Source organism: Gigantopelta aegis, unplaced genomic scaffold (genome assembly GCF_016097555.1).
Source record: "Gigantopelta aegis isolate Gae_Host unplaced genomic scaffold, Gae_host_genome ctg2501_pilon_pilon, whole genome shotgun sequence".
Lineage (NCBI taxonomy): Eukaryota > Metazoa > Mollusca > Gastropoda > Neomphalida > Peltospiridae > Gigantopelta > Gigantopelta aegis.
This window is the reverse complement of record NW_024532940.1, coordinates 4-72,092: the sequence shown is the minus strand read 5'-3', so window position 1 is coordinate 72,092 and position 72,089 is coordinate 4. Positions and strand designations below refer to the sequence as shown.

The following is a 72,089-nucleotide window of genomic DNA, read 5'->3' as shown; positions in this document are numbered from 1 at the left end:
AAATCTCTGATGGTGAGTTTCTCCTCTGAAGAAGAGGAGGAATATAGTCATGCTGAATCGGATTCTGAGGATGATGTATGTTTCCTCTGATTCAGATACCATGCTAAGTTTTGAGCTGGAACAAGATCAAAAGTTACGGAAGTCATCTGCTCGAGAGAATTTAGTCCTCTCCTAGTCCACAGCGTGAGTCTGATAGTGTTTTTACAGAGCTACAAAATCCAAGTGTTATTGCATCAGATCTCTTAAAAGACCGTGAGTTATCAGACAGCACTTCCAGCTATGGTTCCATGACTGAACAAGACCTCGACCGACACGAAGTTGCTAAACTATACGACAGCGAAAACAAGTAGTGTGAGAATTTTGTGCAAATGAAGATACAAACTTTACAGATACTGATCGAGAAAACTGACCAAGGCTTTAGTACAATGGATGCCTCTAGTGATAGCTCACATCGAAGGATACTATTCTCTGATGATGAAGGAACCTCTCGAGATGTACTTGATGCCGATTTAGAACCCCGTACTTACGATTATAAGTTTCAAGAAGCTGTACTCAGCTGCGATGTAGAGGCTGTTACAAAACTGCTCAAAAGTAAATCAAACATCGACATTAATCGCATTAACACAACATCAGGCATCAGTGCTTTGCATCATGCCGTGCTTGAAGAAAACTATGCACTAGTTCAACATTTAGTCTGCGACTTCAAATGTGATGTCAACCTCAAAGATATTGATGGGTGGACACCACTTCACGCAGCCAGTGCTGTCGGTAGCATCAGAATAGCGCAATTTTTACTCGACCATGGAGCCAAAGCCTCGATATTAAACAATAACTGTGAATTCCCAGTCGACGTTACAGATGAGGAGAGTATGGAAGTATTGTTAAAGAAGGCAATGCTTGGACCTACTATTGGAAAATGTTTAAGGGTGTCTTCAGGTAAAGACTACAAGTTCGACTTTTCACATTTGACTTTTCAATTTTTTGTGATGTATGTATGTGACCATTTATGTTGTCCTCTTTCAATTCATTGTTTTATTACATTGTATGTTATTTTGTATTGATTTATACAAATGACGACATCTTTACTTTTTTGAAACTCATTGAATTATATATTTAACCAATCACTTGTTGTATACTTGCCTCTCTCAATGTATCATTTGAGTTACAAAGTTTTAACGGTGTAATTATAGTCTTATTTTTATTGCTCATTCTTTTCATTTCAAAAAGACTTACTCTCATTTAAAAATTGACACATATTTACATCTAAGACATTGGATATGATGATTGAAATACTCAGCTGCATATATATATATATACCTCATTAGTTTCCATGGCAATAATATTTAACAATACTACCTTCTGATGTGATGTTTGTATCTATATATATTTTACACTTCAGTCCAGAGGGGTTTTAAATTATCCAAGTATCGAAAGTCAGCTACAGGGTCATCACCTCCAGCTGTGTTTAGTACATAGCATGTAGTCAACTCAGCCAAGATGTTGGCACGTTGTCAAGTGTTAACACTTAATATATTATATTAGTAAAGTTTATCAACAATTAGGACTATATCTCTCCTCAGATATTGGGTATATGCTTGTACAGCTAACCACAAATTAACAATAAAAATAGTAGTCTTTTAGATTACGATACGTTTGTATGCTGATTTGAGGTTGTTATAGTGATATAAGGGACTATTTAGTAAAATGATCTTGTACCAAGTTACATAAATAGATTTCTATATGCTTATCTAGCCAATATTATGATGGCTTCAGTACTTTCATGATGAATTATTGATAATAGATACAAACAGTGAAAGGATAGATTACATGCAATGAAATAATATATATTAATATGAATAACAATTTGGTAGTGAGTGAACACCAATGTGTTTTATAAAGCATTACACATATAACCTTACCTAGTACTAGTCAAGTGTAATTCCTTTAACGATATCATTTTGTGACAGCTTGTAAACACATTCATAAGAACAAGACTCTCATGTTCTTATAGTTCACATTGGTAGCTATATTTTTTAGTACATGCACCATATTGCCATAGCAACAATAAAGTAGCACTAACTACAAAACATTAAAGTACATCTACACGTATAAGTCAGTACTACATATCTTCATTCCAATGTACATTCGTTATGTATATTCACAGACAGCTGGAAAGACATTGGTTATGCCTCCAATTAAATGTGATATCAAGTCTGTATGCTTACTTACGTCAGGTAACAAATATTTGAGTCAATAACTAATTTAGTTGTGCTCCATTGAATTAAATGAGTAACTACCTACTCCAACATGGAGTCACCTGTGAAGTTTGTTAGTTATGATTCTTATGAATCTATAGTACACTAGTGCTATGAACCATACATTACCTTATATTCCTCTCCTTAAAAATACAAGCTGTTTTCCCAAGCTAACATGCTCTGTATAAGTGTATATGGACTAATCCTTATCTGTAATATACATCTACATGATCTACATGATCTACATGATCTACATGATCTATATGATCTACATGATCTACATGATCTACAATGATCTACATGATCTATATGATCTACATGATCTACATGATCTACATGATCTACATGATCATATGATCTACATGATCTACATGATCTACAATCTACATGATCTATATGCATAAACATTTCCAGCTGCCATTTAGTTTAAACAACAGGAAAATAATATGGACTTCCTCATTAACCTTCAATTAAGGTCATTATTCCATGCATCCATGAGAAAAGAAAGATAATATCATTGATCATTTATCAATTGCCCTTTGTGTAATTACTTCCTTGTGCTTTGAAAGATTCTTAATGATATTTAATGTTAGAACTACAAGAGATCAGAGAAAGCTATAGTTAAACTGTGTTATTTATTGAAATGTAAACAAGAACGATATGCAAAGTATAAAGAGTATGTTGATTTTGAGCTAAAGAGAGGCGACTTAAGGCCTAGATTTCACTATCAACCAATATGGTTTACAGCTGCGAGTTTACCATGTCTCACATACATATGTCATGCACATATATAAAGTTAATACTATCATGCCCATTACAACTACAATAACATTAAAAACATAACATATAATTGGTCTTTGTAAACTAATATAGTACCATATGCATTACTAAATCGTGTAGTTCAGGTGGCGTTTTGAACATTCCCAATTCTTGTGCTAACAGCCAACATCTATGATGTTATTCCAAATGATAGTTATTAATTTATATGCAAACTGTAATGTTGATTTAGTATATATACTAAATTATTTAAGGATTCAAAATATTGGTGACTACTTTCAGTTTACTTACATGTACAGTTGATGACGTACTCTTTTCAAAAACAGACACATGCTCCCAATACACCTCATATAATTCCATATTATTGTTATATATACAGTATTATTTTGACACCAGCTGGTGCTGCCCAGTTATATTCCCTCCATTACTAACAATGATTGTATTCATTATTTTACCAACTGATTATTCAATAGAAATCATAACCTTATTATGAGGTGTTATATAGACTGTTTATGGGAGGTAAGCATGGCTATTTATGGAGTGTGAGGTAATGAAAGTAATGAATGTCACATTTGATAGCCATATATACTAACCTTGCAATGTAAGCACAAACAATGTAACCTCTCTATATAGGAAATTGTCCTTAGTATAGTGGTGTCCTTAATACAGAGGACACTTCTATACTATTGGTATAGGACTAGGACAAGTGCCCTCAATATAGAGGTTGTATAATACACTAAAGTATTAGTATGGGACTAGAACAAATGTCCTCAATATAGAGGTTGTATAATACACTAAAGTATTAGTATGGGACTAGAACAAGTGTCCTCAATATAAAGGTTGTATAATACACTAAAATATTAGTATGAGACTAGAACAAGTGTCCTCAATATGTTGTATAATACACTAAAGTATTAGTACGGGACTAGAACAAGTGTCCTAAATACGGAGGGTGTCCCTAATTTAGAGTGCCTTTTATAAAAGATACTACTGTACAATAATATTATGTTGATAATAATCATGGCAAATCACTCATGCAATAGGTATATTAATTGACAATCGTTATTAAATTAGTGGTTAGGTGTTAGCCATAACAGATGGACTTGAGGTAATATATATTATTATAATTTAAACAGTGGTAAAATGGTAACCATAGACAACACAGAATTCAATGATGAGCTTGTTTTTCCATTATATTATAGGATATCTTACATAGCAAAGCTACTTGTGTAGTATGATAGGTGCATAACACCAAGTGTACTGCTGGAATTCTGTAGGTATTTGGTAGCACTTGTAAATTGCAGCTGTGCGTGACTGAAAACTATCTATTAATGTATCCATTTATCATTCATCCATCTATCCAAGCGATCCAAATATTGTTATTAGTTTTAATTACTTTTGTTAAAGATACTAATTATAGCACATTACACAAAACTCCTATAATTATCACATCACACGAGAATCCTATATTACCATATACACAAACTCCTATATTACCACATACACAAACTCCTATATTACCACATACACACAAACTCCTCTATATTACCACATACACACAACTCCTATATTACCATACACACAAACTTCTATATTACCACATACACAAACTCCCATATTATCACATATACCACATAGTAATGAGATCATTACAACATCAACATAGTGAATCCACTTACAACTATATACTACATGTCTAGATCATTCATAACACATGTAGAGAAGATCTGTAGTCATGATATCATACTCTACTTCCTTAATAAGTCAAGTACATGTACATATATGTGTGTACTACTAATATTAAAATCATAAATGAACTTGTGGCCACAAGAAAATCAAATCATTCAATTTATTTGAACAGTTTCCGTAACAACATGACTATAAAATGCTATTTGTAGAATCTTATTAGAAGCATAGTGGAATGACTCATAAAGGACACTATTGAATATAAGGATATCCCTTCTGTTGATAGGACACTTGTTCTAGTCCCATACTAATACTTTAGTGTATTATACAACCTTTATATTGAGGACATTTGTTCTAGTCCCATACTAATACTTTAGTGTATTATACAACCTTTATATTGAGGACATTTGTTCTAGTCCCCATACTAATACTTTAGTGTATTATACAACCTCTATATTGAGGACACTTGTTCTAGTCCCATACTAATACTTTAGTGTACTATGCAACTTTTTTCTGTCTATATTGAGGACAGTTTCAAAGATCCCAGACTGTCTGTTGTAAAGAAGTCTAGCCATATATGTACATAAAGGTAGAAGTCATCAATTAATTTGTGTTTATTTATCAGTTAATATCTCTAATGTTTGACCAGCTGCATCAATCCTAGCCAATCCTTCATATCCACTTAAACAAACAGCTCTATACTACATCCTAAATTGGTAATAAACAAACTAACTAAAATCAGAAACTATGCTTTTATTTTCCTATAACTACCTTCCCATTCTTTATAGCAGACATAATAATATTAACGTGTCTATACTCTTGTTTACATTATAGAATTGAGTCACACTGTAAACTTAATGTGTGAGTTTAACAACAAACAAATGCTCAAATGCCAAGCAAAACACTAACCATTGCATAACAAACGATATCCCTTATCACTCATATTATTAACCAACATTAATAATTGCTTTCATACCAATTCTAAATAAACTCTATATTGATTTAAGAATTTAAAAGTACCGTCAATTATTACAAACATACTGATGTAATAGCTCGTTAATAACCCTATTACTATTGATGGAACTATGTGTGCAGTCTTGACATTGTATTGCTGGGTGTAATCAGGTATTGTGTAAGAAGCCTTTATGATGATACATGATCTATTGTTAAAGCTAACAGGATGCAATAGCTTGTTGTGGTTTGTGATAATTCTCTTTGTTGTGGTTGGCAATTACTTCAATGATCCAGGGGAGTAGTAGTGTGCTAGTCTTTGTTATTAATGGCAATTTGATATGGAAGCCTCAACTGATAAAGAGAGTGATTTAACATTTATGGTATTAACTTGTAGCAGCAATTATTGAAACTGTAAAAGACATACATAATATCAAAGGATCTAAAATAACAAAAGGGAGTTACTGGTTGCAAACAGTAGACGCCTCGAGATATCTTAAATGCCACTCGGTCTGGTTGCTCTGGTTGCTTATTTGTACTCAATAGCTATTTGTTACATCATTAAATGAGTCCTAATTGGTGACTGATTCAGCCAACCTGTTTGTTTGTCCTTTATGTCCATCTATGTTCCTTTCTGTTAGTGTGTATGTCTGTCTGTCTATTTATTTATGCCCACTTTCTTGTCTCTTAGTTTAACCATTTGTCTGTTCCTTTGTCTGTCTGTCTGTCTGTCATACAACGATCTATCAATTTTGTTTAACAATTCATCCATTTATATATATATTGATTTCATTAACACCACTTCATCTGATGACTTCAATCTACAAACACAGAAGTACTAAAAATACACATGTATTTATTTTCATACTTCTGTAACAACACGTATACACACCTCACTCATGAATCTTAGCCATGTAAACATGTTGTGAAGTCATTTAATGTAGTGTAATATTTATGTTATAAGAGGGAGAGAGAGTATTGTATGAGAGAGGGACCAGTACATCTATCTAACAGTCTATTGTATTTGGGAGAAAAAAACTTCACTTAAAGAGTTAGAATCATTTTAAGCAGCTGTCTTCCATTATATTAATGATCCTGTCTTATGTTCAGTATGGCAGTCAAGCAGAGACTACCTGATCATTTCTGATCTGACAAGCCACAATCTAACAGAATTGAATGTCATAATTTGTACTTTCATCTACGTCATAATTCCCACTCTAACCAATACACCCATATATATACATGTACATGTGGATAAAAATAACAATAACAATTAGCTGTCCTGATCATAACACAACAATCAAGCAGAGACTACCTGATCATTTCTGATCTGACAAGCTACAATCTAACAGAACTAGATGTCATAATTCATACTTTCATCTGCGTCATACTACACACTCCAACCAATGCACATGTACACATACACATACTACAATAACAGTGCTGACCAATACATGTACATGTGGTTACATCCATAATGGAATGGGCTGGCTAGAGCAGCTGTTCCCACTATAGTAAGTATTACACATGTTTAGTTACCAGAATACAAATGTATCTATAACACACTAATACATATGTTTATGATGGATATTGTTACCACCGCAATAATCCATTTAATATGGCTGACGCTGTATTGTTGGTACACAGCAGTAATTCCTTTAACTAATTTAGTTTACAAGTAGCAGAATGTATAACATTAAGAATTATGTAGACATGTTGGAACAATTGGTATAATAACTCACAGTGTTATGTATATTGGGTATATATGTTAACAACCACTTAACACAGAAACATGGCTCTTTGATGCTAAATTTGATTGGTATACTATCACTTCAGAAGACATACAAAATGGGTGTTTGTAAAGTAATTGTTTGCTTGTGAGACTTTGAAATGAAACCCCTCTTTAACAGACACTATGGGAACTGTCTTTCATTCAGAGGTGTATTCAATATAGAGGTGTCTTCAATATAGAAGTTGGATAACACAATGCAGTAAGCATATTATATATCTCTAAGTATAGTGAATGCCGTTAATGAGATTTTGTGAATGATGTATGTGTAATGTGTACATAGTTGATTTCTCAAGTGTGTCCTTAATACTGGAGTGAAGTAAAGTAGGTAGTTTTATCATGGGGATTAGAACAAATGTGCTGACTAAGCAAGTTTAGGTTTACAGGTGTAGAGGGACAAGGGTCAGTCTGTGATGTCATGTCACAAATGGTTACATCCTACATTACTAAAAGCTCTCCATGATTGGCACCTTGGGATTTTGGAAACTACCCTTAGTATAATGTTATATCTTTAATTAAATAATACACTAAAGTATTAGTATGGGACTAGAACAAGTGTCCTCAATATAGAGGTTGTATAATACACTAAAGTATTAGTATGGGACTAGAACAAGTGTCCTCAATATAGAGGTTGTATAATACACTAAAGTATTAGTATGGGACTAGAACAAGTGTCCTCAATATAGAGGTTGTATAATACACTAAAGTATTAGTTATGGGACTAGAACAAGTGTCCTCAATATAGAGGTTGTATAATACACTAAAGTATTAGTATGGGACTAGAACAAGTGTCCTCAATATAGAGGTTGTATAATACACTAAAGTATTAGTATGGGACTAGAACAAGTGTCCTCAATATAGAGGTTGTATAATACACTAAAGTATTAGTATGAGACTAGAACAAGTGTCCTTCATAATAGAGTGTCAATAAATAGTGCTATATTATATGAGAAATAGTTTTAAATTGTACTGATGTGCATTATTTTTTTATTTTCCACTTACACTATTTATCACATATAAACTATTTTGACATGTATTATCATGTATAAATTATTAATATACTTACTTTATGCTACACATAGTTATGGTAACGACAATATTAGTATGTGTACATGAACTAATATAGAAATTTATAATAATCCAATTAGTGATTGTATTTATATAAACTCTATTTTATTAGCGTATACATACGCTACAAATTCTATCATGTTTTGTTTTTATTGTTAGTGTGACAAGTGAGGTTGTCAAAACATTTCATTCCTCGTCAACGTAAGGTCAGTAACTCATGACTATGTCGGAAAGATTGGAAGAGATGATTGGTCAGTTACTCTAAACAATGTTGGAGTAATTTGGAATGTCTCCTTCTAACATGGTCAGTAAAGCACATGTACATGTAGATATATACACAGCTATTAAAATTACTAGTAGCTGACACAGAACAATTTACGCTGTTTTAATAATAACAATTGTAAATTACCACCTTCTTTTAATGAAATCATAATTAATTATTGATATTATATATCAGTATAGTGATAACCACTGATATATCAATGATATGTTCATACATAGATAATCACTAGTGTAATGACAATCTCAAATAAATCAGAAATAAATCACAGATATATCAGTGTAATGAGAATTACTAATATTATCAGTATAGTGATAACTACTGATATATCATCAATACATAATTAATCATGTTATAAGTGATAATCATTATGATACATGATCTCATTAGAACAAGTAGATTATAATCACAACACAATCTATCAAATATCAGTATTTTGTGGGGTCCATTCAGTATATCGTTCTTGGAATTTAATGTTGCTCTAATATTGTATTATTTTTACAAAACAACCTCTTATATTAGACTATACAAGATTAGTATAAACATTGTATAGTCTTGTTATGTCCTCAATATAGAGGTTGTATAATACACTGAAGTATTAGTATGGGACTAGAACAAGTGTCCTCAATGTAGAGGTTGTAATACACTAAAATATTAGTATGGGACTAGAACAAGTGTCCTCAATATAGAGGTTGTATAATACACTAAAGTATTAGTATGGGACTAGAACAAGTGTTAGAATAATACGCTAAAGTGTTGGGACTAGAACAAGTGTCCTTAATATAGAGGTTATATAATACACTAAAGTATTAGTATGGGACTAGAAACAAGTGTCCTCAATATAGAGGTTGTATAATACACTAAAGTATTAGTATGGGACTAGAACAAGTGTCCTCACTATAGAGGTTGTATAAATACACTAAAGTATTAGTATGGGACTAGAACAAGTGTCCTCACTATAGAGGTGTATAATACACTAAAGTAGATTAGAACAAGTGTCCTCACTATAGTGATGTTCTTGATAAAGTATTAGCTATTCCATTAATGAATTAAAACATTAAAAGTTATAGTAATATGCTGTAGGTACAAAGGGTCATGTTTACTTAGGCAAAGAAGACAAGTAAACAGATGTACTTTCTTTGTGTCATTGGTATACACATATACACACAGGGAGATTAAAAGCATCTCTTAAAAAGATAATACAACATAGTTCTAATAGTTAATGTAAAATTAATGTTATGATAGTAGTTCTTACCTCACTTCTGAGACATGATGGAGTATATAATTATGTATTAATGGCATTCCTAGAACGGGTGTGTTATTAGTACGACCAAGTCAACAGTCTTCTACCTCTGCTCCAAAATAAACACATCTGAAGACAGACTAAGGTTGAGAGAGAGTAATGATGTGATTTTGTAAAGAAACTACAATTTTAAGTAGAAGTTCAAACATTGCGAGCATTGTGTTATGTTGGGTACAACAGTTGCTATGGTTACTGAGTGGAATGTGGTGTGGTTGTTGGAATTAAAATGAGATTTCATTTTAATTGATACTTGGACACCTGGAAATCTCAATACTAAAATATTAGTATGAGACTAGAGTAGTGTCCTGAATATAGAGGGTAGTTCAAATGTCCTTAGAACTTTCACTGTTATGATGAATGATGATAGAAAGAAGGGACTAGTGAGATAGAAAAAAATGATAAGTGTCTTAAAAGTAATCTCCAAGACAGTCAGACAGACAGAGTAGACTGAAATAAAAGAATAAAAGGAAACACAACTGTTTCAAAGAACAACGACTCAACAGACCATGTCCTCCTCCATCTGTATGTGTAAATAAATCTGCTTAAGTGTAAAATTGAGATGCTCTTTGATGGTCTAGAGGTAGTTTAACAAGTATGTTGATTATAATATGATACCATATATTTATAGTATAGTATATGTCAATAATATAACAGTAGTACTTGAATAGTCCAATATATTGAAGAGTAATTTTTTATACTAATAATTGTCTTATAATTGGAAATGGGTTATTATAGCTGAGCAGGTGCCAGCTGATCCTACATCCACAATTCATAATATTTTGCAGAATGCTAAGTTTGCATTGCCTAGAGTAAAATACTTAAAAATAGAGGGAGAAAAATGACAGTAGTGTGTGGGAGAGAGAGAAACAGGAGAGGGAGATGCAAGGCGGGTCTGAGATATGCATTTCAAACAGCTCTAACAAACATAGTTTAGTAAAATGTCCATCCAAAAACATATACTCCATGGATACATATAAAGTTTGTATTATCATTTAATAACGCTATTATCATTACGTTCAATATCATATATTATATGGTATTGAGTTATTGTACAAGAGATCACAGAATGTCAAAAATAGCTTGAGGGACTAGAATAAATTCCTGAACTTATTAACAATATCTTTTGATGTCACTGATAGTTATGTTCCAACAAATTAGTAAAAAATGTTAGTGAATAATTTTAAGAAGTTAAATTTGTCTAAAAAGATTTGGTTTTCTAATGTCAACTTCCACATAACGACACAACATTTAATGATAATAAATATAATTATTAATATTACATCAAATAAGAAAGGAATCCTAGAGGTAGTAATATTAATGACAATTATACGATAATAATTGTTAATTATTATGTAATAAAGTGCAACTGTTACAAACATGATACTAACTGTTCAAAGTTAATCTAATATTTATTTACAACAGCCAATTTTTGTAGTTAACTCAACGGGGAAGATTGTTTTAAACATCAAATGTGGTAAGTAAATTTCATTATTAGTTGGTGAGTATAATGTTGTGTTAGAAAATAGGTAGAGATGGCTATAGTGTCATTAGTTGTCTTTGAAGTGGTTATGAGTACACACATAATTAACATGAAATAGTAAGGAATGTGTTATAGTATTCATAAGAATGTTGAATAACATTTGTTAATGGTTGTATCCAATTGTCAATTCCATTACACATCAATCCATCTGTCCATCCATCAATCCATCTGTCCATCCATCAATCCATCTGTCCATCCATCAATCTATCTGTCCATTTATCAATCTATCTGTCCATCTATCTATCTGTTAATCTATTACATTGATATAAATTCATCAAAACCATTTTATCATAATGTGTACAATATTCCAACCACAAAACACCAAACAAGTCCAAATATAGTGAAATGACCACATACAACTTAAGGATATCAATTCAACACAGAGCCATACAAGTTGTATTTTGGAAGGAAAAATAACCACACACATTACTATAAATGTTATTATATTCACAGTAGTATTGTAGTAAAAGGACATAGGTCTTAAAAAGGGAAACCACACAACAAAGGATATATGTTCCTTTGTCATAATAGTGGGTGCAGTGGGTGCAGTTCATTGTAATTATGGAAGCGATCACACATACACATACACACGTACAACATACATAGTAACTGTTTTATTATTCTCATCGCCACACTGCCCACTCTCAAATGCGTATGAAGGGGGCTTTGTATATTTAATTATTAAGGATGAGATTAGTTTTTTGTCATACTTTTTCTTTTTTAAAAAATAATCTTAACCTTCAATTTAAAAAGTGAAATAATATATTATGTAACAGTTAACAGATTGGAACACATAATCAGTCAGAAAAAAAATAAAAATAAATATTTATTGCTAGCTAATGATAGTTATTTCACCACTCAAGTTAAATGTAACAGTCCAGCTGCTCCTATAGACGAGAACGAAGGTATTAATTGAGGGGTGTGGCTTTAACAAGTGTATAACTTAACAATTTGATAATATAACCGCAGGGACATTGTTTTTACTAACTAGAGATGGTACAGATGTCATTTTTGGACATCAAGATGTTATTGTTGTCAGTTCTAAGAGTCAGTAGGTCATGTTATACACTAGTATAATATAATATGTACTTCATATTACATTTACTATAATATAAATTTATATTACTCACTACAAGGAAAAGCAAAGAGACTCAAAGTCTAAAAATGTGGATAATTTGTAGCAATGAACTTATCTTAAAGAAATTATTCAACTATCAGATCCTGTTACAGAAAGAACAAAGGGATTCTAATACAACTAATGACATCATTACATGCTCAACAATATATGAATATTTACATGACAAATCACGGTCAAATCTTATAAGCAACATCTCTAGTACTCTGTTCAATAATACAAGATTGTACTTCAAAGGTAACAATGATTTTAATGTCACTTAGTTAATGTTGTCTTCACACAGACAAGAATTACAATATTCTACTAAGTTGCCTAGTTTCTTTGAAAGACACTGTTGCCAGCTGATAATAATAATTGGGGATTTTTTTTAATTCAGTAAATTTACCATAAATAGTCAATTTGCCATAATTAAATCCTTGCAATTTTTTTTCCTGCTAATGGTAATACATTTACTAGTTGGATCTAAATTTATAGACTGTATTAAATTTAGAATTTATTGACTGTATTAAAATTTTATACTTACTGGCTATATCAAAATTTAGTAGTTATTGACTGTATTAAAATTTAGTAGTTATTGACTGTATTAAAATTTTATACTTACTGGCTATATCAAAATTTAGTAGTTATGACTGTATTAAAATTTTTATACTTACTGGCTATATCAAATTTGTAGCCATCATTTGCTGAGTCACCTTCTGATACACTTCGTGTTCTCTTGGTAGATGGGGATGGATCACTTCTGGACTTCATGGGGGAGGGTCTAGGGGAGCACCAGAAAAATAGCGGACATCTCTATCGGTATCATTTTGTAAGACTTTTAATATTGTTTGTATTGTACTTGATAAAGAGTAATTTGAAGAAAAGAATTCTGAGAGAGAGAGAGAGAGAGATATTGTAACAAGCTTGTTATATGTTAGTAAGAAAAGTCCTCTGATAACATGTAACATTTAATACACTTATACTTAAACAGCTGCAAATGTGATAAAGAAAGCTAACATCTTATGACTGTATCACTAAGAATAGCTAACCTTTCCATTGAAGTGAATGGATACAATAAAGTAATACACACACACACACACACACACCAATTGACCCATCAATACACATACATGTACAAGTACACATGTACAGGTAATAATACATGTACATGTACAAGTCCTTTTTATCTTATTGCACAGAGGCCATTTGAATTAACAATTAACAGAGCAGTGGTTGAGAACAAAGACTACATTAAGTCATCATGTCCAAGTTTTGCTAGTGAGAATACTTAAGACTAAATGTTTGTAGTTGTAAGATATACAAAACCGACTACATTTTTTGTAGCAGATGTTACAGATGAATGGGCTTTGTTGATAACAACACCATAGTTACTATAATATGATCAAAGAGAAGTGAGATATATGTTTATTAGATTTGTGTTTGTTAGAATACCACAGTGACCTACTGTGGTAAGTAAATTCATTAACAGATGATATATCTTAGGTCACTGTGGTAAGTACTGACATTCATTAGTCTAGATTAGGTCATTGTGGTAAGTACTGATGTTTACTAGTCTAAAGCTTACTAATGGTAGCTATCCTAGGTCACTGTGGTAAGTACTGATGTTCACTAGTCTAGAGCTTACTAATGGTAGCTATCCTAGGTTACTGATGTTCACTAGTAGAGAGCTTACTAATAGTAGGTCACTGTGGTAAGTACTGATGTTCACTAGTCTAGAGCTTACTATTGGTAGCTATCCTAGATCACTGTAGTAAATACTGGTAATAGTTACCTATATTAGATATAGTTTTATATAAAAGACGACCCACAGCAAGTCTGACATTAGGGACATTATTAGAAGAGAGAGAAATAAGAGTTGGGAGGCAGTCAGTAGCAAAGAGAGAATAAGAGAGTCTTCTCTCATGAAGAAATAATTCACATTGTTTTATATACCTAAGTAGAAAAGAGATACAAAGCTGATATTTGTGTCACATGAATGTCACATGACTAACATTAATCTAATAGCCATCTATCACTGAAGGCAAAGGACTCTTTGAGTTGTTTCAGAAGAACTGGGCAGCTACTTGGATGAGAGTGTTCAAGTTTGTGAAGGATAATACTTATCTAGGAGGAAGAGGGAGAGAGAGAGAGAGAGAAAGAGGAGAGAGAGAGAGAGAGAGAGAGAGAGAAGAGATGAGAGAGAGAGAGAGAGAGAGAGAGAGAGAGAGAGAGAGAGAGAGAGAGAGAGAGAGAGAGAGAGAGAGAGAGAGAGAGAGAGAGAGAGAGAGAGAGAGAGAGAGAGAGAAATGTCCAACTACATCAAAGTGTTAACTGTACCAGTCTTGAAGAAGTATCTCTAACTTGTGCTACTCTATCATGTCCTAGTTTGATAGCCACTGGAGTAATGTGCTCTTCAATAAAGGGACAATCATAAAGATCACACAGTAAAATCAACTGCCTAAAATGGATAGCAACCAAAATAAATGGACAAATAAAAAGACATTATGGATGTATTGATATTGTAAATAGACAGACGAATAATTTTAAAATGGATACATAGGGAAGATAATAGATGCATACTCGGCTAATAAGTCCCTGTATCTCCAGTTCTTTTCATTTTCAGTATCCAGGAGGCCAAGTAAAATAGAGGGAAACCTATTTTCTTTTACATCCATAGGAATCCTGGATGCCATGAAGAAACAATTAATGAGTATAAATATATATAGATTAGTAGTACATGTGGTACTACAGGTCACCATTGGGAGGGAATCTATACCACCTCGGCGGACCAAATTCCCTTAAACAGGTCACCACTGGTAATGGGAATCTATACCACCTCGGCGGACCAAATTCCTTGAGTCACCACACTGGTAGGGGAATCTATAACCACCTCGGCAGACCAAATTCCCTTGACACAGGTCACCACTGGTAGGGGAATCTATACCACCTCGGTGGACCAAAATTCCCTTGACACAGGTTGCCTCACTGAGAATGGGCAGACCATTGGACATGTAGACATTGAAATACCCAAAAATGACTACATATAACAAATGATTGCCTTATATGTAAATGTAGCTGATTTAAGGACATTAAATTATTAACATCGTTGAAACTAATGTTATCAATACTACATGTAAGGGACACTTTATAGTACATTTTATGATGTTAGGGACGCTCCTGTAGTACATGTAATGTAAGTGATGTTACATGTAGTAAAATACAAATCTGTCTCCCCTTCTATGTGCTTAGAGGGAGTCCCTGTTTAATGAACCATTATTTAATTAAGAAACAGCTGCATCATAACCATAATTTGTCTGACAGACAGCTGAGTAAGACTTAATAGAGAATTCTCGTGAGAAAATTTGTTACAAGTTGTAATTCTTTGAAATAAATACGAAGTTTTACTCCAAATATCTCACTGAACTAATTAATACCTCCATTGTTACCAATAGCAACAATATCATTATCGTAGGCAATATGACCAATTAGACAATGATACTATAAAGAGAGTGTAGTCCCTTCTTGAACACACATTGGTCATGCAAAGAAGTAAAGAACCTGTTATATACACCTGCTATATACATATACTGTTATTAATTCAATTAAATGTTATGATTGATACATGTTACCAGACATTCTTCATATATGATCTCAGTATACCACCTGTTGGGTTATTTGTACATAGACCACCCATTTATTTTTATAGTCTTAATCTTTCATAATTTTAAATCATTCCATCCCTTCATCTATCCATCCATCAGCTTGTCCATTAATACCTCAAAGAATTGCGCTAAATGACTCAATATTCCTAGTTTGATATCATCAAGATCTTTAGTAGAATATTCATCAACTATGGTCACTAATTCTGCTACTGTTCTTTCTTGTCCTAACATCCTTGCTATTTCATGAATACAGTGAGCCAGTATACGGCGTATCTTCCACTGAGAGAAGAAAAAAAAAAGGTTAGCTAAAGCTAATAAAAATAAAAGAAATTAAAAAAAAAAAAAATGAATAAGTTAAACTGAAAGAATGAATGTTTTACTACAGATAGATTACTGGACATATAAATTTACTGAGTTATACTGAACTATGTAAAGAAATATACAGAGATATACTAACTTCATGTACCTGCATATCACTAGCTAATGAATCAAGGTGGGCTTTAATAAGGGCCAGTGACGAGGACCAAGTGTTTGGAGAACAGCTGGAAAAGAGAAGGCACAATAAAGAGGAAGATCAGCGTCTATACTCTTGTTTTAACAGGATCTATCATACTAAGATACATGTCAATAAGTTCATCAGGAACTATTTTCCTAGGAGGGAGGGAGAGAGAGGAGAATTAAGTGTTGTATAAATTATTGGTGGAGCTACAATAATTAACCACACCCACTACTTATTATACTAACTTGATTGGTGTTAGTGACAAAAAAATGGTTCGGACACTGCACTCTCCATTAATGTCATTTCCATGGCAACTGATTTAGCAGTTGTTCATGTTGATGAAAAGGTGTACTCTGGGCAATATAACCACGCCCCACTCGTTACATCCTCTTCATGAATCTGTCCTGTAGTATTTTGCACAAAAACGCGAACCTACAACCAAAAATCACATGACTGATAGAATCTGATAGGTCACCTTAATGCATTAATGTCATTGATTAATACTTAAATATAGGTAAATCAATTATTTTAGGTCACACCCACATGTGGAAAGCCATTAGCGGTACTACCAACAGGAGAATCCAAGAGAGTTAACTTATTTATATCAGTTATGAGATCTTTGTTTCTTTCAATATCATTTTTCTCCATAACCCTCGGACTCGGCCAGTAATTCATCTTTGATATCCATTAGTCCATCTTGTTCTTCATCATCTTTCTGATCCTCAATCTCATATTGTTTCAAAATTTCATCCTCTCTTGTGCTTCCAAATAAATTCGCTTCAATCCATCATCTTCTGAACTAGAAAAACCTGTTTGACAAGTTAGGTCACTTGAAAGACTGCCATTGTGGTTTGTTGTATTAGAATAGACAACTTTTGACTCAGTCTGATTCTCACTGGAACAGGAATCAGGTTCAAGTTCATCATTAAAAAACAGTCAAGATAGGTGAACGCCAAAATTGAAAAAGTCCATATTCATCTTGAGGAACCTCACTGTCCAATATCGATGAGGAGAGAGAGGATAAGACGTGGGGAGGAGTTTGAAAAATCATTAGAGAGACACAGCATGAGATGGAGACCCGATCCCTTAGAAGGGGTCTGAAACTCTTTGTCTTTAGTATCAGACTGTTTAGAACCATTATTGGCTAAAAACACAGAGTCATTAAAATCAGAGGACTTTCCTCCAAGTAGAGAAGTGTCTAATAATTCTGCATCAGAGAGTGGCTCCAAAGACGATACACTCTCTTCATGATTACCAACGTAAAAGGTTGATATAAAAGGACCCAGTGTTTGGAAAGCGGCTTTTCTTACCTGTATGACAAAGACATGATATAAGTACATTCATCAGTCTGCCCATCCATCCATCCATTCATTCATCTGTTTATGTGTCCATTTTACCCATCTTGAGTCATCTTTTAATAGATGTAAAAAGACTGGAGTCAATCTTTCTTGTCTTGCTAATAATGAACAAGCGATTGAGACATCCATAAATACTTCAGCACATGCCTGAAGAAAATAATATTGAACGTAGTCATGCTTTTTTAGCTATGTCTCTGATAAACTTACTTTTCTCACTCCCCAGACTTCGTCTTTACAAAGTTGCAAGAAATATGGTAGCTAAGAAAGTAAAAAGTATTCACACAAATACTATAACATTATCTCCTTTCAATCTTAACACACACACACACACACACACACACACACACACCACACAACACACACACACACACACACACACAACACACACACACACACCACACACACACACACACACACACAACACACACACACACCACACACACACACACAATATGTCAGTATATATAAGTATATATTGTGATTATAAGCTTACAATGTGACCTTCAGTACACTCCTCACCAACAGATGGACAAAGATCTTTACAAACAGGTAGCAAAGGCCTACAAGTCAATAATACATATTACAATGGAAATACAACATCTGGTAATAATGAAATAATATAGGATGACTACTTAGTTGTGCAAAAAAAATGTACAAATGTTTTTATATACATTGTTGCTACACAGTCATTTTGTTCAGGATGTTTATCAAATTTAATTTCCAAATATTTTAATGATTGTTCTTCTTACATGCTAAATTCAGTAAATATCCTGTACAAAATGGTTGCATAGCAACCACATAAATATAAGCACCAGTTCAAAATTAAAAAAAAATAAATATAGCTTTCCCAATAAGGGTTAAATATTCACGCATAATATTTAAAGTATAGACTGACCTTTCTAACATGGAACATTGTATCTGATGCCAACGGGTGTAACAATGGTACAAAATATTGATATACAAGATTGTTGACCAAAGAATGGTGCTACACGACCAATTAACTGGTGGAATGGATAAATAGAAAAAAATGGATGACTTGGACAGATAAATGGATGAGAGGTGAATGAAATGAATAAAATGGATCAATGAAGTAATAATATTAATTGAGAATTAGAAAATATTGGTAGATCAAAACAGATTGGTTAGACAGATTAGTAACTTACAAGGACAGTGTCCATTCTCAAGTCATAATTTTCCTCTCTTCCCAAACATTTTTTAATCATTGGAGACAATTGATTTAAAAGACTATCTGTAAAATAAAAAAATTTAATTGATCATTTCACTAGTGGTAGAGTATGATGACATATATGATCAAATATATACTGATACTGATCAAATATACTAAGTTATACTGATCAAATATACTGAGTTATACTGATCAAATATACTGAGTCAAATATAACCCCGATATACTGACCTATTGGAGCATGAGGTTCATCTAGTAAAGTGACTACACTATTATGACTAACTCTTCTCACCTAAAGAATAATGAAATGGATAGACTCTCTCTCTCTCTTCTCTCTCTCTTACTGCTGGTTAAAGTCATTAAGCATTTTCACAGGAACTTTCATACAATCTATCTTCATTTTCTTGACCAAATGGAGTATCACCTTCTTCTCTAAATTCAGTGTTTCTTTCTAATAAAACTAATAACTGTATTCAGTACTCCTATCCTAATCAAAGGATCTGTAACCGATGAATAGGAAATTAACTATAATTGAGATAATAACTATAACACAAGTTTTGTACATTGTCCAATGTTCAATTTTTTTTTAACAATGAAACTTTTCCCGATCTACGATATACAATGAGTTTAGTATTATGTTCACTAGTATAAGTGACTAGCTAATGGTAACAAAACTAGTCTAGAGCTTACTAATGGTAGCTATCCTAGGTCACTGTGGTAAGTAGTGTGATGTTCACTAGTTTAGAGCTTACTAATGGTAGCTAGGTCACTAGGTCTGACTGTGGTAAGTAGCTATCCTATGATGGTAAGTTTACTACTCTAGAGCTTACTAATGGTAGCTATCTCAGGTCACTGTGGTAAGTAATGATGTTTACTAGTCTAGAGCTTACTAATGGTAGCTATCCTAGGTCACTGTGGTAAGTACTGATGTTTACTACTCTAGAGCTTACTAATGGTAGCTATCCTAGGTCACTGTGGTAAGTACTGATGTTCACTAGTCTAGACCTTACTAATGGTAGCTATCCTAGGTCACTGTGGTAAGTACTGATGTTACTAGTCTAGAGCTTACTAATGGTAGCTATCCTAGGTCACTGTGGTAAGTACTGATGTTCACTAGTCTAGAGCTTACTAATGGTAGCTATCCTAGGTCACTGTGGTAAGTACTGATGTTCACTAGTCTAGAGCTTACTAATGGTAGCTATCCTAGGTCACTGTGGTAAGTACTGATGTTCATTGATCACTTTGAAGTTACTACAACTATTTAATCTCAAGACAGCTTTGATAAGTTACTTTCAAAAATAACAGCAAATAACTTGAACAAAATAACAATTATTACATTATACATATCATTGCTATTAATAGTCCATTGTTTAATTCACTTACCATGATCACTTGCCATAGTACATACAATATCTAATATCAACTCAAAGTCTGTGTAATTAGTGACAAAGTAACAAGCATCAATTATATTTCTAACAGCAATATCTCTGTGGGGAGGAAGGGGGGAGGAGGGGGGGGAGGGGGAGAGAGAGAGGAATTAGTGGGATGATAATCTATTGACTGTATTTATTTGTATCTCATTTTTTAACAACTTTCTCTCTCTAACTGTTAATTCTTGGTCCATCTTTCCATTCATTCATTTATGACATTGCCATATATGGTTAACAAACCATACTACAACAAAACTATTAATAAATTAAACACTAACTATTACCACAAAACAAAGCAAATGTTAACACACAATTAAAATACACATGATCATGTAATATAACATTCGTTACAAATATCCCCAAGCATATAATTGGTCACTTAGTCAAGTTAAGGCAGTAACACAATAGAGACACTATCTTAAAAGAGTAGACCCTAACTAAATAAAGAGATTAGGTATTCATTATATTGAAAGCCAAGATATTGTGTGAATATATATTATTATAACAGACTTTTATTCATTTCAATCTAGCTTTAATTATTAACTCTTGAAGTTAATAATAATGCTCCTTTGTTAAGAATTTGTTAATCTGAGGATGTACCTTTAATTAGGATAATTAAATAGGATACAATGATATCCTTTTAGGAAGTCAACAATAACATGTAACATTATTATGTATGGATTCCTGTGATAATGATGACATAACAGCTGATCACATTGTTGGCACTGAATTTATAAAATCCCTTATAAAGTCAGATTTAGTTCAATGGTGGCCCAATATATAGAGGAAGTCTATACATATATATATGTTCACTCGTCCATTCATCCATCTATCTATCCATTCGTCCATCTAACCTTTCCATGAGCTCTTCGGATTGAAAGTATTTCTCTAATTTTTCAACGGAGTCAGTTGAGAGTCTAAATGATAGTCATTACTGAGCGGATCCATATTTTGATGGTCGTTGTCTGTGGAGTCTTCTTCCTCATTAACTACAGAGAAATAATCAATTAATTAATTGGAGGTGTTAACTATGAATATTAATGATACAATAATCATTTGTATATACTGTCTGAAGTCTTGATTTAATCCAATAAGTCACATTCCATACTAATACACTATAAACTACTAGTACTCAGTAACTAAGTGACAAAGTTCACTACACCAAGAAGGTCTTTGTCAATTTGCCCAAATCTAAACGAAGTCCTATATCAAAGACAACATCAAACGTTAAAGACAGTTACTAAGAAGCTATACACTATAGTATAGAGATATTACATCGACTACATCATACCTGCCATGCCTCTTGTCCTCGTATTATACATAATTTTAACACTAAACTACAAGGCTTCGTTGATTATCTGCGCATGCGCAAGTTAGCCCACGAGGTTCATTAAAATTTCTGCATAATTAATAATAATTAATAATAATCCTAATCAATTATATAATGGGTCTACCTTATTGGTTAATAATTTGTAGCTAATGGAGGGTGTCCTTTCATTGATCTAGTTGAATTACTTTTTTTGGAAATAATAGCATTTTTTATTAATAATTGAAGTAATACTTTATATATACACTGCACAAAGTAGTACAGTTATAGAACATTGTTATTATTATTATTATTATTATTTTAAAGTATTGAGTTTCAGAATAAAACAGCTAGCTGATCTCTTTAATAGAACTGATTACATTACTTCTGTCAGATCAACATAAGAAACATTTGGATGTGTTCTGATGATCTTCTCCAATTCAGTGCAACGTTCCTCTTCCTCCTAACATGGAGTCACATAAGAAGATAACATGACTGCATGCATACCTTGACATCTCTTTGATATTGAAGGAGTGAATCTTGACAAGGAGGAACACTGAATATTTTGATCCTCATCTCTCTCTCGTTGGAATCTCGGATATTCCGTAACTCAAAAAGCTCCTCGTGAATTGCCTTGATACGCCTCACTTGAGGTCCAAGCTCAGAGTCACATTCCAGTTCATCAATTTTTCTGCAATATAACAACATTGCATACTTCTTTGTTTCAGTAAACAATCTTACTGTTGCCATTGGATTTCTTTATCTCCTTTGCGCTTTGCATCCTTGAGTTTCTGCAAAGTAGTAGCCATAGTCCACCCACGTACTCCACCACCCCATTTTTTTAACCAGAAACCAAACTCCTCTACATCTTTTAGTTCACTGTTAGGAGACACGGGAGTAACCATGTTGTCCTTTGGGAGGCCAGACAAGAGACGTCTGCAAAAGAATTAAAACAACTTTAGATTACAAGTTCATTTGAACTCACGATGTATATGAAATTTTAGGCCTAATTGGCGCTGTCCTGTTAATGAATCTCTCCTCATCTTTTCGTCTTTTGAACTCATCAGAGAAGTGCTCTGAAAAGCAGCAGGAGAAGTATTGAGGTAGATCTTAGGAACTTTTGGAGTCTTTTTGATCTCTTGGATATGCTTCCTCCATTGGCTTGTATTAATCTCATTCTTTATACAGTGACATGTATTAATTTATGAGTAATGGAAACTATTTCTATTGCTTACCTCAGGAGGGATTGGAAGATCTCCAAGACTCTTTTGAAATTTTGACTTTGAGAAATCTGCCTTTCCAATGGTCATATTGTCTGACTTAGGAGTAAGACAAGCCAAGCTACTAACAGAATTATAAGACTGACTCGGCATTACAACTGAGTCTTCATCTTCTATTTAGTACTTATTTTAATGGAAGAAAGTGCTGGGATACTCTTTATAGAATTAGGAAAGCTAGGAATGATAGCACTATTTTCATTGAGTGATTTGGCCACGGATGAGCACAATGATTTAGAGACACCAGGCTTGAATGAAGCATTGCTATATTTTGCATAGGATGATGTGCAAGAGGACTCTCTCTTCATGAGGGCAACGTCATTTGTATCATTGCAGACATCACTTAACTTTGTTCCAGAAATCAAAGGTAAATGAGAAGCATACTTAGCACTATGCTTAGACTTAATTGAAGCAAGGCTCAAATTGGCTTGAGAAGACTTCACACTAGCATTGCTCTTTTTCTTCACAGAAAATTGGTGTGACATCTTGAAACTGTTACAGGGAGAGCAATATCCAGCACTCAATTCATCTCTATAATAGAAATTGTAAATAACTTATTAAGCAATGATTCACTTACTTCTTTGATGGATTTGGACGAAAGACCATCATTGGTGTTGAAAAAGTTTTTATTTGGCACAGGCGTTTCTCATAATTTTTTTCCAGGAATTGGAATCTGTATAAAATATTACTTAATAGAAGAAAAAATGAAGATATATATGTACCACACCAACATCTTCAAGGAAGCACCACAATTCCGTGTGAAGGAGGACATTTAAAGAATCGTTTCCCATTGTAAATTCCGTCATGCTCACCAACTAAATACAGATGGGGATTCAAATGCCACACCATATAAGGGTATACCTGGATCATCCAATTTGACACCAACATAAATCTTGCTGTTGGTAAATGTGCTGTCCAAGTCACCGATGTAACGTACAATCCCTGGGAACTTTCCATGAACTAGGACACGTCACCAACGCAGACATTTGTACGATTGGCATTGTCTTTCTTCAGTTTTGTCCACTTAGCAGTCTCAATTGCAACTGCTTTACAATTTGAACAATTGCAGCTGTAGACATTACTTCCAAGTGGAGGTATACCAGGAGTAACCTATAGAAAGACAATATAGGATATTGCTCTCAATCAGCCAACATGAACAGTATCTGAAATGCACCTTGGAAGCGCGAATCTTGTTCCATTCTTTGCAAGTCAGGTATTCACCATGCACACTAGCAGCTTTCATTTTGAAAACGCAACTTTTCTCTCTCAACAGAATACACCACAAAGTCAATAGCTACCAAGCTGTCTACAATGATGCGTATTAAATTTTGTGTTTCGCGGCGTCCCTATTGAGCATGCGCAAAAGGTTTTAATCCTCGTGGGGGCAAGGTCTGGATGACCCTCTAATTGATTAAAAGAATAAGATGAGGTAGTAATAATTAGCTCTAGACAAACGGTGTTTTACATCGATGAAAAAAAGGAGGAACTCTTTGGTACTGACCACTTATTCTCGCAAGAAGATCACCATTAAGCCGTAGTGTCCTATCTTGCTTTATAAAGCTAAATTGAGGTAAGTATTTGTAAGTAATCATATGAAGTGTCCTAGGTAATGTAGTATTGACATTGCGCCCTACTAATCAATAGCTCTTGTCATTGACGTGGAGCTTTCTCTGCCAACGCGGTCCTACTGTTTCTACTCACTATCACATGCTAAGAAGCATAATAACATAGGAGTATCTAGTTTCAGAGAATCTCTGATAATTATCTTTTTGAAAATGATGACATTGTTAAGTTATTAATGAATTTTTTAAAGAAGTGTTTCCATCCATTACTGAGTTGCATTCTTGCATTTTTATGGTAAAGTATATAGTAAGTATAGTGTATTGTAATAACACCATTTTATGACTGACTGCCTATTTGTGGTCAATATTAATGAAAATAGAGACATTTAGAAAGATTCTTTTGGCCTTAGTGAAGAATAAAATTTTTGTCATTGGTAATTTGATCCTTTCTCTGTTCTTTTTTTTCTCTGTTTTAATATCAATTATATAATGAAGTTTACTCTTTAATAAAGCGTGTTAATTGTTGTACACTTTCACTGTTATAGTGATAGTGATATGACAACATGTGATAGTTAACTGACAAGCTTAATTGAACTGTTTAAGTAAACATTAGTTATTAGTTTTAGTGTGTCTTGTGAATTGTTTTCAACAATAACGACGTTTGTTCATATGTCATTATTGTTGCTCTAAGCAAATCTACCTGTTTAGAAATGCTAACAGGAATTACTCTCTTAACTTGTATAGATTTAATAAGACCAATTGTCTAATATTAAATTATTATTATAATTTAGACTCTAATAGGATATTGCTATCGAAATAGTCTCCACATTATAGTAGATGCTTAAGTATAGAATCATGTCCTCAATACAGAGGATAGCATTATCCTAAACTGTTCTTCATGTGAGAGGATTAAGTAGAGTCATTGTCTAACTAAGTAAACAATTCTTTTTAATGTTTTTATTGCTACTTTTTTTCAGCTTCAGTGGCAAACATAATAACATGTTGCTCAAATATGAATATTTAAATACATTATTTAAACCATCATTATCATTAACTGCCCAATTAGAACAGCTGTATATCTACCAAATATTATTATTATTAATGACTGTGTACACTCATATTACTATCAGTATACACACACTAGTTCTTTGATCATAAAAGCTGGTATTTCTAGGAAATTATGGGGCATGGTATGTGATAGTCTATCTCCTTCTTTTGCAGCAATTACCAGAAAAGGTGTCTTTAATTGATACAGTAAAGTTTATTTTCAATTGTTCACAATTTCACGGCTGATTGCCATTGTTATGATGCATTTTATAAGTGACAAGAGCTTGGAATTCTGCCTCTATTTTCTAAGAGTAATTCTCATTCTAGTAACAGTATTGGGTTCAATGTTTTGGGACTCGTTGCTTTGTTATTTGTCTTTTTCCTGTTTTATTTGGCACTAAAGAATGCATAAAGTTGCTTTCAATTCTCACATTAATAGTTACATTGTCTTCCTTTAAACACTCTAGGTTGTATTTCTTACGCTGAATTAAGTTATTTTACATCAAAATCACACCGAGGAAATGGATAATATAACTTCTTCAAATGGTGAAATAAAACCTTTAGAAACTACCACTCTTGATAATGATGATAATCCTGATAATCCATGCACTTCAATAGAAGAGGAAAAAACATACTCCTATAGAAAATACTAATAGTTCTGATGACAATAACAAGGCAACAGAGCTGTTAGACAGCCCGACTATGCCACCTTTAGTAGCATCAACAAATTCAGCGTCACTTAATGCTCCAGTGGTTACTATAATGGAACTTGATGAACATATTGTGGCAGAAGACGATACTTTTCCATCGTCTTTAGGTACATCCTTATCAAGTGAGAACATCAATCAAGATGTTTCTACTATTACAAAAAGATACACCAACTTTATCGCCTAGTTCTACCAGTTCTGATGTGCCTGTTATCACAACTACAGCATTGAATACAATGTCTAAATCAACTAATGTTGGTTACAAGGACAATATTGTCGCTATTTCTGATGGAGAGGACAGCAGCGATGATGAAATCGATGATAATTTAGAAATTGTAGTTGAAGGAGAAGAGGAAGATGAAAGTAATGAAGAGAATCCAATGGATACTGATGAGAGGAGAGAGGAGGACTGCCACAGTGTTCCTCCGGAATTAACCAAAGCTCTTTCAGACCCAGAGGTAGTGAAGGTATCAACAGTGTCAAAAATGACCTCCATCAACAATGTGAGCCAAGAAAGTCAGACTAATAGTACTACACCTCTTGTTTCTACTGATACCAGACCGATGTCTGTTGTCATGGCAACGTCTTCTTCATCGACCACCTCTGTTACTAGTGCTACTTCGACTGTGACGACCGATAAAGTGGCCACTCGCAATCGTTCTAAGGAGTGTGCTAAAGTGAAACAGTTTTTCACAAACAACATTACAGACATTTGCTAACAATGTATCACGTGATGTTGCTGAACAAGTACAAGAACTCATCACTGCATTAGTGGTAAGTAAACTGTGTCTCTGTCTGTCTGTCCATTTGATGGTTAATTCATCCATATATCCTCTTATTTATCTATTCATCTGTCCATCCATCCATCCATTCATCAATCTCTCTGTCTATTCAAGTGCCAACCAACCAGCTGTTCATTCATTGATATTTTAATCAAACTGTTCATTGATGCATACCTACTATATTTGGAATATGTAAAAATACTATAAAAAAATTTATCAACTATATAATTGCTAACAAATGTTGGCTACCATATCTCAAACTAATCCACCTTTATAGTTACAAGGTATTTTTTTAATACAAGTTTTTTCCTAAGAAATAAACAACACAGACTTCATGCAATTAGATGACTAGTTCCACCCTTAACAGTTTCTAACAAGTCAGATATCAAGTGTTAATAAAGTATTGATTTGAGTAGCAGAGACACTACCTCATGAATGGAATTATCTAAACTATGAATATTGTTAACTGGTTTGCCACACTTTTCCATGTGATCAATTAGTTATGATTAGTTTATTTTGGCCTAAAGCCCCACCCCTAATTGTCTGTACTCTTGTTTATATAATGCATTCCAATGATGCATAATTGTATCTTTGTGGTAATTGTATGTGGTTGGGTTGTCATGGTAATGTAATATTTAAATTTATGGTGATATATATTTTTAGCATTAAAACTTGTCAATTGGTTCCAAGATATCAAATTTGTCTTTTGACTTGTTAACATAATCATTTTGGCTTAAGTGATAAATGTCTGACTAGTTCCAGAGAAGGCAGGAGTTCAAATGCTCTAAATGGCCAATGTCTTTTTCTTTATTTTTACACACATACACTTAGTCTAGCTAGCTAGTTATTCATACTATATTATGTTGTATATTTCATATATGCTAGTATTCATACCTTTGAAAAAGACTTCTACCAAAAACAGCATGTAAAAGTATATCCTCAGAGGCTATAAATAAATCATAGTTGTGTCATTAATCATCTTTCATATTGACTTGAACATTACAATGATCATTAATGTTGGGTGTGGGTAGGTGTAAAAAAGATTGAAGTGGGAAGTGAATACTTGATGATATGATTATTTTCTTTCAACTGTTTGTGTTGACCATCTCATAAAGTTTGTGAACAAGGTATGACGTGTGGTTGTGTTTAATTAGAGGAGGAAATGATTGATATATATAGAATGTATGAATTATATTATGTGAGGTGATGTATTGTAGATGTAATGTTGTTAGTGGGACAGCTGCTAGTGTGAGGAATGTCAAGTAAAAGTGATAAATGTGTATAATCAATGAATTTTTTAGTGTGTACAGCTGCTTTGCTATTACCCAACTGATTTTCTAACTGTTTGTACACCTTCTTTCTCCCTCTTCCTTTCTCTCTCTCTCTCTCTCTCTCTCTCTCTCTCTCTCTCTTTCTCTCTCTCTATCTCTCTCTCTAGAATGGACTGGCTACAGTAGAAGAATTTCATCAAGAAATTCAAATGGTTACTAACTATCCTCTCAAAGACTTTGTCATTCCGTTCTTAAAGGTAGTCAGTAGTCATTATTACATTAATGATAACAGTATGATTATCTATTTTTATAGGAGAACTTAGTTTATTTTCAAGAGGAACTTAAAGTTACTGCAGAAGCATTATCTAGTATTTTAGGCTCTGCTCCTAACCCTGAGACACCAGTTACTGCTCCTGAATATGTTGAACCTGAACTTGTTATTGTTCCGTCAACAAAACCATCAGCTCCACCCACAACTACTACTGTGACATCTGCCCCTAGTAGTCCTCTAAGGTAAGTATATGTGTTATACCACAGTGATTTAGTGACCATTAGTAACCTGACTTACCACATGATCTAGGATAGCTACTATTAGTAAACTCAATATTAGTAAACATCTGTACTTACCACAGTGACCTAAGATAGCTACCATTAGTAAGCTCTAGACTAGTAAACATCAGTACTTACTACAGTGACCTAAGATAGCTACCATTAGTAAGCTCTAGACTAGTAAACATCAGTACTTACTACAGTGACCTAAGATAGCTACCATTAGTAAGCTCTAGACTAGTAAACATCAGTACTTACCACATGATCTAGGATAGCTACTATTAGTAAACTCTAGACTAGTAAGCATCAGTACTGACCACAGTGACAGGATAGCTACCATTAGTAAACTCAATATTAGTGAACATCAGTACTTACCACAGTGATCTAGGATAGCTACCATTAGTAAACATCAATGTTTATTGGTTTTAATATTTCTTATAGCATACTTTCTAATGACAGAAATCTGTCAAATCTACCCAGTATGTCAGCACCACCTGCTACCATTCATGAACCTCCAGCTATTGCACCCACTCGTATTGAAACCGTACCTAATGCTTCTGCTGTACGTAAGAGACCAAGAGACTTATTTATGGATGGCAATGACACAGGGTAAGTCCCTCTATTATTTAATATTAATTAACAACAGATTATGATGGATTAATGAAATGTTTTCATGAATGTATTGTGATTTTGTCTGTTATTTTTAGACACGAAGGAAGAGGTCACTCTCAAGTAAGTACACCTCCTAGTTGATATCATTACATCATCCAGCTATTATTCATCCATCCATCCATCTGTCATTTATCTATCCATCCATACATTATATTTTTGTATTCTGATAGGGCTATGGACCTAAACGTCCTAGGCCAATCCCTACAGCAACATTAACTCCAACACAGGGTCAATTACATCATCAACAACAACCGCCCCCACAACAACAACAACAACAACAACAACAGCCCCCACCACCACCACATATAAACGATCCCCGCCCATCTCATATATACAGTCAGTCCCACTCAACTTCTTATGTTCCTGTATCACGTGCTGTTACCGCTACTACTCACGTCCAGTACTCTCACTCAAGACCCTCTTCAGCTGGTTCTACAGGTACACCACAACGTGAAATATCTCCAGGTTTGTCTGTTTGTCCATCTGTACATTCATGTATCCATTGATTGAACTATGCATCCATTTTATTGATTTATCTGTCCATTAATTCAACAATGATTGATCCATTTCTTACATAGTTATAGTAACTTCTACATCTTCAAATCCATTGGTACATCAACGTATGCTAACTCAAATAAAAGATGACTGGGCTCACTTAGAAACAGTAAGTCTTATGTACATATAGTATATGTACATGTACTATATGTACATGTTCATGTACTATATGTACATATACTATATGTACATGTACATGTACTATACATACATGTACATGTACTATATGTACATGTACATATACTATATGTACATGTACATATAGTACATGTACATGTACATATAGTACATGTACATGTACATATAGTATATGTACATATAGTACATGTACATGTAGTACATGTACATGTACTATATGTACATGTATGTATAGTACATGTACATGTACATATAGTATATGTACATATAGTACATGTACATGTAGTACATGTACTATATGTACATGTACATGTAATGTAATTAACATAATTTGTACTCTCTACTTTTCATTCCATTAATTAGTTATCAGTTAATTTAGTTATCGTTTCCTCCTTTTTTCAGATGATGATGACAATTGAAGGAATGGTATCAAAGTCTCAGAAATCTTTTCAGACACTTAAAGAAAGAGTACAACAAGTTGTAACAATGACATCATCATTACAATATAGACAATTTGAAGTAAATATTTAATGTGCTGTCCGTTCATTTGTCCGTTCATCTATTTATCTGTCCATTCATCTATTTATCTGTCCATTCATCTATTTATCTGTCCATTTATCTGTCCATTCATTTGTCCATTGATCTATTTATCTGTCCATTCATCTATTTATCTGTCCATTCATTTGTCCATTCATCTATTTATCTGTCCATTCATTTATTTATCTGTCCATTCATTTGTCCATTTTCTCTACCAATAGCTGGAACACGAACAAGTTGTACAACAGAGGATAGAGCAGGCCCTTGATGAAGCTAATTTACAAGCTGCTGAAGAGAAACAAAAGATATTAGTTGATGCTAGCAGGCAAATGAGAGATGCTATTAGAGAAGCTAATGTTCAAACCAACTCGAAAGAGGTAAATCATCTCTCTCTCTCTCTCTCACATACACACACTTCATGTAAACAAATGTGATCCATTTCTTTTCTTTTCATTTATTTCAGAGTTGTTGGAATTGTGGTCGGAAGGCTACTGAAACTTGTAGTGGATGTAATAAAGCTCGATATTGTGGAACATTTTGTCAACATAAAGATTGGGATAAGCATATGAAGCAGTGTGCTGGATCAAGAAGTAAGTGAACATCAATACTTAACACAGTGACCTAGGATAGCTACTATTAGTAAGCTCTAGACTAGTGAACATCAATACTTACCACAGTGACCTAGGATAGCTACCATTAGTAAGCTCTAGACTAGTAAACATCAGTACTTACCACAGTGACCTAGGATAGCTACCATTAGTAAGTTCTAGACTAGTAAACATCAGTACTTACCACAGTGACCTAGGATAGCTACTATTAGTAAGCTCTAGACTAGTGAAACATCAGTATTTACTATAGTAACCTAGGATAGCTATTATTAGTAAGCTCTAGACTAGTAAACATCAGTAGTTACCATAGTAACCTAGGATAGGTATTGTTGATTAATGTTAAACCTTGTTTTAGGTAATAGAGAGAAGGAACGAACTATGACAGTATCACATGCTACCCGAACCACACCTCTAAACCACGCCTCCACCAACACACCCACAGTCAATTCTCATCATCATATTCCTAATTCACACTCGCACATCACAATGGCCACACCCAGCTCACGCATCATTAAATCTAATAGAGCACCTACACCCACTTCTTATATTGGGTCGGAACTTTTTGTTCCGTTGAGGACCGATCCCTTAGCTAATGGCAATGGTACACTTACTGCTACCTCCAATGGTGTTGCCGTGGTAACCATCAGCAGGACTCCTGGTGATATGACCACCACTGGCGGAACATTGATTTAGTTTTGATTATTGAGTGTTTTTTTTGTTATTTATAGTTCTTTAAGTAATAATAATAGATATTAGTTAATAATAATATTATAATATTAAAGAGTTGCGTTGATTTCCCCATTTCTTTCTTTTTTACTTATTTCTTCTAATTCTTTGATTCTTTTTATTTATCTAAAAAATTAGTAAATTTTTGGCATCTTTTTTGTACTAAAAAAAATTTGCAATGCTAAATTAAGTGGGCGTGGTCGTGCATCGACACGTGGTTGTCTATCAATCATGAAATATCTGATAGCTGTTAGCAGTGGATTGGCGGGTATTGCTGCACTCTCTCTTACTGTATTCCCTCAGTGGACATATCAACATGTTTGTATGCCGGCAATGAGTCTACTGGATCCAGAAAGAGCTCATAAACTAGCAGTATGGATGTCATCAAAAGGATTAGTCCTAAAAGACAAGACTATTGATCCTAAATGTCTAGTAAGCAATTCTATTATTAGATTATTGTATAAGTAAATAGATTGGAGGTGGTCTAGTATAACTCCACCCTTTACACATCGAGGACAAGTTGGGTAGATTCTTTAGACTCATGGTAGTTTGTGTGCTATGCCATTTTGAGTTAAAAGATCTGGTCAGAGTGTAGTTGAAGAAACTATCATTGTCTTGAATTTAAAGTTGATACCAAGTAATCAATTTTTAATGGAGTTATCTATATAGGTCCTTGTTAAGTGACATTAATATTACTGCTCTAAAATTTTTAGAACTATGTAACATCACATACATTGTATGTCACCATAGCAACAATATGTTGTTATCGTAGTAACTAATGTCATGATAATGATCACTATGGCAACATTACCATAAACAACAATATATATATACACCATAGTAACATCGTAGTAACTAATGTCATGATAATGATCACTATGGCAACATTACCATAACAACAATATATATATATATATATATACACCATAGTAACAATTACCATAGCAACATTACATGTATGTGTAACCAGATCCTTTCTCCTTGAAATGGGTGTGGTCTGTTAGAATTGATCTGTAAATTAGAAGATCAAATTGGCAATGGATGGTATATCTGATGAATGATACATATTCATTAACTTTGATTAATTAGAACATCAAATTATGGGGGCTAGACTTTGTTAACCCAATTGGTTTAGCAGCTGGATTTGATAAACATGCTGAGGGTTATTATGGACTCTTAAAGATGGGATTTGGTTTTGTCGAGGTAGGTAGTGTCACGCCCCTTCCACAGGATGGAAACCCACGTCCTCGTGTGTTTAGACTACAAGAGGATAAAGCTGTCATTAACAGGTTAATTAAATTTATTTGAAATTGTCATTAAATTGGTTTTTAGATATGGATTTAATAGTCATGGACATGAAGTAGTTCAGCAACGAATACAAAAGTGGGTGGAGCAAAGGAAGCTGTTTCCAGGACAATGCATGGGTGTTAACCTCGGCAAGAACAAGACAAGTCCTACTTCTAGTGATGATTACGTTCTAGGAGTAAAAACACTGGGTCCCTATGCTGATTATTTAGTAATTAATGTATCTTCACCCAATACTCCAGGTATAAATGGTTTAGTATTTAATGTTGTGTCTGATTTTCTCTCTCTCCCTCTTTCTCTCAGGTTTACGAGCAATGCAAGGTAGAGAGCAGTTAGCTGATCTTTTAGACCAGGTGGTTGAAGAAAGAGACAAGCTACACACACACTCCTCCTCTTTTAGTTAAAATAGCACCTGATCTAACTGACCAAGACAAAATGGATATTGCAGTTGTTGTCACAAGGAAGAAAGTACCTAATATTTAACCCTATCATCATTTAATTATACATAGGGTGGAGCTGATGGTCTAATCATATCTAATACAACAGTATCACGTCCTAAGGATCTTAAAAGTTCCCATAAATTGGAAAAAGGTGGATTAAGTGGTAAACCTCTCAATAACTTATCAACATCTGTTATTGAAGACATGTACCAATTAACAAATGGTATGAACAAACTCCTCCTCTTATTTATTATGTCAGGTGATATCATTGTTACATCATTATGATGTAATAGGGTCATTACCTATAATTGGTGTGGGTGGAGTTTCGTCTGGTCAAGATGCCTATGATAAAATATTAGCAGGTGCCAGTTTAATTCAGTTATATACTGCATTAGTATACGAGGGACCCCCCTCTCATTACAAAATTAAAAGAGAATTAACAGATCTATTGAGGTATATCGAAAAAAATTGTATTAATTGTAATTTATCGTTATATATTTACAGAGAAAATGGGTTGAGTCAATTGAGGAAGCAATAGGTAGTAAACATGAAAAAATACGAAGATCATGATTGTTATATTAATAATTATTTTTATTATAATTTAATATCATTGTGTATACTGGATGTATTAAAAAACATTGAACAGTTCTATCAGTGACTTTCAATCTGTTCCTTTTTCTTTTTTTTTCTTGTCTTTATTTCTCTGCATACACTCACGGAATGCCTTCATTTCTTTTTGACATTGTCTCCAATCATTGTGTTCAAAATAACATTCTTGAAGTTCATAGTGATATTGTGAACATCCAGAATCTTCTAACCTTATCTCAAATGGATCTCTCTCCTCATTGTCATCATTGGGCTTATTGTCTGGATCTGGGTGATGTCGATGATGGGCTGAAGAGTCTTTAGTTGCCATAGCAACATATGATAAAAATGGTGTATTAGATTAAATCTATATTTGAGTCAAGTCCTTTAATTTAGGTAGTTAATTAGTTTCTAAAAATGGAGGCAGGAACAGCTCAATTGCTTCAAATACTTCAGGATGTTGAAGAGCAGATAAACGAGTTGGAGGAGAAGAGAGAGAAAAATAACAGCTCAGTTACAATCTTTACAGAATTTGTCCAGACAATTAATTGCTTTAGAAAGGTAAGTCACATGGCATAATGAATATTTAATAAAATAATTAAAATAGTAATTGTTAAGAAAATAGAATTTATAGTAAAAATTGTGGAATATTTCAAGACTAAACTGGTTGCCATCAATTGAACATAACAGATATTTTCTTCTTTGTTAGTTGTTCCTCTTCTAATTCATTGGGTATTCTAAGTCACATGACTGTTGTAGTTCAGAGACTAGAAGGAAAAAATTATTAGTATCCATGGAGAGAGCGTTATCATTCATTGAGAGAGACAAGTACATGTGTAATCTAAAAATTATGAATGATAATCATGTAAAATTTTGTATTGGCTATATAAAGGAAATTGATGAGTAAAACTGTTAAACATCTACTACAGAAAAGAAAAAGAGCTCAAAAAATATTTGAGGAAGTTGCTGGTAAATTTTAAGATTTGTTAAAATTTTTATTGCACTCCACACAATAACATTATATTTTAGAATCACAAGGTGTTGAGGTGGCATTAGAGAGGACAGCAGAGAGATTTTCTACAAGAGATTGGGTATCTTGGGTAGTAGATCTATCCTGTTTAATATATGCCAATGGGGAAGAAAAGAGAAATGCATTAGATGGAATAAAAGTCTTTGAAGAGGGTAATATCACAAGTGTATATGACATATGGGAGAGAGATATTGTTGGTAGCACAGGTAAGAAGATATTTATTGTACAGTCTGATCTTCAATCATGCTTTTTCTGTTAAAATAATATGAGGCTACATAGTTTGGTTCCTAGATTTTCATATTCCATTAATACATTCCTAGTTTTGTAACCTTCAGTTTCATTTTAAGATTGTTATTTTTATTTAGAGATCCTGGAGCTGATAACATTTACATTACAACAAAACTCATCAGACAAGTGATGCTGTCATAAATTTATTTACACTCTGTCACACAAAATTTTGCTCACACAATAATCAAAAATTGAGAAGGAATAATAAAAAATTATTTAATTAAATCGTAATTCTTCACTCTGTTGTCACCGAGGATGGCTCAGTGGGTTCTATACTTCGTAAAGAAGGAGAGAAATAGTCTTTACAACTAAATAGCTCTGGAGGGATCCACGGTTCATTAGCACCTTTTGACTGAGGTTTACGCTAAAAGAATGGACAAGCAGATAAAAATGGATGAATGGATTGATAAATGGATGGATACAAGATGGATAAATACATACTATTCCAGGAATGACGGAGAAGACTTTCCTAATTTTGTTTGGTTCAAGATCTCTTTCAGCTTTACTTACAACTTGCTCTAACTGATTAACCTGGGTATTAACAATACCAACAAATTCCTAATATGGAAATAAGGAAGCAATATCTTTGTATAGATTGTTGTGGTAGCCATAAAAATAAGGATGGAGATTTTTATTAACCCCTCACTTCAATTTGGTCAATCTTGTCGAACAGGTCAGTCAAGTTTCGTGTGTAGACATGAAGTTCTGTTAACTTTTCAGAAGTGCTAGTCACATTTTGATGCATCCAATCTAGTTGACGTTGGAATTCTTCCACACGAAACACAATACTCTGTATTCGTTGATCTAACTGCTGCTTCTAAAGAAGGTAAGTAAAGTGGTCAGTTCCTATAGAAGTCTAGCACTTACCTCTTGTTGGCTGTTGACTACTAAATATTCTGCATAGTCTTTAGCTGTTTTTTCTATATCCTCGTCAGTTAGTAGACCAGGTGGTCTCTCCTCGCTCTTTTGGACCTGACTATCTGTTGGTTCTTGTAGATTTTCTGGTCTCTCTGTAGTAGCCATGTTTTGGGGCGGTCGTTAAGTTAATTAATTTTTATTAAAGTCACAAAATCACTTGAAAAAAAAACTAAGTCTCTTTGGAGTAATCTAGGATCTCTTATATGCTATCAGTATATTTTTGATGTAATATCTAGTACTCAGCATATACTTAGTACTGCCATTACTATACTACATATTATGTATATTTACATTGATGTATTTGCATGATATAATAAGACTGACTTTAATTCTTTCTATATATTATATAGTGGACAATAAAAAGATAGCCACTTAATTTATATTATTGATAGAAGAGCACTAGTCATGTCCACTGACGTGTCACAAAAAAATTTGGTCCTGGTACAAAATTTGGACCTAGGTCCAAATTTTGCAACGAAAAGGCTGCAAAATTAATTCCATCTTGCAATATTTGGACCCAGTTAACTTAAAAAATATTTAAGTATAAAAAGATAAAAAAAAACAAACTATAAAAAATAAATAACAAGCTATAAATGAGAAAAAAAATGAAAATTGAGAAAACAAACTATAAAAGAAAAAAAACATTTAAAAAAACCCTAAACTATAAAAGAAAAAAAACATTTAAAAAAACCCTTTGAAACTAAAGTTAAGATTGACTTATTTTAGTGAAAACTGTTTTTTAGAACAAACTATAAAATATTAAAGACAAAGCTATTTAAGAGAATTAAACTATTTCTTAAGAAAAAAAAATATAAAAAATTGAAAGAAAAAAAACATTAAAAAACCCTTTGAAACTAAAGTTAAGATTGACTTATTTTAGTGAAAACTGTTTTTTTAACACAAACTATAAAATATTAAAGACAAAACTATTTAAAAGAATTAAAACTATTTCTTAAGAAAAAAAACTATAAAAAATTAAAAGAAAAAAAAACATTAAAAAAACCCTTTGAAACTAAAGTTAAGATTGACTTATTTAAGTGAAAACTGTTTTTTTAGAACAAGACAAAACTAATTAAAAGAATTAAAACTATTTCTTAAGAAAAAAAACTATAAAAAATTTACAGAAAAATCCAAATGAAAAATAAAAAATAAATTAAATAAAAAATATAAAAATAAAATGAAAATAAAAAAAAATATATAAAACTGTCTCTGTAGTTGAAGAGTCCCCAAGAAGTCCAGTGAAGGTCTCCAATCCATCAAGAAGTCCAAAGAAGTCCAGTGAAGGTCTCCAATCCACCAATAGTAAAAAAAGAAGATGGAGAGTTCCCAAGAGTCCAGTCAGTCCACAGTTGAGAACATAGAGGGAGAAAGAGAAGAATAACAACTGGATACTAAAGAATAGATGAAAAGTGGATGGATGGATGGATGGATGGAAAGACAGCTCACCTTTTTCACCAGTGCTGCTCCTGCAGGGAAAGAAAAAGAGAGAAGTTATTAACTGTTGGTGAATGAATGGATGGATAGAGAGTGAAGAGAGACAGAGGAAGTGAAAAAGGACCACCAACCTACACACACACATACAGCACACACACACGCACCCTAGAAGATCAGAGCTCCCCCCCGCCACTCGGCGGCCTGAGATATTAAAAAAAAATTTTTTTTAGCCGCCGAGCGGCAGGAGGGAGATGATTTTTTAGAGATTGTATGAGTGTGTGTATAGTGTATAGGCTGAATAGCCCAAAAAAAATAAAAATAAAAAAAAAAAGAAGAGGAAAGAAGGCTTGAAGGAAGAAGAGAGAAGAGAATGAGCAGGAGAGCAACTCACCTTTTTCATCAAGAGAACATCAGAGAACTGAGAACAATCAATCCATCAGTGAACTGAGAAGTATCAAAATATCAGTGAACTGGAACAATCAATCCATTGGAGAACTGAACAATCAAAATATCAGTGAACTGAGAAGAGTCAAAATATCAGTGAACTGGAACAATCAATCCATTGGAGACTAAACAATCAAAATATCAGAGAACTGAGAAGAATCAAAATATCAGTGAACTGGAACAATCAATCCATTGGAAACTGAACAATCAAAATATCAGAGAACTGAAAACAATCAATCCATCAGTGAACTGAGAAGAATCAAAATATCAGTGAACTGGAACAATCAATCCATTGGAAACTGAACAATCAAAATATCAGAGAACTGAAAACAATCAATCCATCAGTGAACTGAGAAGAATCAAAATATCAGTGAACTGGAACAATCAATCCATTGGAGAACTGAACAATCAAAATATCAGAGAACTGAAAACAATCAATCCATCAGAGAACTGAGAACAAGCTAAGCAAAATATCAGATAACTGAAAATCAATCCATCAGAGAACTGAGAACAAGCTAAGCGAAATATCAGAGAACTGAGAACAAGCTAAGCAAAATATCAGAGAACTGAGAACAATCAATCCATCAGAGAACTGAGAACAATCAAAGACGAGTCGTAGCGACGAAGACCCACGGGGGTCTTTTACCTTGTATAACCTTGAAACACGAAGTCCTTTTATGTTATCAAGACATCTCTGTCATGCTTCATTTTGACAAACACAAGGCAAAACCCATGACAATTTGGCGGGAAATGCCAGGACACTACCACTTCAGGCTAAATTTCCCGCCCATAATGATGGTCACGCGTTTCCTGCTAGGTGTGTACACGTGCTCTCTGTTTTAATATTTATTTTAATTTATTATTTAATTTGCTGTTTATTAACGATTTAATTTTAGGGGTTCAGTGTCTATCAATACACACAAAATTTATTTTTAATTACACATAAAAATTGTATTGAAACACTTTAATTTACTAGTGCTGATGAAATATGTAGATGTGTGCTAACTGTGCTTTTTATTATTATTGGACTCTCCTTGACTAGACTGGAGACCTTTCAATTTTCCTGACAAGATCAACTCTGAAGCAAGAGCACCCACTATAGATGATACATAGATACTTACCATTAGTATCATCAAACTGACAATAATTTCATGATTTGTAAAATAATATTAAATAAATATTCATAAATTAAATTTGCAATATTAAATTATTTTCATATGTTGAGTAGACTGTTACTCTTGCTAATCAAACCAGAGACAAAACACACCCATTAGCATTAACTAGACAGAGTCCAAAACAGAACTCTTCTGGACTGATACCCATTCCAATGTGACATTAAAAATGTCAAGAAAGAGTAATCTAACATTGGTTTTGTTAAAGTGTACTTGGTCACTGATATAAATATTGAACCCACAGTTTGCTACTGTTTAATGATAGCAGAAGTATTGCAAATGAAATCATTAACAGTAGCAAACTGTGGGTTCAATATTTATACTCTTTTCCAATAGAGTGTGTGGACCTAACAAACAAGAAAGATGTCCCAACAATATATTGGATACAAGAATTAACATTGTTTCTGTCAGATAGAAAATCATTGATCAATGATAGGTTGCTGAGTAATGCAGTTATTACTGCTGCACAGAAGCTTCTGAAAGATGCCTATCCAAACATTAGTGGACATTTTGCAAATGTTTAACTTGTGGGGTTTTTCGTTAGCTTTTCCCACATCTCTTGTGGTGGGTAAACCCCAACACAAATAACCTATAATCAACATTAATTAAGGACCACCTTTGTCACTGTCTTGAAAATAAGACAATTAACCCATTCCACTGTCAGTGGTGAAAAAAAGAAAGCAAAAACAATTTGTTGTTGATATTAAATTTGGAGTATACTACAAGTGTCAGAAGGGGATAGAATGATTAAGTGCAAAAGGCTGCAAAGACTGATATTATGAAGATTGTGTTGGAGTCTCAAGTGCCATTTGGCAGACCAAGAGGCACATATCATGGATATGTAGCACTGTGTAAAAACTCTTAATTAATTGTAGCATTACCTATAGTATAATATAACCTATAATTGCATAACAATATATGCTGTCTTTATCTAGGTCCAACAATAGGAACAAATTTGTCATGACAACCCCCCACGAGGTCGGGAGTATTTAAATAAGATGTGTTCAGCTCCTCCTTAATGGGCGTGGTTTCCTTCAAACATGACTGACAACTCTGAAGCTATTGAATTGAATGTTATATTCCAACAAGATAATGAAAAAGTCAGCAACTCTCCATCTTTAACAAATGGCCAGTCTGATACTGAAGGAGAAAGCAATGTTGAAGATGATGTCCAACTATTACCAAGTGACAGTAGTCAATTAAAAGGCACAGCAGCTCTCCCTGTCTCTGATAAAAGTGATGTCAAACTTCAAAAAGAGTTGACCGTCTTTAATTCGATAGCAATAGTGGTTGGTGAAATTATAGGGTCTGGAATTTTATTTCATCCACTCAAGTCCTCCAATATCCGGCTCATTTGGACTCACTTTAATATTTTGGACTCTAGGGGGTCTTATATCTATGGGTGGGGGTCTGGCATATATAGAACTAGGAACCATGATCAAAAATTCAGGAGGAGAATATGCATACATTAGAGAAGGGTTTTCATTTAACAAAAAACGACCTGCATATGTGGTTTTTGGTACTTCATTAGGATTCTTATATTCCTGGACGTATATAATGTTCATTAGACCAGGATCCAATGCCATTATTACACAAGCATTTAGCACATATTTTGCTACAGCTGTTGCTGGGGGTGATACCCCTCCAGAAATTTCAGTCAAATTATTAGCAGTCTCTGCAATAAGTATGTGAAACCTTGTAATAATGACCTTATATGTATCATGTCCTTTTAGTACTTCTAAGTCTTATTAATGTGTACAGTCTCCGAGTTACAGCTACAGTGATAAATGTATTAAGTGTTGCTAAAGTGCTGGCTTTAGTCTTTATTAGTATACTCGGAATATGGCAACTTATTAAAGGAGGTTTGTACAAGAAGCCAGAAAGAGAGTATGCTATTTTTCTTCTTCACAGATCACGCAGATAATTTCACTAATGCTTTTGAAGGTACTACCACATGTCCTGGAGAAATGGCCTGGCTTTTTATTCAGTGCTATGGGCTTATGCTGGATGGTAAATTTATCTATGAATAATTGTTATTAACTATGTAACTTAATTCATTATAGGAATGTACTAAGTTACAGTGTAGAAGAGAGTAAAACATGTAGAAAAGTAAGTCATTACTATATTAATTGATATTAATTTTGTTAATAGAAACTTACCTCGTGGAATCTTAATAGGTTTACCAATTGTTATTGTGTGTTATCTCTTTGTTAACATTGCTTATTTTGCTGGTTTGAGTAAAAGTGAAATGCTCTCTTCAACAGCAACCGCACTGGTAAAATAAAGTATATAACATCAACTTTAATAAAGGTATCTTTTAGACATTTGGTCACAAGACATTAGGCAATGCTGGTTTAGTTATTCTACCATTGTTAGTAGCTACATCAACTCTTGGAGCAGCCACTGGTGGTATGTATGCTGGATCTAGAGTTACATACGCTACATCACGTGATGGAAACTTCCTTGAAATGTTTAGTGGACTACACAATAAGTTTAAAACTCCAGTAGCAGGAATAATATTTCAGGTATGAAGAAAACAATAGGAAAAGAATGAAAAAGAGATAGCCACAGCTAGACAGCAGAGATAAATAAATGTCCAAAGAGTAACGTTAAAATTTTATTTCACAGGGTCTTCTTTCTCTTGCTTTAATCTTTGCTGGTAATGTAACTCAACTTATAAATGGAGTTAGTATATTTCAATGGATCTTCTATTGTTTGGTGTTTGTTGGATTATTAATAATGAGATTTACAAAGAGACATGAGAAAAAGACCCTTCAAAGTAATGATAAAATAAAAATAATAAAAACAATATTTATTGCATTTTTAAATTTGTGTGTAGGTCTGGTTTATAGTACCTGTTCTAATGATACTAATATTCCTAACCCTCATTTTAATTCCTTTAATTTTGGTTCCTGGTCAAAGAGTATATACCATTGTGGGACTTATCTTGATTTCACTTGGATTACCAGTATATTACATCTTAATATGGGATAGGTTCAGACCTCAAGTCTTTAACAAAATCAGTGGTAAGTTAGTAAATTTAGTATGTATATAACTATAACAATATTATATTAATGTAATTATATATATTGATTAACAATAATGTTATGTTCTAGTAATATATCTGATGATTTGTTTTGTAGAGAAACTACTAGTATTTCTAACTTACTACTGGACTTATCTACACCATCAAATGATTTCTTCCTGTATTTCGAATGAAACTGAGCTTTCTCAATGTAAAATATTAAAATCTAAAATCATTGTCTAATTCCAAGAACATTATTTGTAATATTATTATTATTATTAATTTATATCAAAGATTGGTAAATGAGAAACTCAATTATAATAATATAATATTATGTCATTGCAGTAGATAATAAAATCAGTGGAATTGGTTAGTCCATTGAACTAATATTTGAGTTGCACACCCCTCCTCCTTCATCTAGATGAATGGGCGGGGTTTTCTTTTGAAAACAGTAGTAATGTCCTCTGATTCAATTGAGTTGAGTGTTCTATCATCACAAGATAAAGAAACCAATATCTCACAATCTGATACTGAAGGAGGAAAGCAATAATGAAGACAATGTCAAGTTGTTACCAATTGACAATTCACAAGAGAAGAGCAGTAGTGGATCAAAAGGCAACTCTGTTCCCAAAAGTGATGTCAAACTTCAAAAGAGTGACTGTCTTTAATTCAATAGCAATAGTGGTTGGTCAAATTATAGGGTCTGGAATTTTTATTTCATCCACTCAAAGTCCTCCAATATTCCGGCTCATTTGGACTCACTTTATATTTTGGACTCTAGGAGGTCTTATAGCTATGGGTGGGGGTATGGGCATATGTAGAACTAGGAACCATGATCAAAAGTTCAGGAGGAGAATATGCATACATTAGAGAAGGGTTTTCATTTAACAAAAAACGACCAGCATATGTGGTTTTTGGTACTTCTTTAGGATTTTATATTCCTGGACGTATATTATATTTTTACGTCCAGCAATCCAATGCCATTATCACTCAAGCATTTAGCACATATTTTGCTACAGCTGTTGCGGGGGTGATACCCCTCCCAAAAAAGTTCTGTCAAATTGTTAGCAATTTGTGCTATACGTATGTGATACTAATGATACTGTTATTGTGATCACTTGTGTTTTTGTTTTTCTAGTATTTATATGTGTTCTTAATGTGTATAGTCTCAGAGCTACTGCTATGTTGATGAATATATTAAGTGTTGCTAAAGTACTTGCATTAATGTTATTAGTGCACTTGGATTATGGCAACTTATTAAAGGAGGTTAGTAGAGAGAGAGAGAGAGGAGGGGGGAGCAAAAGGGCGTGGATTATGTATTGTCTTTCTCACAGATCACACAGATAACTTCACTAATGCATTTGAAGGCACTACCACATGTACTGGAGATATAGCACTAGCTTTTTATTCAGTGCTATGGGCCTATGATGGATGGTAAGACCTATATCTTAGGAACTTTGAAAACGTTTATTGAATATTGTACTCCATTATAGGAATGTATTAAGTTAACTGTAGAAGAGAGTAAAAATATAGAAAAGTAAGTCATTACTATATAATTGATATAATTTTTTGTTAATAGAAATTTACCTCGTGGAATCTTAATAGGTTTACCAATTGTTATGTGTGTTATCTCTTTGTTAACATTGCTTACTTTGCTGGTCTGAGTAAAAGTGAAATGCCTCTCTTCAACAGCAACTGCACTGGTAAAAATAAAGTATATAACATCAGCTGTAATAAAGGTATCTTTTAGACAATTTGGTCACAGAGACATTAGGTAATGCTGGTTTAGTTATTCTACCATGTGTTAGTAGCTACATCAACTCTGGATCAGCCACTGGTGGTGTATATACTGGATCTAGAGTTATGTACGCTACGTCACGTGATGGGAACTTCCTTGAAATGTTTAGTGGACTACACAATAAGTTTAAAACTCCAGTAGCAGGAATAATATTTCAAGTAGGAAGAAAGAACGGAGAGAGAGAGAGAGAGTCAGGGAGAGAGAGAGAGAGAGAGAGTCAGAGAGAGAGAGGAGAGGAAGTATAAATAAAAAAAAGTAGTGGACACCTGGACAGAGAGTTAACTCAGTCAAGTGACAAAGGTGATTATTATTTTTTTTTTTATTTCACAGGGTCTTCTTTCTGTGCTTTAAACTTGCTGGTAATGTAACTCAACTCCAGCTTATAAAGGATTAGTGTGACTTTTACAATGGCTTTCTATTGTTTGACATTTATAGCACTATTAATAATGAGATTACTAAAAGAAAAGAGAAAGGACCATTTAAAGTATGATACAACTATTACAAAGAAAAACAACATAGTAGTGTTTACATTATTTAGGTTTGGTTTGTAGTTACCTCAGCAAGATTATAGTGGCTATCTTTCTCATTATGGTTCCCTTAATACTACAGTCTCTGACCAAAGAATATAACACGTCTTTGTTGGGTGTTCTTTATTCTACTAGGACTACCAGTATATTACACCTCTTAATATGGGGTAGATATAGATTCCGTCAAATCTTAAACAAAAAATTAGTGGTAAGCTAGTTAGCTATACTAGGCATAACTTTATTTAGTGTGGGGTAATAGTGTGAATATCTCTTATTATTTTACGAGAGAAATTGTCCAAGTTCATAATTTACTATTCGACTCATCTATTGCGTCATTAAACGATCTTACTCCTACTCCACTTCACAATGAAACTAAAGTTATAAAAAATTAATAATGAATTGTTTTAATTGTTAGTGTTTAAGATTTAGTTACAAACATCATATTTAAACAAGTGGTATTTATTGTATTATTGAAGAGACATCAGCACATTATTCAAATGACAGTAATTTATCATGAATACATGGCAGATACAGTGATTAGTATTATCTTATATAGTATCATTATTTAATATTATGTTATATAACTGTTTGAGAATATTAAGACAATTAATTATTGTTAGTATATGTCAGTATTGAATATAAAACACATGTTTTAAAACAATCCTTTTCCTTTTTTCACCTACTTTTACAATCACAAAAGCTACTACACCAAACTACTACAATAACTATTAAAACTATAATAATATTAATTTAATTGATCTCTTCTGATGCTTCTCAGCCTAGAGAGAGAGAGAGAGAGAGAGGATAGAGAGAGGAGGAGAGGAGAGGAGAAGAGAGAGCGAGAGAGAGAGGTGTTCATTTCACGAATACATTTATTAGGGCAAATATTGTACCTTTTCTAATTGCTTAACTCCCTCTGAGATGATATATCTTATGCAGTGCTCTTTCAACATTATAATCAATTCTATCCCAATATTGTTCCCTACCAAAAGAGGAGAGTATGTATATATCGCTATTAGTATAGTAATATTGACACCAAACTGCTTTAATAAACAAAAACTTTTGCTGCTACTTCCATTGAGAACCCTATTGCTGTGACACTGGTGGTACAACAGGAAAATAAACTGTAGATACGCTAATGACAACTGAAGGCTTGCATTATCATAATACATAATGTATTATATAATACACTACAAATAATGTCCCCCCAGTAATGAGTATGAACGACAGCCTGACAAAGTTTTTATACATTTGTAGCAGTTTTTTAGATTAAAGGTGTCATTGATCTTACCTGTTCAACAATCATAGTGGCCAAGTCCTTGTACATTTCATTGATTTCCCCGATATAGATTGTACAATTGATTGTATTTCTCTCTCTCTTTTTGTCAATAATTTCAGTATTGTCTTCTAGTTGAGCATTTGACCACCTGTGAACCCTAATAATGGATACATAATAGAGAGAATGGATATAAAATTATATAAATGGACACATGTTACACTTATCAATGGATGTATGAAACAATATTCATCAGAAATGGATACATGAGGTCAGTATTACCTTTATATACTAAAACTTCAACTTCTTCCTCTTCATCAAATGGTGAATAAGATTGCTTGCCTTTCTCTGCCGATGCCAGTGAAGGTTTTAACTCCCCACTGATAACCCTTTCCTCTCGACTCTTCATTCCTGTATTAAATAGATTTAAATTAGAAATCTATAAGAGATATATTTATTGAATAATATATGACTTATTTAGTCTCAATCCTAATCTGTAGTATCAGTCCTGAGTCTGTCTATTTCAGTAGTTTATTTAGTCATAGTCTGTAACTTGGTATTAGTCTCAGATTCTCAGTCTCATTCTAAGTTTAGGTCTCAGTCTTACTTCTTAAATAGTTTGATTGTGATTTCCTGAAGTTTACTGAGAGTTCTTGTAATGTCAGAGCTAAAGATGCATGACATGACTTTTTAGCAACCTTCTTCTCTTGATCTGAACCATGTTTAGCTTGACTGTTAATAGCTAAAAGACCTTGTTTAGCTCGACTAAAACATCTAAAAACAATACAACAATTTTAATAAAGGTCTTTGACCATCTCTCCATTATCCATTAATTTGTTGCCCACCACAAATCCATCCATCCATCTATCCACCCACCCATCCATTCATCCATCCACCCACCCACCCATCCATTCATCCATTACTTGTGTTATTTCTGCTGTCAATATATCAATAGCATGTTCTTCTTCTTCCACATCATCAAACACATCAGGACGTGTACTATGTTTCTCTTGTAACTCTTCCAATTCTTTGCACTAGAGGAAGTTATACAAGTATTATGTCTATACCACATCCAGTACATTTAGTACTGATATGTCTACCATTAATATATAATATAGGTCAGTATCATTTCCCCCTAGTTATTAATAGTTATAATTAAAAATATTTTAAAAATTTGGATGACAATGTGTGTGACATACTTCTTCTCTTGATTTGTGTGACTTCGTATCAATCTGAAAAAGAGAAAGAGGGAGGGAGAGAATAATATTTCAATTCATATTGAAGTTTTATTAAACTTACCTCTCCTAATAAATGAGTCCTAAATTAACAGGAGCATCCCCATAACAACAAAAGAAACAAGATACATTGATGACATCATTTATTACATCATTATACTTACCAATCAGGAGCAACAGCTACAGCTGTATATCACCTTCTCCGTGACTGTCACGTTTAAACTAATGACACAGTGTCATCTCCTGAACTCTGAAAGTAAATGGTACGGAACGAATATTAATGGGCGGGGGTCTTAACTTACCCATCTTGACGTCCATATCCCCTGTTTGTGTTCGGGCATTTTTCTGTCGCATTTGAAGGAAACATAGTCGTGTGAGAGCGGTAAGCACCAATATGGATCTGGCCAACAGGAGTTATGGCCACAATAGTCCGGTCTAGCATAAGTAGCCATGTTGTAGGATTAGAGGTAACGTTGACGGGTTAATACGGTAAATCTAAAAAGCATAGACAAAGATAAACAACAGCTTTTAATGGAGTATATTCTCTAATGGGCATAGGAAGGTCTTCTCGTTCTCACAAAAAGGGACAGTTATTGCTTGCTTTAAGAGCTCCACCCACTTTGGGCGTGACTAATTAATAAACGTGAAGCCGGTGTGGTCAATAATAATGGATGTTAACTTTGCAGGATCTAGCAAGTCTGAAATTGAAGGAGAGAGCACTACTGAGGAAGATGTCAAAACTTTTACCAAAAGAAGAACACATTGTAAAGAATTATGGCAGCTTGAATGAAGCAGAAGATAAAGTTATTATCATGGAGAAAGCTTCTAAGAGTTCTGTAGGACTTCAGAAGGAGCTAACTTTATATAATTCTGTAGCCCTTGTCATTGGTGAAGTGGTTGGCTCTGGAATTTTTATCTCATCCACTCAAGTCCTCCAATATTCTGGGTCATTTGGGATTCACTTTAATATTTTGGATTATAGGGGGGGGGCTTATAGCAATGGGTGGGGGTCTGGCGTATACAGAACTAGGGATCTTGGTAAGAAACTCTGGAGGAGAATATGCATATCTTAGAGAAGGGTTTCATTTAACAAGAAACGACCTGCATATGTGGTTTTCGGTAACACATTAGGATTCTTGTACACATGGTCATTTATGTAATGATACGTCCAGGATCTACAGCTGTCGCTGCTCTAGCGTTTTGGTACATACTTAGCACAAGCTGTTGCTGGAGGTGACCCTCCTCCTGACATCTCTGTCAAGTTGCTTGCTGTTAGTGCAGTAAGTAAGTGACTAGTAACTAATAATCAATGGTCATCTCCTGTCTTCTCTCCTAGTATTTCCTCTCTTTTATTAATGTATATAGTCTCCGAGATACAGCTATGAATAATAAATATGTTAGTTCTATCAAAATACTAGCACTAGTATTTTATTAGCACACTTGGAATATGGCAACTTGTTAAAGGAGGTTAGGAGAGAGAGAGAGAGAGAGAGAGATGGTTGATATGCATACTTACATGGTGTTCCCTTGTAGATCACACAGATAATTTCACTAATGCATTTGAAGGCACTACCACATGTACTGGAGATATAGCGCTGGCTTTTTATTCAGTGTTAGGGGCCTATGATGGATGGTAAGACAATGTACATTAGCACTGCACCTAACTTTATTATAGGGGGATATTGGCCTACTCTGTTGAGGAAACTAAAAACTTGGAAAAGTAAGTTTAAATTTGCAAGATATCTTTGTCATGAACATACATCTATAACAAAATGTTTCTATAGAAACTTACCTCGTGGAATTATCATTGCTAGTATTGATTACTATGTGTTATCTCTTTGTTAACATTGCCTATTTTGCTGGTTTAGATAAAAAGTCAAATACTCTCTTCAACAGCAACTGCACTCGTAAGAAAATGGTCTCATTGCTTGGTGCTTAGTCTCATCTCTTTTAGACATTTGGTCATGTGACATTAGGTGAAGCTGGTTTAGTTGTTATTCCGTTATTGGTAGCTACATCAACTATTGGCGCAGTTGCTAGTGGGGTATATTCAGGGTCTAGAGTTCAATATGCTACATCACGTGATGGAACTTTCTTGAATGTTCAGTGGAATTCATAATATCTTTAAAACTCCAGTGGCAGCGACAATATTCCAGTAAGTAGAGTTAAGTAAGAGAGATAATGATAGACTTTACAAAGTGACAGAAAAAGACTCAGTTTTCTTTCTAATAGGGTCTTCTTACGTTATTTTAATATTTGCTGGTAGTGTCACTGAACTTATTAATGGAGTCAGTGCATTAGAATGGGTTTTCTATGGACTGGTATTTATAGCACCTAATTAGTAATGAGATTTACTAAACAACATGAAAAAAAGACCATTTAAAGTAAGATTTAATGTAAAGGGATGACAATGTACTGGAAAAAAGTTATTTTTAAGCAGTCTCTTTGTGCTCTATTTAATAAATAGTTAGAAATTTTCATGACAGTTGACCATTTAATTTTTAAAAATATTTTTTTTCCTTAACTTTACACAGGTATGGTTTATAATACCATTAATTATGATCTTAGTAGCTGTCTTTCTTATTGCTGCTCCCTTAGTACTAATCCCAAATCAAAGAAGAATCTCAACTCTTATAGGTTTATTCCTAATTCTATTCGGAATACCAGTATATTACATCTTTATATGGGAGGAGATGTAGACCTCAAATCTTTAACAAAATCAAGTGGTATGTTGTGTTATAAGTATCTATCAACGAAAACTGTAGTAATTCACTTTATTTACTGACTGATGTTTATTTTATGAGAAACTAACTAGTATTTCTAATCTGCTCTTGGATTCTTCTACAACATCATCTGATATTCTCTCTCATACTATTCAATAAAACTATTTATATCAACATCTTTTCATTGTATCATTTGCTAATATAGTTATGATCACCAGTAAATATATTTGTTATTACAGGTAAAGAAATAATAACATCATTGCATAAATACTATTCCTTTATTTTATTTTTAAATAAATTTATTTTTGTACTGAATAATGACATGCTACCAGCATGCATGCTCGCCATGGCAACTAAATATTATAGAATGCATTATGAATATAATAACTAATTGTTTAATTGCTATCATGATCAGGGGTCTTCCCCCCCCCTTGTCCAAATTATTACAAGTATTTTCTAACTCTTGTTCATCTGTTTGACTCAAACCTTTTGCTAAATCAACTTCTTTAAGTAAAGTTTTGATACGATACTAAAAGAAAAAAATCAAATGTATGACTAAACTAGTATACCTATTATTAATATTATGACTAACTAGTAATAACTATTAATAATATTAAGACTAACTAGTAATAACTATTAATAATATTAAGACTAACTAGTAATAACTATTAATAATATTAAGACTAACTAGTAATAACCATTATTAATATTAAGACTAATAACTAATAGTAATATTAAAGATACTTACATTTAAATGTGGTGTTCTTTGCTTTTCTTTTCTGTCTTCTTTACTAGTAAGTGGAGCTGGACGTCCATCTTTAAGTGTGTGTGATATTAGAGTTATAGGATGTGATTAGTAATCACTTACCAACATAAGACCAGTCAGGTAGATCAGTAAGTGGTCCAGGATGATGTACCAGTACGAGATTGACCATGTCTATAAAAAAATAAAGAGGAAGCAAGTCTCAAAATAAATTATCATTTTCAATTTCATTTTGTCTAATAAGAGCTAGTTCATACAAAACAAACTTGATTATTATTAATCATAGAGGTCAAGTTCATTATATTAATCATAGAGGCAATGTTCATTATACTAATCATAGAGGTCAATGTTTCATTATATTAATCATAGAGGTCAATGTTCATTATATTAATCACAGAGGTCAATGTTCATTTATATTAATCATAGAGGTAAATGTTCTAAATGTAGTTTAACGTACTGTTCTCTCCAATTTCCTCCGGCTCTTACTTCTCTTGTGATATGCAAAGATCTGATGCAGTACCTTGACTCCACCCAGTGCATAAGACTATTACTGTATACTGTGTATGGACAACCAATATAATAAAGAGATTAACCATATGATTTTAAAGCTAATATTACCTTGTGATAGTAGATGTAAAGATCTATAGCTCAATCTTATTGAAAAGGTCATAGTGACCATCTTAGCTAACCACGTGGATAACGTACACGGAAATGCCGTAATAATTACTTTTAGTATACGGAGGAGGAAAGGATGTCTGCTTTCACACTCACACAAGAATGCAACTGTAAGTTACTTTAAAATACAAACAACATGCAAATAATGTTAATATGAACTTGTTCCAATAGAATCTCCTCAGAGGAGAGTTTCTATTTAGTGCCAAGCTCAGGAAAGGTCAATGAGTTTTAGAAATTACCAAATTGACTTGTCAATTGAAGTTAGGGGTAAGTTATACTAAAGATCAAAGAAAGAGGATAAGAATTGGAAACAGAATTTGATCAACGAAATCATTGTATGTGTCATACATAGTCTAAGAAGCTAACTCCACCTCTTTTGACAATCTGATGATGTCAAAAGAGGAGGGGCTAGCTCACCAGACTATTACTGCAATATTACTGGTACAAAAAATAGAAGAAATGTAGATAAGGTCAGGACACATTGGAGTTCAATTTACTTATGTATCTAAGTCACTTCAGTATGTAGTTTCCTTTGAGCCTCTTTCTCTTCATGGTAACACATGTCTATTGTAATGACATCATGGTTCTTTCTCTCTCTCTCCAAATCACAGATCGAAGTGAAATTGTATCAAAAAATAAATGGAGAAAGACAAGAGATTTGTATCTTGTTAGGAAGTAATACGTCTTTTAAGCTGGTAGGTTGTTAAACAGTACACAAAGTCACATGACTGTCATGTGGTATTTAGGACCATATCTTGTTGTGGGTACTAAACATAGACTAGTGGGTACAATTGGAGGTCATGAGATTTATGAGATGACTCATTATGACATCATCCCTTTTTTCAAGTCCACTCTTCACTTAAACGCAAATCACAAGTAAAAAAAACTAAACTTAAAGTCACTTCTATTAATAAATCTCTCTCTCTCTCCTCTCTCTCTCTCTCTCTCTAAGGAGAGAGATAACAGGGTCTTATCTTGCTATGATACACAGAGTTCTAGACACTCCAGGTTTTACTATTCCTATACATATGACATTACACATTCTTGTCAGAGACAAGAAAATCTCGCGAGGGAAAATCCTAAATTTTACGCAAATTCCTCTTTACAGCAGGGTGAATTATGATGACTACATAATGTCTATAAAATAATATAATATAAGTGCCTGTTCTAGCTTAATAGTGTTCATTCTAGTACATCAATGGAAATGATGTAACATTTATACAATTCTAGGTGTTGTATCAGCTTTACAATACTATATATATTAAAATATAGATATGTCATAAGATCTGATCTCTCTCTCTCTCTCTCTCTCTTAGTCTGATGAGAGGTTTGTTTGGAATAGTCATTTGTTAAGAGAGTTTATTGTTCAGTCTGAGTTGGATCATTTTCTTGTACCTCTATTACATGGATTTGTATCAATTAAAAATTGTACTATTAATGGGAAAATATTTCAATTCATATTAATATCAAGACGAAGTTGGTATCGTGCAGGTAATTGATAAAGGATGGATGATGATAAACAAAATGGATGAATGGATAGATTGGATGGATATGAGGATGAGCAATATAACATTGTTAATTGCTGGTACATAATTTGATAGAGATTAATAATAATAATTAATAATTCATTAATACAAATGAATGGGATAACTGAATAATGGATTGTATTTTCCTTTAAAGGAGTTAGATATTACATGAGAGGTATTGATAAAGATGGACATGCTGCTAATTTTGTTGAAACAGAACAAATAATCTTTTATGATGGCAGCTGTGCCTTCCTTGTTCAGGTAAAGAGAACTATTGATATATTCCTTGTATAATATTACTCCTTTATTCTATCCTCAGACTCGTGGTTCTATTCCACTTCACTGGTCTCAGAGACCCACATTAAAATACAAACCCACACCGCGTGTTAGTCCTGCCCAAGGTGACCAGACAAGTGGTATACAACTTCACTTTGACAGCAGATAGTTCACTATGGTCAACAAACAATTGTTAACCTTATTAACCAGAGTGGATCAGAAAAAACGTTAGGAGATGCTTTCCAGTACTTTATTAAAAACCTTGTCTAGTCTGTCATGTGTGGTAAGAGAGAGAGAGAGAGGAGAGAGAGATAGAGAGAGATTTACCTACTCTTCTCTTCACTAGTTATGATGCTTTTGATTTTCACAAAGAATGTAGTAAAATGCGATGGCACAATCTTAACATACTCATTGACAGATTAGCTCCCACTCAAGAACAGTACAGGTATATCATCGATGTCTCTCACTAGTTCTTTTATTTGTTAACCTTTTTTTTAGTTTTTTTTCTTAAAGCTAAGAGATGGCAGAATACAGTCAGTACAGAAAGGAGTCTTTAGGTCTAATTGTATTGATTGTTTAGATAGGTAAAATCCTGATAATATCCTAATAGTATATACTGATTAATGCAATACTTCACTAGGTAGTTATTCTATAATACACAAAGATTTACTGAGATATATGACCATATGTCTCTCATTTCATAGGACTAATGTAGTACAAAGTCTATTAGCTAGGAGAAGTTTAGCATCTCAATTACAGGTTTCTGTCTCAGTGATCTCATAGCCATCTTCACTGACAATACATTCTAGGTATTAGGTGTGATAGCATAGGAGAAAGCTTGGAGAAGAAGAAAGAGTTTGAGAATGTTTTTAAAAATGGTATAACTTTTCATTTGAATATAATAAACTTAAATTGTTACAGATAAAATAAACAATCATAATAATATGTCTTTTCTATTCTTATTTAGTTTGGGCTGATAATGCTGATTCTTGTGCTAAACAATATGCTGGAACTGGTGCATTGAAAACTGACTTCACCAGGTACTAAAAAAATAGAAGCTATATTTTGTTTCAAGATGATGTCATAATACTTTGTTATTTTTAGAACTGGCAAGAGGACACCAATTGGTGCATTAAAGGATGGAATGAACTCAGTTATTAGATATTATTATAAATAACTTTGCTGATGGATTTAGACAGGTAGAGAGAGAGAGAGAGAGAGGAGAGAGAGAGAGAGAACAGAGAGAGAGAGAGAGAGAGAACTGTTATTATATAATGTCATATAGGATTCTAGCTTGATTTATTCTTGGCAATTATCTCATTAATCCGTGGGAGGGATATGGATGCTTCCAAATCTCCTCTTCAGCGTCAAGATGGCTGGGACAATTAGAGTGGTATGTTCTCCATTTGATCCACTATTCTATTAATATTGTTATTCCCTTACAGTTACCACTTATTATATTAGTGGGAATGTCAATGTTATTAATGAGTCTAATTATACCTAGCAGTAAGTATATGTACATCCCATTTATATACCATTATTAATATACCATTTATCATTTCAATAACCCACAGATCCATAGTCTTTTTCATCAATCATACATTCACTCATATAGTTACGTGTGTGTTAATTCTCTTTCCTTTTCTTTCTATTTTTAGCTGATCCAGTTTCTCAGATTATTTACATTATATTTTGGGGTCTTCTCATTATAGCTTGTATTATTTATTGTATATAAAATGGACCTGATTTTGTGGACTCTCCAAAGTTAGTTCAAGTTGAAGGAAAGAAGAAAGTTTAAACTCAATTTCAATCTTCTAAATATAATATTTTCTAACTGGATATTAATTAATAAATTAACTAATGAAAAACATTTATTAGTTTTGTGAAGTAGACTGAACTAAGAATTAGAACAACTTTACAAAATATGTCCCAGAAGTTATAGGTAAAGTCCCCTGGTGAGACATATGAGTGAACCCCCTTTGATAATGGACCACAGCTTCGTTTTATATACATATATCTGTTTGTGACATTTGTATATACTCTATTCTTGTAACGTAAGTAATTATTTAGTGTATACAGGTCATAACAGATCTTTCTGACCTGTATTGCATGAGTTATAATTATATTCATGATCTAAGACGGTAGGACACTATTGTATCATATTTGGTCATCCACTAACTATAAAATAATACTATGATAATATTGACCACACCTCACATGATATTTGATAATCCTATTCGATGTTCCAAGAGTTATTATATACCCATATCATGGTGGGAGAACTAGGGTGGGCTGGACCCCCCACTTTTGAAAGTTTTTGGAGGGGTCTCTGCCCCCTTACTGTTTGATTTTTGACTGTGTGATATACAAGGTATGCATGACGAATTTTCACTCCTCACTTGGAATGGATTTTTAGTTTAATTTTTAAAAATAAGATTTTCATTACATCTATCTGATTCTTCACTAAGCACTTGCCCCCCCTCCCCACTTTTCAGTAGCTGTCTCCACTCCTGCATATGATGTGGGTTCGTCCGTACTTCGGTTCAAAAATTTAATTAAACTCGTTACCAAGACTTAACTAAATTTCATAAGGGAATCCTATTGACTTTGAAAAGATCCAAACATCTTTGAATGTGTTGAGGTATTTCAAAGAGAACAAGTCAGCACATAGGTTTTGATACAGCAGCTTGCAGCAGTGCACGTCCACCTCGTTGGAAAAAGAAAACTATAGAGAAAAGATCAACACATTAAAGGAACTCAAAGAAAGATTTAGCAGTAATGCAATCTCTTTTATCAGATATGTAGCAGGCATGTCTCAACACATTAACTTATAATTGTTTTAATTCTTTAATCTTTACTTTCTTAAATTGTACCCTCTTTAAATATCATTTACCTTAAACTCCTTCATCATTATTTAGACTGTTTCAGTCCCTTTTGTCAAGTAGCTCTTGCATGTGTAATTTGTAAAATCGCAATATTTTTTAATTAGAATTACGGTATCCGTAGGCGAAAACGTACTATTGTAGAGTAGGCGAACCTGGAGTAGGCGAACCCGTACTAACTCTCACATTGTATGTGGTGTACAGACAGGAACAAAAGGTAACTAAAGTATGTAGAAACAAGTTGTCTTTGATATATTGATTGTTTGTAGGCCATTATGATTGATATCGCTCAATGGAGAGCTAGTATTGGGTTATGGTATTGTCATCATATACCATATACTACTAAAAAGACCCTTCTACCACTAATATCCCTGGATGATAAAGTCACTATTGATGTCAAGAGATGAGGTGGTTGTACTTTGATATTCTCTCTAGTTTTGTTTCTCTTACTTCTTCTCATTTATCAGGTGATATTGAACTCAACCCTGGACCTAAAACAGGTCAATAAATATTAAAACATATAACTGATGGAATAATGATTCAATTTACTTCAATAGAGTTAACATCAAATAATGCTCTACGACTGCTCGTTAAGAGTGGTTTTGTTGTTGAAGATAAATGGAATAACTCACTAGTTTTCTAGGTGTGTCACTGGAAGAGAGGAGAAGAACTCAAGAAAGTGGTCAGCAGTGATCAAGACTACCACTTTGCTTTAGAAGAAGGTTTACAATGGTGGATTACTAATGGTACTGCCCCTTGTTGGAAGAACTCATTCAGCTGTTGAAAGTTGTTTTGTGATAAGTGTATAGCTACTACACTGAGAAGACAAACTAGATATTAAAGATGAAGGTATCTACTATGTATAGTTCATTATGCATTAAATAATTATCAATGTAGTATAATAGTTTAGTAAAGTACATAACAAGGTATATTCTATTGATTTCATACTATTGAAGGGACCCAGTTAGTCTTTTGGTACAGTTTCTGGGTATGATTTACCTTTTAAAAGGAGTGGAACTAGATTTGAATCGTTTCAATCATCTAAATTCAATCCTTGCATCTTCTTTTTTATACCAAGGGCAAGCAGGACAGAAAGAAGAATAAGTGGTCAGTCGAGGGCCAGAGTTTTTCTTCCTGTGATAAATACGTATATGGTGACACAAGAGGGTACCAGTGCTATAGAAAAGTGATGAAAGTTTGCAAAGTATTGAAGAGTGTTCTGACGAGCCATTTTGCTGACTAAGTAGCCCAGTCATAAGTAGATGTTTACCACGAGTTTCTGCAGCAATGTACTCTAAAAGACTGATAGTGAATCTGTCAGAGATTCTCCAACTGTTTACAATGTTATTGGTGAATTTGAAAGTGGAATGAGATTAGCAGACAGTATTTCGAAGTTACAAGAACATTGTCAACTTTTTCTTACAATGTCTATCCAGTGAAGGTGGTCCTACTAAATTAGCTGCTCAAAGTTATGTCAAGACTGGATAGAAGAAGTCAAAAAGCAATGTGATATCTCACTAGATCTTACATGTGATGAACAGGATATTAAACAACAAGGTCATATTGTAAAGTGATGGTAGGTCATATTTTTGGGATGAAGTGTCCCCAATATGGTATTGTTCTCATTATTAAAATTTGCCTTATCCAATAGAATTACTATAGTATAGTAAACATTCCAAATTTCCAATAGAATTCTTGTCACAGCTGTTATGTGTGAATTTAATGATAACAAACAAAGCAAGTTGTGACAAGTATGTACTCCCTCATAGTTTATAATAATATTTAAAATGTATACATCCAGTAGTTAGTCACAACACATATTATTAATTGACCCAAACTAAGAAACTAACTAACTGATTATGTAAGAGCTGTTATGTAATGTGAAATGATGACCTAAACTGTATTTGACTATACTCTTAGGAATAATTAAATAATTAATCTACAGTCAAACTATAGGTAGGAACACTATATTATAATGGGAAACGTGATCATTAAACTATTATTGTATCACTTATTATATAACTAATTTAGTTTCATTGGATGGGGTGTAATGAAAATGCATTTCTTTGTCAACTAATTTCTTTATTGCTAGCTGAGCTTTATGCATACCAGGCAGTCCTATAATTGTGTTACTTATGTGCATATATATGCACCAAAGTATTCTCTGAGAAAGTCCATTGCATATACAGTACATTAGTACTGTAATTCCTTAAATAGAAACCTCTTCTGAATAGAGGCGCAGTCTTGAATTGAGGCAAGGTATAAACTGGGCCAAATAATAAATAAGTTTTTACTAATTTGCAGTACAAAGAATCTACTTAATAGTAGTTGTGTGTGAAATGAGACTAGTGGGGATATACATGTCCATGTAGAGATTATTTCTAAATGTTGATATAATTTTTTTTTATGTAGAAAACAATGATAAAGTTATTCAAGTGGGTCATACAATAACTTCCAATGAGAATGGAGTGCCTACATCATGTCAAGATGTAAAGTCTGCATCTACAGAAACATCTCAAACACTTAATACCTCTTTACCAACAACTTCAGTACAATCAACTACTTCCCAAGGTATGTTAAAATTTCTTTAAAGATCTCCATTATAATACATCTTTGTAGCCTCTAGAATTCATCAAGAAAAAGTAGAAGTAGAACAAGAGAAGGAAAGGAACTTCAAAACGTCTTTACAGAGTTTACATCAAAACTTCAGTGAATTGATAGTTGCTGTTAGATCAGCTCTTAATCATAAGCTACAGCAACAACTATTACAATTAGAAGATGTCACAATATTTATTAAGTATGAATTATTGGGTTTGAAGAGTTTGAGTGACATCAACAAATGTAATGACTTAGATGAACTCTTCAAGAAACTACATCCATATTTTTGACTTCTTAGACTGTGAATTGATTGTTCGTTGTGAGTGAAAAGTTTCTCAATGATTAGTATTTTGGGGAAGACAAGAAAAACATAGTCAATGAACTTAAAGAACATATAGATAAAGGTAAGATTTTTACGTTGCTCAATTACTGTGAAACAACTCAAAAATCAACTAAAAAGCATATACACCCCACATCTAGGAGATAGGATCAAACATGCCTCAAATTTACATTGATTACACGATCCATGGAATGATGCCAATATTCAAGGACTTTACCTACTTGTCGGCATTTACTTCCAAATAATTAAAACAATCGCTTTTGGAGTATATCACAATTGATACGGGTTCGGTTCGTATTAAATACATTGTCCATGAATCAAAAGCTGATTGTCTCATAGCTTATGCTCAAGCAAGCTACAGTTTATGCGTCTCATTGGTATCTTTGGTCTATCAATTAATGGTGAACCTATCCTAGAAGATGATGAGAATATGAACTTTACATTTGAGTCAGCTCTTCTTTGAAGCTACAAAAGCTGGTCATAAGAAGCTGTACAATTTCTCCTCAAGTTAGGAGGTGATATAGACCATTGTGATGAAGAAGGCTGTACAGCACTCATGTTACTAGTAGAGGTGGACATGAACAAGTTGTACAAACACTGGTATCAGCTGGAGCTAATATTAACATTCAAGATAATGAAGGCTGGACGGCGCTAATGAGAGCAAGTGAACATAACAATCTTGCAATAGTTCAATACTCTCATACAGAATGGTGCTGACCTGAATTTACAGAAATCAAATGGCTCAAATGCATTAATGATTGCAAGTTTTTGTTTGGTCATTATGATATTGCTGAATACTACTACTACTACAGAAAATTGACATTAACTCTCAAAGAAAAGATGGATCAACAGCCCTGATGTTAGCTAGCCTTAATGTCTCCTACACGGGTCATTGAACTGCTACTCAAAGAGAATGCAGAAGTTAATACACAAAATGAAGAAGATGGACTGCACTAGTGCTGGCAAGTCAAAATGGTCATACCTATGTTGTTCAAATTCTGCTTAACAATTGTGCGAATGTTAGCATTCAGGCAAAAAATGGATCAACTGCACTATTTCCAGCAAGTAGCAACGTTCATACTGAGGTTGCTGAACTACTTTCTCAAAGAACAGGTGGACATTAATGCTCAGAGAGAAGATGGAGTGACTGCCTTGATGCTAGCTAGTCAAAATGGTCATACACAGTTATTGAATTACTCCTCAAAGAGATGCATGCAGATGTCAATATGCAGAGCAAAAAAGGATCAACAGCCCTAATGCTAGCTAGTCTGAATGGTCATACACAGGTAATCGAACTGTTAGTCAAAGAGAATGCAGAAGTGAATATACAAAATGAAGAGGGATGGACTGCTCTAATACTGGTATGTCAAAATGGTCATACCAGGTTGTTGAAATTCTGCTCAAAAATTGTGCAAATGTTAACAGTCAAGCTAAAAATGGATCAACTGCACTACTTTTAGCAAGTAGCAATGGTCATACTGAGGTTGTTGAGCTACTTCTCAAAGAACAGGTGGCATCAATGCTCGGAGAGAAGATGATCAACAGCCCTAATGCTAGCTAGTCTGAATGGTCATACACAGGTCATTGAACTACTACTCAAAGAGCATGCAGATGTCAATATGCAGAGAGATGATAAAGTAACAGCCCTGATGCTAGCTAGTCAAAAATGGTCACTTTCAAGTTGCTGAAACACTCCTTAAAGAGCATGCAGATATCAACATACAGAGCAAAAAAGGATCAACGGCTCTAATGCTAGGTAGTCAAAATGGTCATACCCAGATTGTTTAACTATTGATTAAGGGAAAAGCAACTGTTTAATATCAAACAACAATGGATAACTGCTTTAATGTCAGCTAGTGCAAAAGGTCATTCTAATGTTGTTGAACGACTCCTAAACTACTCTGCTATGAACATGCAATGTTAAGCTAGTGCAAAGGTCATTCTAATGTTGTGAACTACTATGAACTGCAGATGTTATATTTAATACTGAGAAAGCTGGAATTACATAAAAATCATTCAAAACAATGGTACAGTCAAATGGATACCAGTAACTGCTTTAATGTTCAATGCTAGCTAGTCTAAGTGGTCATTCCTCAGTTGTTGAATTATTACTCAGGGAAAATGCAGATGTAAATGTAAAGGACAATAATGGAGTAACTGCTTTAATGTTAGCTAGTCTAAATGGTCATATTCAACTACTATTTGAAAAAGATAAGACTCAGGTTGAAGATGCTTTTAAAAAGTTAGTACAAAATCGTGATACCCAGAATTTGTTTGAACTACTTCTTAAAGAGAACGAAACTTTTAGTATGGACAATGAAGTAAGCAACCAAATACAAGATAGTGGAAATCATTATATCCAGGTTGTTGAACTACTACTGAAAGAACATGCAGATGTTAATATTATTACAAAAACTGGAGTGACAGCCCTAATGCTAGCTTGTCTAAAAGGTCAAACTCACATTGTTAAACTGCTACTCAAAGAGAATGTAGATATCAATATTCAGGAAGAAGACGGGTTTACTGCTCTAATGCTAGCTAGTCAAAATGGTCATACCCAAATTGCTGAACTACTTCTTAAGAGAAAGCTGGCATAAACATTCAAAACAACAATGGAGTAACTGCTTTAATGCTAGCTAGTCAAAATGGTCATCACCAGGTTGTTGAACTACTACTCAAAGAACATGCCGACGTTAATACTCAAAATGAAAATGGATTGACTGCTCTAATGTTAGCTTGTCACTATAAACATTTTAAAGTAGCTCAAATTTTACTTAACTCAAGAGGAGATCCTCATTTGTCAACGCACAATGGAGCAACAGCATTTTTATTAGCTGGTTTTAGTGGTAACAGAGACATTGTTAATATGCTCTTAGACAAAGTTCAACCCATTCCTGAGGAGATTGAAAAGGCAGTAGTACTATCATGTTTTGGTGGTCACCCTACTCTCATTACCTTCCTCTCAAACAAACTTCCACACCTCACTAATGACCAGAGAGAACTACTAGACTCATGTGTTAAAGGAGATTTAGCTACAGTTGTATGGAAGACATTAGATAGTCCAGATACTCCACTGGTACTAGGTCTTACTCCACTCATGGTAGCTTCATCATGTGGACATGTTGATATAGTGGATGCTCTCATACAAGCTGGAGCTGATGTCAATAAAGATACCTATCGAGGGTTGACTCCATTGTTTTTTGCAGTAGTAGGAGGTAAATCCACATCAATAGTAGAAACACTCTTAAAGAATGGTGCTAATCCTAACATTATTGTGAACAAGCAAACAGCATTAGATGATGCTAATATACTTGAATTGGAAACCATTAGCCAACTATTAATTGAGTATGGAGGTCAGACAGCATCACAAATACAAGGACAAATTGAAACAGAAGTAAAATCATCATTACTAAGATCTGGTGAAGGGGACAACAATGCTTACGTCTGTAGTAACTAAGACTATTAGTGAGATAGATACATTATCAAGTTGTACTATTAAGACTCCACCAAGTGTATTGCCCAAAGTAGATTTGACATCCATAAATAGTTTATTTACTCCATCTGACTTAAATTACTCCAGCTACACAATGAAGAGCCACCAAATGAGAATAAATGAAAGAGACCTCACATCCATAAATAGTTCAATGACTCCATTTACCTTATATAATTCTAGTTATGATATTAGGAGATTACATGAAAAGGATTTCACTTTCAGACATACAGCATTTACTCAATACAACTTTAGCCGTACTGCTACATTTAGAGATCCCTCTATAGTGCAAATATCCTGTTACTGATTATTATATATTACTGCATTGTTTGTTATTATTATGTAGCTAACTGCTGATAAATGATTCAGCCAGAGCTATAAGTATATTTGTACATGCTGCTGTTATATATATGCGTGTGTGTATAGGTTGTGTAGACAAGTTATTTTTTATTTGACTACAATAATTTATGTTTGCTGCATTTAGAGTCAATACATTGTCCTCTAATGTTTCTTTTAGCAACAATAAAAATAATATTATTACAATGTATAATGTATAGTTCATTATACAATACTATCTTATTAATAATAGTCAATGTAGTATATTTTAGTAAATGGATGACAAAGTACTTCATATGATATCATGTAATTTCATTGAAGGACACAGTTAGTCTTTTTGTACAGTTCTGGTACAAGTTAAAGACATCAGAAAACTGGAGATTTAGGACAAGTACCTTGTTTATTACTAGGTTGTATTTGAATAGAACTCTAATGATGAATAGGTTGAGCTTTGTGGACTAATGAACGATGTAGGAGTTTAATATCATGAGCTTCTTCAGCTTCTCTGATCACTATATGACCATTTATGGCAGAGACTTCCTTCAATTTGTCATTTCATTAAAAGCTATATAATAAGTGAACATCAAGCAATTGATCATGATTTGTATAAGACACTTTACAGACAATATTTGTAGTTTGGACTTGTGTTGACATTAAAAAATATCAATAGTTACATTTTCTTAAGGCACTATACTGAGTTGAGTAGAAATGAGCTTTTAAAAGTTTTTAAATAATATTGACATAGAAATTGTAAAAATGTCTATATACTCTGAATAAGACAACCTTTATGAGAACACAGCAATAAAGGAATGTGATATGTACATACATACCAATGTACAAGTGGAAGAGATCTATGCTAGATGCAGTGAAAAATATGTATCAGGTAATAAACACAGTCTAAATGAAAAGAACTCAGTTCATGATCATATGTTGTTATTTTCCTTGACATAACTGAAATTTAACATAAAATAACAATTAAACTAATGATAATTTATTTTAGACTTACTGCAGTAGTAGATTAAAGATTATTTTGCTCACATGACTCAATAATTGCTAGAGATACCATATATGGTAATAAATAGTAAAGTACTACATGTGTTTGTAGACTAGTCCAATCTATACTTTGACAGAAATACAATGTTGCTGATTGTCTACTAGTAACCCGTCAAGAAAAGTGTCACATTGTGTGGTGTACAGACAGGACAAAAGGTAACTAAATAAGTAGAACAAGTTGTCTTTTGATATATTGATTGTTTGTAGGTCATTATGATTGATATCTCTCAATGGAGAGCTAGTATTGGGTTATGGTATTGTCATCATATACCATATACCACTAAAAAGACTCCTTCTACCACTGATACCTCAGATCGATAAAGTCACTATTGATATCAGGAGATGAGGGTGGTGGTACTTTGATATTCTCTTTAGTTTTGTTTTTCTTACTTCTCCTCATTTTATCAGGTGATGTTGAACTGAAGCCTGGACCTAAACAGGTCAGTAAACATTAAAACATATAACTGATGAGATGATGGTTTGATTTATTTGGTAATATTGAAGGTGCTAGCTGTGCTACTGAAAGTGATGAAGTTCATAGTGTTGAAGACTGTATTGACAACCAATTTTGTTGACTTAAGTAACCAGTTAAGTAGATGTTTGCCACAAGTTTCTGCATCAATGTATTCTAAAAGACTGATAAGTGAATCTGTCAGAGATTCTCCAACTGTTTACAATGTTATTGGTGAATTTAAAAGTGGAATGAGATTATATTAGCTGATAGTATTTCAAAGTTACAAGAACATTGTCAACGTTTCTTACAATGTCTCTCCAGCGAAGGTGGTCCTACTAAATTACCTGCTCAACAGTTATGTCAAGACTGGATGGAAGAAGTCAAAAAAACAATGTGATATCTCACTAGATCTTACATGTGATGAACAGGATATTAAACAACAAGGTCAGTAATAGAAAATAGTGGTAGTCCATATTTCTGAGATGAAGTGTCACAAATATGTATTGTTCTTATTATTAAAATTGTTTTAACCAATAAAATATTTTATAATAATATAATACATTTATAGACTGTTGTATCCATGGAGTAGTACACATTTGTCACAGCTTGCTTTGTTCACTACCATTAGTTCACTCAACAGCTGTGACAAGAAATCTATTGAATGTTACTATACCATAATTATTTTATTGGTTAAAACATTTTAATAATAAGTTGTAATAAAAACATTAGATAGTCCAGATACTCCACTGGTACTTGGTCTTACTCCACTTATGATAGCTTCATCATGTGGACATGTTGATATAGTGGATGCTCTCATAAAAGCTGGAGCTGATGTTAATAAGCAATTGTCAGAAAATAAGTGGAAACTCACTTCCATTAACTTTGCATTATCAGGAGGCAAATCCCCTTCAATTGTAAAGACACTCTTAGAAAATAATGCCAGTCCTAATGTCATTGTTGAAAATAAAACAGCTTTAGATTATGCTTATGAGAGCAAACAAGAAACCATCAGCAAGCTACTAACCAAATATGGAGGTCAAACAGCATCACAATTACAGGAAATAAAAGAATATGAAACTTCGAAACTGAAGTCATCTTTATTGACATGTACAACTCCAGCAACATCATTACTAACACCTGTGGAATTATCAAGTGAAGTAGCAACCACAGCTAATGTAACATCTTTACTTACACCTACGGATTCAAATGATGTTATCACGAGTCAACCAGAGCAAAAAAGAACAGGTTTATTGAATTTTATGTCTAAACTTTTTGATTCATTCACTTCACACATTTAAACCCTACTCATACGTTTAAAGATACCAGTGTAAAACAAGACAACAAGAAAAAGTCAAAGAATTGTATTCTTCCAATAAAATGCTCTTAAATATAATACATACTTTTTCACAATAAATTCTTTGATTAACTATTTTTAATTAACTACAAAATATAGAAATTTTTTAAACTCAATGTGTTTTTGAAATATACAAGATTTTCAACACCAAAAGGTTTCTTTTAACAACAAGAACTAATACCAATTTGTATAATTATAGCTCATTACACAATTGTAGTACATTTAATTTAATTATGTAGTACAATAGTAAAAGATATGACTTCAATATGACTTTGTGTAATGTATTGAAGGATACAGTCAAGCTTTAGGTACAGTTCTGGTAAGAGGTAAAGACTGACATTAGAACTGAAGATTTAGGAAGAGAAATCTGTTTATTACCAGACTATATTTGAATAGAACTGTACTGATGCATGGGTTGAGCTTTGTGGACTAATGAACAACTTAAGAAACTGAATTAATAAGCTTCTTCAGCATCTCTGATCACATGGAAGTATATCACCATTAATGGCAGAGACCTCCTTCAATTTGCATTTTATTAAAAGTTATACAACAAGTGAATATCAAGCAATTAATCATCATTGCATAAGACACTTTACAATTAGAGTGGTATGTTCTCCATTTGATCCACTATTCTATTATCTTTATTTAACTATTAATATACTATTAATATTGTTATTCCCTTACAGTTACCACTTATTATATTAGTGGGAATGTCAATGTTATTAATGAGTCTAATTATACCTAGCAGTAAGTATATGTACATCCCATTTATATACCATTGTTAATATACCATTTATCAATTCAATAACCCACAGATCCATACTCTTTTTCATCAATCATACATTCACTCATATAGTTACTTTGTGTTAATTCTCTTTCTCTTTTTTTTCTATTTTTAGCTGATCCAGTTTCTCAGATTATTTACATTATATTTTGGGGTCTTCTCATTATAGCTTGTATTATTTATGTATATAGAAATGGACCTGATTTTGTGGACTCTCCTAAGTTAGTTCAAGTTGAAGGAAAGAAGAAAGTTTAAACTCAATTTCAATCTTCTACATATAAATATTTTCTAACTGGATATTAAATTAATAAATTAACTAATGAAAACATTTATTAGTTTTGTGAAGTAGACTGAACTGAACTAAGAGTTAGAACAACTTTACAACTAATGTCCAGAGGCTTTATTAGTAAAGTCCCTGGTAAGACATATGAGTGAACCGCTTCAATAATGGACCAGCTTGTTTTTATACATACATCTGTTATTGCACATTTTTATAATGCACTCATAAATTATACTATAAGTGTATGGAGGTCATTGTAGGCCATCCTGACCTGAAGTCTATGTAATTATAATTATATTCATGATATAAGACATTATTCTACATATTTGGTCAAAATTTCCATCCACTAACTGATGAATAATATTGACCATACCTCACATGATATTTATAAATAATATTCATTGTTCCAACAGTTATTAGCCAAAAATACCGTACGAGTGTAAGTTTAAAATGTATTCATAACAGTTATTGCCTTATAAAGAATATAAAGTTATTCAATACGTAGTTGACCATGTATAGCTCTATATTTCCTTAGTAACCAAGAAAAGCAAAACAGGGCTAGTTTGCCTGTTGCAGTAGTTGTCAATTCTACTATAAATAATTTGTTGTTAATATTTTCAGATCCTGCTTTGTTTGTAAAACTAAGTTGAAACCTGAGGACATAAGTATTAATAAAAACTACCTGTTTCCTATTTTTATCTTGACAGCCATTTTAGTTGAGTTATTGAGCTACCCATTTGTCAGGTATCTACTGGTATACTGTGGAGTATACTATCACATTGTATGTGGTGTACAGACAGGAAACAAGTTGTCTTTTGATATATTGATTGTTTGTAGGTCATTATGATTGATATCTCTCAATGGAGAGCTAGTATTGGGTTATGGTATTGTTCATCATATACCATATACCACTAAAAAGACTCCTTCTACCACTAATACCCCTGGATGGATAAAGTCACTATTGATATCAGGAGATGAGAGTGGTGGTACTTTGATATTCTCTCTAGTTTTGTTTCTCTTACTTCTCCTCATTTTATCAGGAGATATTGAACTGAACCCTGGACCTAAAACAGGTCAGTAAAATTTAAAACATATAACTGATGGAATGATGTTTTAATTTATTTCAATAGAGCTGACAGCAATTAATGCTCTACAACTTCTTATTAAGAGTGGTTTTGTTGTTAAAGATAAATGGATGAACTCACTATTCTTCTAGGTGTGTCACTGGATGAGAGGAGAAGACTCCTGACAATGGCCAGCAGTGATCAAAATTTCCACTTTGCTTTAGAAGAAGGTTTACAATGGTGGATTACAAATGGTACTGCCCCTTGTTGGGAAGAACTCATTTCAGCTGTTGAGAATTGTGGTAATGATGATGTAGCTACTACACTGAGAAGACAACTAGACATTAAAGATGAAGGTATCTATTATATATAGTTCATTATATACTAGTACTTTAAAATAATTATCAATGTATTTTAATAGTTTAGTAAAGTACATAACAAGATATATTCTATTGATTTCATATATTGAAGGACACAGTTAGTCTTTTTGGTAAATGTCTGGTATATAGCTTACTCCATTAAAAGGAGTGGAACTGGATTGATAATTCATGCATCTAAATTCAATCCTCATAAAATCTTTTCCATATCAAGGGCAAACAGAAGGACAAAAAAAAGAAAGAAGTGCCCAGTCTGGAAAGCAAACATTTTCTTCTTGTGATAAATCTGTATATGGTGACAAAGGAGGTGCTAGTACAACAGAAAGCGATAAAGTTCATAAAGTGTTGAAGAGTGTACTGACAACCCATTTTGCTGACTTAAGTAACCAGTTAAGTAGATGTTTGCCACAAATTTCTACAGCAATGTATTCTAAAAGACTGATAAGTGAATCAGTTAGAAAGTCTCCAACTATTGACAGTGTGGTTAGTGAATTTGAAAGTGGAATGAGATTAGCAAACAACATTTCAAAGTTACAAGAACATTGTCAACTTTTCTTACAATGTTTTTCTATAGTGAAGGTGGTCCTACTAAATCAGCTGCTCAAAAGTTATGTCAAGACTGGATGGAAGAAGTTAAAAAGCAATGCGATATCTCACTAGATCTTACATGTGATGAACAGGATATTAAACAACAAGGTCAGTGATACAAAATAGTGGCAGTCCATATTTCTGAGATGAAGTGTCACAATATATGTTGTTCTTATTATTAAATTTGCTTAATCAAATAAAATTACTATAGTACAGTAACATTCCAATAGATTTCTTGTCACAGCTGTTGTGTGTGAATTTTATGATAGTGAACAAAGCTTGTTGTGACAAGTATGTACTCCCTCATAGTTATAATAGTATTTAAATGTATACATTCAATAGTTCTTCACAACTATTTATTAATTGACCAAACTAAGAAACTAACTGATTATGTAAGAGCTATCATATAATGTGAAAGGATGACATAAAACTGTATTTTGACCATACTCTTAGGAACAATTAAATATAGTCAAACTATAGGTAGGAGGAACACTATATTATAATAGGATGTATGATCATTCACAACTATTTTTGTATCACTTATTATAAAGCTAATTAAATTCATTGGATGTGCCAGTGAAAAATTCATTTCTTTGTCAACTATAATTTATAATTTCTTTATTGCTGCCCAAGCTTTAAACATAACAGGTAGTCATATAGTTGTTTTACTTCTGTGCATATATAGTACAATAGTATTCTATGAGGAATTCCATTTCATAGAAATAAATGGAGGTCCAGTCTTGAATTGAGGCCAGGTATAAACTGAGCCAAATAGTAAATGGAGATTATACGAATTGATGCTACAAGGAAGCTACTTTACAGTATTTATGTGTGAAATGAGACTAGTGGCATATATAATTATGTCCATGTAGAGATTGTTTCTAATGCTAATATAATATATTCTTATATAGAAAAACAGTGATACAGTTATTCAAGTGGATCATACATTGACTTCCAATGAAAATGGAGTACCTACATCATGTCTGCAGGATGTAAAGTCTTCTCTAGAAAAATCACAAGAATATATTTTAGCTACAGAAATATCTCAAAACCTAATACTTGTTTACAAACAACTTCAGTACAATCAAATACTTCCCAAGGTATTATAAATTTCTTTGAGTATCTCATTATAATATATCTTTGTAGCCTCTAGCATTCATCAAAAGTAGAAGTAATAAATAAAGAGAAAGAAATGAACTTAGAACCTCTTTACAGAATTTACATCAAAACTTCCGTACATTAATAGTTGCTGTTCGATCAGCTCTTAATCATAAACTACAACATCAACTACTACAATTAGAAGATGTCACAATATTTATTAAGTATGAACTAGATTGGGTTGAAGAACTGAGTGACATCAACAAATGTAATGATTTAGATGAACTTTTCAAGAAACTACATCCATATTTTGACTTCTTAGACTGTGAATTAATTGTTAATGTGAGTGAAGAGTTTCTTAATGATGAATATTTTGGAAAGACAAGAAGAACCTAGTCAGTGAACTTAAAGAACATATGGATAGAGTTGAGACTTTACGTTGCTCATTACTGTTAAACAACTCAAACATCAATTAAAAAAGCATATACACTCCACATCTAGGAGATCTAACAAGCATGCCTCAAATTTATATTGAATTACACAATCCATGGAATGATGCCAATGTTCGAGGACTTTATCTACTAATAGGACATTTACTACCTTACAAGTCAAAGCATTCAATTTTGAAGTATATTGAAAATAGAGACAGGCTCAGTTCGTATTAAATATTTTGTCCATGAATCAAATGCTGATTGTCTCATAGCTTATGCTCAAGGCAAGCTACAGTTTATGCGTCTCATTGGTATATTTGGTCTAACAATTAATGGTGAACGTATCCTAGAAGGTGATGAGAATATGAACTTCACATTTGAGTCAGCTCTTCTTGAAGCTACAAAAAGCTGGTCATAATGAAGCTGTACAATTTCTCCTGAAGTTAGGAGGTGATGTAGACCATGTGATGAAGAAGGCAGTACAGCACTTATGTTAGCTAGTAACAGGGGACATGTACAAGTTGTACAAACACTAGTATCAGCTGGAGCTAATGTTAACATTCAAGATAACGATGGATGGACAGCACTTATGAGAGCAAGTGAACATAGCAATCTTACAATAGTCAATACTCTCATACAGAATGTTGCTGACCCAAATTACCCACAGAAATCAAAATTGCTCAAATGCATTAATGATTGCAAGTTTTTGTGGTCTTATGATATTGTTCAAGTACTACTACAACAGAAGATTGATATTAACTATCAAAGAAAAGATGGAGTGACTGCTCTAATACTAGCTAGTATGAATGGTCACACACAGGTTGTTGAACTGCTATTTCAAAGAGAATGCAGAAGTAACATACTCTGGAAGAAAAGGACGGACTG

General features: G+C 33.3%; 1 protein-coding gene and 1 pseudogene across 1 annotated transcript; one reads left to right on the top strand and one right to left on the bottom strand.

The window, feature by feature from the left end:
• Positions 1–46,335: 46,335 nt before the first annotated feature.
• On the bottom strand, positions 46,336–48,554 carry LOC121391470 (annotated as a pseudogene).
• A 289-nt stretch (positions 48,555–48,843) lies between these two features.
• Positions 48,844–71,615, top strand: LOC121391471 (phosphatidylinositol-3-phosphatase SAC1-like; the record flags this gene model as incomplete). The annotated part of the gene is given in 18 exon segments (XM_041523096.1): positions 48,844–49,008; positions 53,245–53,278; positions 53,281–53,385; positions 53,591–53,764; positions 53,954–54,060; positions 54,119–54,233; positions 54,236–54,344; positions 54,422–54,533; positions 54,589–54,659; positions 54,780–54,834; positions 54,885–54,897; positions 54,900–54,953; positions 55,043–55,115; positions 55,180–55,246; positions 55,248–55,274; positions 68,268–68,277; positions 68,863–69,066; positions 71,477–71,615. Coding segments are annotated over 18 exon segments (1,634 nt in total), but the record flags the coding sequence as incomplete, so codon positions are not given.
• Positions 71,616–72,089: the final 474 nt, after the last annotated feature.